This window comes from Polypterus senegalus, chromosome 8, assembly GCF_016835505.1.
Source record: "Polypterus senegalus isolate Bchr_013 chromosome 8, ASM1683550v1, whole genome shotgun sequence".
NCBI lineage: Eukaryota > Metazoa > Chordata > Cladistia > Polypteriformes > Polypteridae > Polypterus > Polypterus senegalus.
The window spans coordinates 120,133,318-120,205,406 of record NC_053161.1 but is presented as its reverse complement, the minus strand read 5'-3'; positions in this window follow the sequence as shown (position 1 = coordinate 120,205,406).

The window sequence follows — 72,089 nt, the reverse complement described above, 5'->3', positions numbered from 1 at the left end:
AAAATGACTGGCCCAGCTTACCTTCTTTGTTTGGCAATCTGGCCCAACTGAATTTGTAATTGAGTAGCCCTGATATAGAGTATAATCAGACCTTGGAGTTGGTAAGACTATATATATATATATATATATACACAACGCTAATAACATAACAGGCTTACATTTATATAGTACAAAGATATAATCAGTAAGAAAAAACTGTAAAGGATGCTCTTAACTAAGATGGTTTATAAATAGACCAATCTTTATAAACATTTCTGTCTTTTTTCAAATATGTTTTCACATTAGCCTTTTTTGTGAAGAACATTTAACATTTTTAAAGAGCATTGTGAAGAATGATATTGAAATTATTGGTCAGCAGTAGTCATCTTTCTCTTACTTTGTTTCTTATTTGCATTGATTTATTTTACTGACTTTAGTTGTGTTTGAAAAAAATCTGTTGTAGAATCAGACCGTTTGACAAAAAGAACATTTGAATGAATGTTAGCCCATGCTTCTCACTATTCATAGAAAAGGCCACTCATCTAAAATATCATAAATATCGTGTCATCTTAAAATTTCATGATGTCGTCCCGAGTTACAAAGCGAGTGGAGACCACCAAACAGATGTACTGTACTACTCTGAAAAGCAGCAATCAGCTACAATTCTAGTTTAGTAGTAACTATGCTCAATATAGAAACTCGAAGAGTCCCATTTTCAAGTGATTTAGTCTAAATTACTGGGAAGGGACGAATGCCTAATCACTTGAGTTCAGCAGAGTTTTATTTCAAAGCCAAGAATGAAGAGGGTCTTCATAGTAAATTGCCCATTTTGTCTGTAGTTTTTCATTAATATTTTAAGTTTTGCTCTTTCAACTGAGTTTTGTTATTATTCATCATTCATCATCACTCTCCATTATTGTACATTATGTGTGTTTTTATTAAGTTTCAAGAGATCAGTTCAATTTCTTAAAATAAATTACTTCAATACAATTATTTATATACTTGGGACACATTTCATAAAGTGCATAGTTCCTAGGTGAAAGCTGAGCAGCACTGCTACCACTGGCCTGGTCGCACTGACTGCATGTCCTTTGCATGATCCGTACGTGTTTCTGTGGGTTTTTCTGATATTTTCCATTTTTTCCTTCCACATATCAAAGATGTGCCTGTTAGGGTAAACTGGACTCAAACCTTTCCTTGCAATAGACTGCTATGGCTGTTCCTGCCTTAAGTCAGGTAGGCTCCAGGCCCTGCATCCTGAATAGAATTAAGTAGGTTCAGTAATTGATAATTGAAATAATGGATGTCATATAGAAAAAAATGAAACCTTTGAAGTTTGACTGAGGTAGAAACTAAGGAATTAAGCAAAATCACAACAAAGTAATAGTAAGTTTTACAAGTATAATCCAAATGTACATAGATGAGTGTGTGTGTAGTTTCCTCCCACATCCCAAAGACGTGCAAGTTAGTTTAATACTAGAATTACCAGAGCCTACGAAAAAACTTATAGATCCGTTCCACCTTAAAATGCTTCGTACCTTTCCGTCAGCGTCTTTTGTCTTCTAAATGTGTGGAAAAGCAGCAAACAGCAAGCAGTCTGCTATCACATCCCCCCACCCCGCACAGTTGTCTCAGCTCAAGTCTGTTTACCTGTGAGTTGTATAGAGTGAGAAGTCAAGCAAAATGACATCTTTTATAAATACTATATCGTTATCTGGAACACATGCATTTCATGTGTGTTCCATGTCTACAACATTCTATGTAAACACATAGTTAAAACAGAAACGTATTTCATGTTTTGGTAATAATTGACAAAATGTAGACATGAAGTATATAATGTGTAAAGCCTGAATTCCAAATATCAAAGAAACACTTTCACAAAAGGTACAAATACAACAGAATAAATGCGCGTTTATTCAAAAATATAACTGCAGAAAAACAACCCGCGTTTACCTGTGACATTGATACACACTTGCAGTGACAGCTTCGGTGGTGCAACAGTATCAGCTGCAGACTTGTAATCAAAGCTTCATGGGTTCAAACCCAGGCAAGTCAGTTTTTAGAACTGAGCTGCTCTTATTCTTACTATTTTAGGATAAAAACATACATTTGATTCCAGCCGGTGTGATTTATGATACTTGCAAAGGTTAGCTTTGTTTTTTTTTCTCTGTTATTCTCTCAGCTGCGTTCACGATCCTAACTCCCCCTACCCCGACATTTGACACTGCTGTTTTCACATACACGTGCTATAACAGAGGTACACTCAACTCATGCTGACGATTCTACATCGGATCAAGAATGCACTTTTGCCATCGCTGTACTTTGTATATGTACATGGGAAGCTCTGCACTCGTGACTTTATGCTGTAGATCTGGCTCTTACATACAAAGGGTGGTGCATGTGCCCAAAACATTAAAATTTATGTTACTTACATAAAAGCCAGATCTAATGTTATTTATCTATTTACCTTGAGTTATTTACTTACATGACGAGGGTTCTACATCGGATCAAGAAGGCACTTTTGCCATCGCTGTACTTTGTATATGTACATGGGAAGCTCTGCACTCGTGACTTTACGCTGTAGGAAGTAAGTAAATAAATAAAGGTAAATAACATTTGATTCTTACATACAACAGACGGTGCATGTGCCCAAAACATTAACATTTATATGTTACTTACATAAAAGCCAGATCTACATCGGATCTAGCTTTTATGTAAGTAACATATAAATGTTAATGTTTTGGGCACATGCACCGTCCTTTGCATGTAAAAGCCAGATCTACAGAGTAAAGTCACGAGTGCAGAGCTTCCCATGTACATATACAAAGTACAGCGATGGCAAAAGTGCATTCTTGATCCAATGTAGAATCGTCAGCATGAGTTGAGTTGAGTATGAGTTCTGTTATAGCACGTGTATGTGAAAAAAGCAGTGTCAAATGCGTGGGGGTGGAGTTGAGATCATGAATGCGGCTGAGAGAATAACAGAAAAAAAAAACAAAGCTAACCTTTACAAGTATCATATATCACACCAGCTGTTACAGACTGGAATCAAATGTATGTTTTTATTCTAAAATAGTAAGAATAAGAGCAGCTCAGTTCTCAAAACGGACTCGCCCAGGATTGAACCCGTGAAACTTTGATTACAAGTCAGCAGCTGATACCGCTGCGCGACCGAAGCTGTTGTAGCAATTGCGTGTCAATGTCACAGGTAAACGCGGGTTGTTTTTCTGCAGTTATATTTTTGAATAAAAGCACATTTGTTCTGTTATATTTGTACCTTTTTCAGGAATTCAGGCTTCACACATTATATACTTCATGTCTACATTTTGTCAATTATTACCAAAACATGAAAAACATTTCTATTTTAATGATGCGTTTACATAGAATGTTGTAGACACAGAACACAAATGAAATGCATGTGTTCCAAATAATGATATAGTATTAATAAAAGGTGTCCTTTTGCCTGACTTCTCACTATATACAACTCTAAGCAACTGGCACGCAGGTAAACAGACTTGAGCTGAGACAACTGTGCGGGGTGGGGGGATGTGATAGTAGGCTGCTTGCTGTTTGCTGCTTACCCACACATTTAGAAGACAAAACACGCTAACGGAGAGGTGCGAAGAGTTTTAAGGTGGGACGGATCTACAAGTTTTTTCGTACGCTCTGGTAATTCTAGTGTTAAGAGAAGACACTAAATTAACAGAGTGTGAATATGTGTGCCCTGTGATGCACTACTATTCCTACCAAATGCACAATGCCCGCTGAGGTTCTCATTTGGAATAAATATGTACCAGTTCATTGTATGATGTATTCATACAAACACTAACACTACCTCACATCATGCCAATTCTGAAATACCATGACCATCATTTAGTAAACTTCCAACAAAAAATAAACAACATAACACTCTCAAACCAGCTTAATCCAATTCAATATGAAGATGTCTAAGTCTAAGTCCCAGCAGCATAAGCTATAAGGTAGATGGTGCCACTAACACACACTCACACTCTGTGGGGCTAGTTTACAGTCACCAACTAATCTAACATGTACATTTTTGGATTGTGGGATGAAAACTTTGTTACCCAAAAGTAAAACTTGCACAAATATGGTGAAAACATGTAAATTTGACACAGATTGTGACCTGACTCAGTTCTGGTAAAGCCATGACAGAGCTGTTAAGCACTGTGCCGCTATGCTGCCTTATGATGTTATACTGTATTTGTAACTGCATAATATACGTGAAATGTAATGACTGTAGAATCAAAATAAGATAACTTGTTTAACTGAAATTGATTCATATAAACCAAGTTAATTGCATACTGTGAAGTAAACATCATGAAAACTCAGGTTTTGGATCTCAGATCTTACCTTCCCCATTTAGTCCTCAGCAGTCCTTTATCATCTTAGTGCTGAAAGTCTGACAAGTCTGCACAGAAACAAGAAAAAAGCAGTAGTTAAAAGCTAATTTACAGTAAAATTGCAAGAATGACCTCTGAAATCTGGACAGCCATTAAAGCTGCCTGAAAAATCAAAATGTACTTTAACAACATTACTTTCAATTTATGGTTTAGTTTGAACAAGACACTCCAGTGTCTTGTGCTGCTACATTCAGGGTGCCATTAATGGAATCTTCTAGAAGAGCACTGGGTATTTGAAGTCAAACTAATTTTCCTGGAGTGATTACCTCCGGTTCTGTTTCTTGACTGGTTCATTCAAAAATCATTTTTCAAACTCAACTTGCTTCCCTCACTTACCTTTTCTATTTTTTTTTATTGTCAGCAGAAATATCTTTGCCATTGTAATGCATTAGGGAGTACCAAATTAGAGGATGTGCACAAGAGAATTAAATTTCAGACGCCACACTGGAAGCAGGAAGAAATCATTTATATACATATTAAAAAAATGAATGCCTCACACAGTGGCTCCCAGCATCAGTCCTCTGACACATCCCACCATGCACTACAGTATTTCTGCTTACTGTATATAAACAATAAAGCATCAAATCTCAAAATAAAGAATAGAGGAGAAATAATAAATGAGAAGGTGTAGGTAAAACAGTAACAGCAGATTATCATTTTAAAATGTGTATTGATTTGTTTACTTTATTGCAATGCGCTGACCAATGTTCATTCCTGTCTTGGATATTTTCAGCATGATGATGACCTGGATGACAATATGAAATTTCAGTGAGTACACATACACTTGATTTGTCACTGTATCTTCTTATTAAACTAATATGCTGATGAATATAAGATTTAAATGATAAGTCATTGATTTGTATTGAACTGAAATACGCTTACTGCCTACTTCAGTGTCTTGGTGATCTTCTTGAACACCAACAAAAAGACTACTTGTGGGGAATTTGGGTTGAACACAGTAAGTGCTTTGCCATCAAATTCAACACCTGGTTGCCGTTTGTGCCCAACATGCCTTGTTGTGTTCTCCCTTCGCCTAAAGAGTTTTTCTGTGAGTTGTTAGTGTTCCCCCAACAATAACAAAGATGTAGAAGTTACGTTAATTGGCAATTTAGAATTGGCCTCATGTAATCAGGAGTGTCTGTGTATGTGTGTGAGTGTGTGTACTCTTCATTGAAATGCCACCCTATTCAAAGTTGATTTGTACCATTAGCTGCTGGGGTAAGCAACCCTGAATTAATTTATGTGACTTTCAGAATTTTATGTCACACTACTTCTTGAGAGATCTACAATTCAACTAATGTTGCTCACCAGTATTTCAGCTCTTTTCATCAGTTATTGCAATTCACAAAAAGACAAAGACAACTGAACACACTGATTTCAAGCCAAGTGCACTATGTCACCCTGATAGCACGAGATCACATTGGTTGTATGTTGAGTATGATGTATCATGAGTTAGACTCTATAAGTGGAACAAGAGGAGATGCAATGTTAAAACTTCTAAAAAGAATGTAAAAAAATATGTAAAATCTGGTTCCCTTGGCCGTATCTCTATATATATAAAATCCAATGTCTATCTGTCTGTCCGTCCGTTTTTCACATTTTCACAAGAGAACTACTTATTGTATTTAGATCTGTTTTTTTTCCTATAATTTGCTTGAACATTCTGGCTGATTTTGCGACTTCTCTCATAACGCTAAGTATTATAGTTCGGTTGCAGCACCGATTTACTCATGCAAATCCAAGAGACAGGCTGCAGGCCAAGGGGAGGGGGAGGTGGGACCTCAGGATTAGGGAGCCAGGCGGGGATATCTTCCCTCAAGTGCCAGCCTCTATTCGTGTTGCTCTATCTCTCGCCATGTGTTGGAGCGTTCCTTGCTTAGCTAGTGATACCTGTTTGTTCAGCAGACATTATCATCTACAGATTGTTAAAGAAAAATGTTTGATGTTTTTGAGAGAGAGAGATCACAGCTACATGTGTTTTAGAGGGTACCTGCTCATTAGCAGAGATATCACGGTCACAAGCTTTTTTCTCAATGCGGGGGACACTCTTCACTGCTGGACAGGGAAACAAGGTATGTTGCACTGGAATGAGAGGCTTCGGCGATCAAATGGGCAATTATTCAGCTAAGGCATTACCTCGTAGGTCATAAGTTTACCCTGGTTACTGATCATGCTGCTTTACAGTTGATGCACAAGAAGTCTAACCTGTTGAGTTACATGGTGTTTCTTGGACCTCCAGCTTCATAGGTTTAATATTGTTTATCACCGGGGTTCTCTTCAAGCCAATGCTGATGCTCTTTCTCGGGTTCACAGCCTCTTGGTTCAGACCACCTGACCCGCCGGGTGGCCGTGTTACACACATGCACATTGGAGACAGTTTACAGGCTTGAATAAATGTGTTTCTCTGCCAGACCAGGGGTTAGTACAGTATTCTAACACTTTCTCTTCTGTCCCTCTGAAGAACCTGATTCCTAAAACACATCACTTTCGTTTCCGGTCTCCATGAATTCACCTATGAAAAATGTCATTTCCACCTAAGGTTTCGTTGAGTCCCCCTCTTCCTACCTACCACCTACATATCAACTGTCTTAGCTGTAAGTTTTCAGTTCTGTTTTGGAATCATGTCTTTGAAGTCATCATGTTTTTTTTTTGCTTCAGTTTTACCAAGTATATGGGGTGGCTATCCCAAACTTTTTTCTGTATTCCTCTGTTTATTTTTAATAATGTGCAGTTTTCAAACATATCATTTAGTAATTTTCTCCCATGTGCCTACTGGAACAGTAGCCGTCCTGTGTATTTTTTCTTTTCTCCCATAAAGCTGTGACCGGTCAAGTGCCAGGTCAATGGTTGTAGTGTGCACAGTCTTGCCAGTCTCATGAATTTGTAACTCCTTTAGAGTTGTCATCGGTCTCTTGGTGGCCTCCCACAATAGTCTTCTTGCATGATCACTTAGTTTTTGAGGATAGCTTTGTGAAGTCTCGCTGAACTATTCACATAGTTCAAGGAAATGAAATAGGGCACTTTTCTTGTCACCAGCTAGTATTTTGCATTGTAAATGGCTTTATTTAAGAGTGTTTTGGTTGCAGTGAAAAAGGAATGAGAAATCCAAGTTTTACTGTGTGTTGTCTTCATGGGTTTCCTGTAGCTTTGCAACCGCTTCAGGATAACAATTTAGGTTTGTTTGTGTGCAAGGCATGTATTTTTGGTAATTTAATCATGGCGCACTGGGTAAACACATGTGCAGTCAACCAGAAGCTTGGAAGAATGTGCTCTGTCTAAAATATTGTTTGGCAATTTTGATGTTATTTGGCTGGCTTTGTATCCAATAATGGATGGTGTTTATGTGAGCATTTTATTCAATAAAGTTGTTTTATTGCAGGTATTGTTATGGTAGCCCAGTTCCCCATCAGTGAAGTAATTTAGTATTGCCCTTTTCAGGAATGCAGGGAGAGAAATGGCACTATGTTTAAAAGGGGTCTGGAGATATAGGAGGGTGTTGGTTTACCTGACTCAGGAGTAACTAGTAGTAGTTGTGGAGGAAAGAGACAGAGAGGCAGTAGAGGCAAAGAGACTGGGTGGGTCAGTGCCTGGCTGACTTTTAGGGGCTCAGAAGTAGTGAGCTCCTGTTTTATTGTTTTTTTTAATTTTAGAGGTGCTTTGCAATTGGTGGCTGGATTAGAGCATTTTTTTATATTTTAAGGCTGTTAATTATATTATCATTGTTTTCTTTTATCTATAATAGCATAAGGGCCTTAATATCTTTGTTGTTGAGCTTTACACCTTTGATCTTTGTTTCTTGTAAATATCACTAAAGGACTAAGGTTTGTCTTTTAGGACTTTATTTTTATGTGTGTTTCTCTCTCCAGTTGTGTTTTTTTTTTTAATAATTTTGTCCTCTGTAAATATATTTGGCACCAGAACTGTAATTATTTCAAAAGGATACTGTAGCAAACTGTCTACCTCTTTTTTAACAACATCTGCCATCTTAAGGATTGTTTTTGTGGTCTACTCTGGTCCCATTTAGTTCCAACTACTGGAAGCGTTCTTGCTTCTACAGAAGGTCTGTAATAAGTCTGTTCTAGGCAGATTTACAGCTGTACCATAATCATTTCTTAATGATTTATTTAACTAGACACATTTGATATTCAGCAATTTGGATATTTTCTATCTATCTATCACCTGACTTGTGCTTTTCAGTTACCTTTTCATGGAGTTGCATGGAGTGTTCTTTAATTCTTCATTATATAGAGTAGGACACAATACTGACTCACCCAAAGTTGGATCTTCTAAATAGAATGGATTTATATGACAATCAACTGAAACTCCAAACAGGAGATCTTCATTGAAATAATTAGGTTACTTCTAAAACCAATTGGTTGCACCAGTGACGATTTAGATGTGTCATATTAAAGGGAGTGAACACTTATGTGATGAACTATTTTGTGTTTTATATTTGTAACTAGCAAAATACCCACGCTTTGCAGGGGAGAAGTAGTGTGTTAAATAAGTTATGAAAAGGAAAAGAAAACATTTTAAAAATAATGTAACATGATTGTCAATGTAATTGTTTTGTCACTGTTATGAGTGTTGCTGTCATCAAGGATTTGATTATCATTATTTCTTTCAATCAGGTTTGTATTTGGAGGACGTGTTGTGTTCAAGTTACATTCCGTGTTTGTCAACCGTTGTAAAGATAACAGGTTTCATTCATCGAAGTGTTCACTACCCAAATCGCTACTCGTGAATCTAAGATGTTTAACAGGCATTCCCGGTATTAAGTTGTGGAATTGCCTGTGAGTATTTAGCGACAGCGTCTCTATGAACTTGTGGATTTGCCTGTAAGTATTTAGCGACAGCGTGTCTATTAACTTGTGGATTTGCCTGCGAATATTTAGCGACAGCGTGTCTATTAAATTGTGGATTTATTTGCGAGTATTTGGTGGCAGCGTCACAAAGTTGCTTCCATCTAGCTGCATCAGAAAATGTACCACGACATCTGCCACGCCTCCTTTTTACTGTTTTCTCACAGCTTGGATTGCTGCTGTCATAACTGGTTTGAGTTTCATGGTTTGTTTCAATTACGTTAGTATTTGCAGGACTTGTGTTAAGGTGACATTCAGCATCTGTCAAGCGTTGTAAGCATACAACCGGTTTCATCGATAACTCTGCATCATAATAAACGAACAATAAAACAGCAGAGAAGCCATGGATTAAATAAAAAGGCTGCAGTTATCAGCAGGGAGACGTGAATACCGTGGCGAAGCAAAGAATGGAATGAAGAGACCGGAGCGACAGACGGCCTTATATGGGCAGGCAGTCAATTACGTGGGAGGCGTGGGGATGGGGGACGCAATATAGGCAGGCAGCCAACTACGTGGGAGACGTGGTGATGAGGGACACAATGTTGCCTCACATGGCAACCGAGCTGCAGGCTATGGACGTATATATGTACGTAAGTAGGATTCAATTGTGACCGTTACGCGTAGAATTTCGAAATGAAACCTGCTTAACTTTTGTAAGTAAACTGTAAGGAATGAGCCTGCCAAATTTCAGCCTTCTACCTACACGGAAAGTTGGAGAATTAGTGATGAGTGAGTCAGTCACTCAGTCAGTCAGTGAGGGCTTTGCCTTTTATTAGTATAGATTAATTTACTTCACTTAGTGAGATCTGTTTTCACTTTGACATTACAGAGTCTTTTTCTGTTGATCATTGTGAAAAAAGCCCAATTAAATCCATTGTGATTCAATGTTGTGAAATATTACAATGTGAAAACATCCAATGGAGTGAATACTTTTCAAAGCCGCTATATCTGTATTATATAAAGTCTGACTGATTGACAGTAAGCCTGTAGTTATAATTCAGAAGTATTGTGTCTAAAGTTATATTTTCAAACATTAACACTGATATATGATAGGAAAAAGATAATGAAACTTCACTGTATTATTATTAAGTAATAGATTAATACTGTCTTAACTGTAGGTAGTATCTTCAAAAGCATTTTTCTGATCATTATAAATGTTTACGGCATACAATAAACAGTTTTTTGTTTAATTGAGTACTTAGTTGCCTAGCTAACACAAAGCACATCTTGGAATATTTTGATCAACATCCTAACATTTTGCCAGCAGATACAGTTTAACAAGAGTTCCTATGACACCAAAGCAGAATTTAGCTTTTAATAACTGCCTTTGTGTCCATTGGGCACTTTGAGACGCTAAGTTCCTATGTTATATAATTGGAAACATGAAGAACTCTCACAGCTCTGCTGTCAAGCACACTTGCCAAGTCCTGGCATCATTGTGCATTCAATAAAACATGTTGTGACAGTGCATTGCATTACAAAAGAATCACTGCACTGTATAATTTCTGCTAAGCCTCGAAGAAAGGAAGGTCTGCAGTAAATGTGCACCTCACTGTGCAAACAGAAGAAATGATGACTTAGAAATCTCCACCTTTTATGTTGTATATTTCATGTTTTTGATAGCTGTACATGCAAAATCAATACATCACATTAAGAACTGACCTCCTTCTATCAACTCTTTTACCGAATTTCTGATTAGGTGTAATAACTTGTATTGATGTCACAGTGAGTTATTCAGATTTCTTTTACTTCAGTGTTACTTCTTTGTTCATCTGTCACAAAAACAGAAAAGTAAACCCAGTAGGAGACATATTTCACATCAGCAGACTTTGTCTACAAAATGGCCTCTAAAATGAAGTTCAATGCAATTCAGTCCTAGGACTGGGTATGCTGCCTTGTTGATTGTCCCCTCTCTATCATCTTGAACACTGAGGGCATGTACAGTAATATGCTGCTTTCTTTTGTACAACTTTACTTTGATAGTGCTCCCATAGTATGATCAGTCTTTTATTATCTGTTTGATTCATAAGTAGCATGGTGGCCCAATTTTTAGCACTGCTACCTCACAGCTCCAAGGAGCCAGATTTGATTATTAGACTGGGAACTTGCTATGTGAAATGTGCACATTCTAACAATACAGCCTTATTTCTATATCTTGCATAGGTTTTTCTCTGGGTACTCCAGTTGCCATCCTAAATGTTCCCCACTATCTAGTACTACTGTATATTATTTTCCTGATTGCCAGTTCCCTCATTTTTAACAGTATCTCTGCCATTCTTGCACTGGAATGATGTCTGTATTGTTGCTGGCAGAGCATGCTCTCCTCTCTGTCCTAGGTCCTTGGTGAGCCTTGCTTCTGCTCTGTGCCACACATAAGAACAGAAATACTGACATATATAAGAAACTATCCGTGCCCCACAGCTCTGCCCGCGTATTAGTGAAAAAGGACAGTTACGAGGGCACTGCCCGCCTCCCCAATCCTGACGTCACACTTCCCCCTGCCCTCGACCCACAGCCTCTGTCTCAGATTACCTCGAATATATCGCTCCTGCAAGTGAACTATGATTCTTAGCACAATGAGAAAAGTTACAAAATCAACTGGAATGTTCAAGCAAATTATAGTAAAAAACCAGATCTAAATCTGTTAAGTAGTTCTCTTGTTCGCTAGGTAAGTGAAGGTAAGGTTTACGCCTCTAGGCTGACATGTGAGTGAGCAGGGCCCCGCCACCCTCCACTCAGCCTGCTGCATGTCTCTCGGATTCGCACAGATAAATCGGTACCACAAGCGAACTATGATACATAGCGCAATGAGAGAAGTTCGCAAAATCAACTGGAATGTTCAAGCAAATTATAGAAAAAAAAAACAATCTAAATCCGCGAAGTAGTTCTTTCGTGATAAGCAGACAGACATACAGACAGACAAACAGATGTTGTTTTTTATATATAGAGAGATTAGATAGGCAAAAGGACCACAATTCCTTCCATCATGCTTGTTTGGTTAGCTAATGGTTAAATTGTCCTAGTTTCTCATCAAAACCTTTGTGAAAGGTTGTGTTAAGTTTCTGCTTCAACTACATGACTAAGTAGATTGTTCTAGATTCTTCCCATTTATTTGTATAAAGAGGTGCTTCCTGGATTCAGCCTTAAATGCACTTCATCTTAACGTCCACTGATTTCTTTTAGTATGTGATTCAGCAGTCATCAATACTCTTTGAATATGTTTGCGACCATCATTAAGTCAACTTGCAGTTCTTATGATTCAGTAAAAGTTTCTCCCTTGTGTTCAAATTATTAGTTTATGTCTTTTTTGTTCATGTTTAACTCCTTTATTTATATTTATACTGTTACATTTATTATTTTTACTCTTATGTTTTGTATTGTATTTGTGAATTATTTAGTTTCTATGTATCCATTCTTGTTCTACTATGTTTCTTGTATTTTGTGGTGGTTCCTCAAGAGGTGAGGCCACATGTCCATCTTCATCAAGGGATAGCCCTAAACCTTATAAAGACTGAAAAAACACACATATGCTGGGTCTTGGTGAGATCTCTTTTGATTATTGCTTTGCTTTTCTTTCGACCTGTGCTCTATTTTTTGAAAATTTTTGTTTGGCACTGGATTGCCTGTTTTTTAAGGCAACTCCCTTAACATTTCTGCAAAATAAACATTTTCTTTTATAAAGATTTATTGTTTGTCCTTTGTTTTGTGGGGTTGTTTGCAACAATTTTGGAGACTTTAAAGTATATTGGCTCGTTCCCCATTTTGAAGGCCTACTTCCAGCTACTTTGGACGTAGAATTTCAGTATTGCGGGAGGGAGCAGACAGTTGACATCCATGTCCAGGTGGTAGCTAGAGACTGGGAAATAAAAATTAAATTTAAAACAACAGTCACTCATATATATATATATATATATATATATATATATATATATATATATATATTCATTTGCCTATACTGTGTCACACAGATCCTTCTCAAGACTACAGAGCCATGGAACTCTGATTTCGATATGTTGAATTCAATGTTACAGCAATTTAATAGATGGCCTCTTCAACAAAAAGATACAACTCTGGTCTGTTCAAAGATGCGACGGTTGATTTAGAATCAGATATTACAACATCTGAAAGAACCTGTCAACAAATTGTTCAGTACCAACTCCTATCAACATGCTCTACAAAGTAGCAACATTTCTCAGCCCAAAGCTTCTATTTCTATATTTTTTATTTAAGAGGATTGCAAAGGCATAGGAACAAGAAAAGATTTGTAATAATTTGTACTAATTGCACCTTAATGCAACTGCATTAATGTAAAGAAGTTCACTGGACAGCTGTTAGTAGCGCCCTCTCCTCTGAGCTAGCGAGTAGATAAGAAGATGCCTATATGTTCACAGTGGTTTGCTTAGTTACAGTGTGCTTGTATTTATAAGCTAAAAGTACTGTTTTCTGTGAAAAAAGACAAAACAAATACTTTTTTAAAGTGGTGAGTGTTTGTTAACAGTATTGTTGACTAGAAACGCATATGGTTTAAGCCAAACTGAAAGTATATGTGCGAATTGTACATAAGCAGTATACTTTCTGTGTCCGCTCCACATTTTTTTGGAATGAATAGCAATTACAAATATAGATCATACTTTATTTCAGTATAGAATAATAAGCGATTGCCTACTAAGAAAGCTTTAACAACACACATTGATTACACTGCTCTTTTTTGTTCCTTTCTGTGAAAGGAAAAGCAAACTGACACCTTTTATTGGCTAATTGAACAGATTATAATATGCAAGCTTTCAAGGGAACTCAGACCCCTTCTTCAGGCAATTTCCTGAATTTTTGTTTGTTTGGTCCTTTCTATGAAAAAGACGTGCAGACTTTTGGTTAGAAATTATTATTTAAGTCCCATCGTAAGATCTGTATTAAATATTGATGACACAGAATCATCAGAAAGAGAGTGAAAAGGATAAATGGGTGAAAGAGGGGAACGCTTCAGCCACCTTCTTGAACACAATCATGTTAAATAAGCTTATCAATCAAACTGACTTTTCTCCTTTATGGAAACAATGTGTTTCTGTGGACGAGAGCAGAACAAAACCATTAGGGTGTGGGTGGGAGTGGGACAAATGAGGTCATGTGTATACGGCATGAAGTACTGTGAGAGCAGGCAGGCACTGGTTTAAAAAAATCAGTCCTTTTTTGACCTCTATTTGGAGTCCTCATTTTTGGATTTTCTTTGAAGGAACTTCCCAGATCATGACAGCAGCCTTCCTTGCTCATGACTCTAAAGAGGTTTAGTTCCTATAGCCTATCAGAGTAGGACATGCCTTATGTTTTCTTCTAAGAAGCACTTGCCCTGTAAAGATTCTCATGCCTATTATTTAATCCCATATTGTTAAATTTACTAAAATTGTAAAAGGGAACAAGACCTGGTGAATGTGAAGGCTGCAAAGCAACAGCCACATTGTTTCTGGTGAATGCAGTGAAAAATTCAGTTTTGAGTGCTACCACTTCAATGGGAAACAGTTTCTGATGCTTTCCCATTGACACCTCAGAATTTCAATGTAACTTCGCTGATTAACACTCTATCCACAGGGAACCAACTATTTATGATCAGGTCTGTCAGTGTTGCAAAATGTGATCATTATTGTCTCTTGAAAATTTGCCATGCTGACTTGGGAGAAAAAAAATTGCCCAAGTTGCAAGCATAATTGTAGAATAAACACCAGAAATACCTGCTCGATCAACTTAGCATGATGCCACTTGGCAGACTGATTAACCACTTGTTGGAATGTGATACCTGTAGGAATATTTGAGAAGTATACCCTATTCCCATACTATTAATCCATTCTAGGAATTTTTGGGTCTTCCATCATACTCCTATGTCTTTCCCATGTTGTTACTTTGTAAACTATTAAAAAAATCATGTGATCAATAAAAAGTAGTGATATTTTGTAATTAAGCATCTTACATTCACTATGATCAATAAAAAGTAGTGATATTTTGTAATTAAGCATCTTACATTCACTAACAATTAATGTAAAGATTCAGTAAACTTATTTGTACAAAGACTTCTGTAATTTTGTAAGAATGTTAAAGAAATGTAAATGGATTTTGGGATATTGCACTACATTTTATAACATGTGATGTTTTAGCATTTTCATTTGATTGGATATTGAACACTTTTTCACCTCTATAAATTAAATTCCTTGTGAGTTCTTTGACCAAGTGGCCATAAACCATAATGAACAAAAATAATTTCATAGCTGTCCATCTTCCTAGACACACAGTTCACTTCATCTTATTTAAACTTGTATTAAATTATCTGTTATATTCTCTCAGTGTTCTGTGAAACTGAAAAGTTGTTATTTTTCAAAGTAAAACTGAACATCTTTATCTATACTAATAAAAGGCAAAGCCCTCACTCACTCACTGACTCATCACTAATTCTCCAACTTCCCGTGTGGGTGGAAGGCTGAAATTTGGCTGGTTAATTCCTTACAGCTTCCTTACAAAAGTTGGGCTGGTTTCATTTCGAAATTCTACGCGTAATGGTCATAACTGGAAGCTGTTTTTCTCCATTTACTATAATGGAGATGAGCTTGAACGCCGTGGGGGCGGAGTTTCGTGTGACATCATCACGCCTCCCACGTAATCACGCAGTACATAGAAAATCAGGAAGACCTCCAAAAAGCGCTGAAGAAAACATGCATTATACTGTATAATTGAGAAGGCAGCGAAACAATAAGAAGTGAGCGAGTGACATATACAACCATATTGATGAGTTCTGCTACTTCGGAAACAAAGCACGATGTAAACCTACACTTTAAATTAAGTTCATAGACAGGCTGCCGCTGGCGTTTGTAATTTAGTGCCTGCCCATATAAGGCCGTCCGTCAGCGGCAATCCAATAGCAAACTCCCACTAAATATTCACGGGTTAAGGACTGTGCTTATGCAGAGGAAGATGAGATGGTCAGCGTGGTGTTTGGCACAAACTCAGCGAAACTGCGAGAGAAAGTTTTAAGTGCCAGGACTAAGGTAACATTAAATACAGCCATGGACATAGCACGAGATGGCACCAGCACAGCTGGGAACCTTCGATGCATGTACACCGAGCAGCTCACGTGAACTGACGCAGTGCACAGATAAAAAGCAACAGTTCCAAAGAGCTGAACAAAACCGAATTACACAATTGAAAAGGCAGCAAAAATATGAAGCGTCTGATACATACAAGCATATTCATAAATGCAGCTACTGTGGAAACAAAGCACACGTGGAAAAAGTCAATGTCCCGCTAAAGGAAGACAGTGTAAAAAACCCGTGCATGCAGTGTGTCAGGTCTCGGATAAAGAAGAAGACGAGCTGTTTATTGATGCAGTAAGAAACGAATCGATGAATGAAACCTGTCATCTTTACAACGATTGACAAACACGGAATGTAACTTGAACACAACACATCCTACAAATATGAACCTGATTGAAAGAAATAATGATAATCAAATCATTGATGACAGCAACACTCAGTAACACTCACAAAACAAATACTGTATATTGACAGTCATGTTACGTTATTTTTAAAATGTTCCCTTTTCTTTTCTAGCTTTTTAACACACTACTTCTCGCTGCAATACGCGGGTATATATATATGTATATATATATCCCGATCTACATACTCGAATAATGGATACTTTATTCGCCATCAATGATTGTTTTGGTAAAGCCATACTCAGTGTATTCATTAGATGAACGGTAAAAAAGTAAGAGCGAGGGGAGGATGACTTATTGAGGCATGCAGGCTGTAGTCGCGTCAACTCTATCTGAATTGCGCGATCACATTTGAAAAATATATCTTTTCAAGTTCTATTTAGTCCATATTTGTCAAACTCAAGGGCCCGGCGTGTAATTATATCCAGCCCGTGAGATCATTTTATATACTGTATTATTGTTATTAATGGCCTGGGTATATGAAGCGCTGGTAACACAATAAACTACAGATCCCATAATGCAGCGCCTCAGCTGCCTTGCCGAACACTTACTGCGTTAATCAAGTCTAGCTTATGATGCTGCAAGTTATTGCGAAGCTAGCTCACACGATGCTGAAGAGAAAAGTTGATTCTGAAAATAGAGCCTTTAAAAACCGATGGGAGGCTGAGTATATGTTTACTGAACCCGTGTGTCTCATTTGTGGAGCTAATGTGGCTGTAATTACAGAATTTAATCTAAGACGGCACTATGAGACAAAACATCAGGGAGTTCTGTGTTGTGGAGATTCTCAGGATGGATTGCAGGTGCTCATCAGTGAGGCTGAAAGACCTGAATGCAATGCAGAAGATACAGAAAGCAGAAGAATTAAATAAGAATCTGACACTTCAGCGGACGTTTTACCCGTGCACAATCACAAAGTGATTTCAAGTGAAGTTGCTTTTATGGGAGACACAAATGCACCAGTGCAACTTTCCCTGTTGCCAAGTAATGTTAAACCAAGTCGTCACTACGGTGTTCCCAAATCGCACTTTGCTGATAAACTGAGCGCACTGAGTTTGCACGGCGCTTTGGTCACTTTGAAGAACAAAAAAAGTCCGTCTACATGCGGCTCGAACCTTGTGCATGTTTGGTAGCACATATCTGTGTGAGAAGCTCTTCTCAGTGATAAAGAATAACAAAACAGCACACAGGAGTCGCCTCACTGATGAGCACCTGCAATCCATCCTGAGAATCTCCACAACACAGAACCTCACACCAAACATAAACGAACCTGTTGCCAAAAATAGATGCCAGGCGTCCAGCTCTAAAATGACATATGAGCAAAGACAACTTAATGATTTGATTTGTTATTGCTGAAAGGAACACATTTTATTTATATTTCCAGGTTTTGTTATGCAGCATGTTCATATTTGAATTTGTATAATTTTGAAAGGATATATTTTTATGGAGAGCAAAATCTTTTGGGATATTTAAAATCTAAGTTTATTTTTTATATAAATTTACATAAGAGTAAAGAAATTTGAATGTTTGTTCTTTTAAGTTATTTAAGGTTTGAGTTGATTTATTCACGAATAATATTCCTGTCTGTTTTTACCATTCCTACCAAAGATATTTCTGTCGACTAAATAAAAATTCCTTCTATTTAAAATTTAAATAGAACTTGAACAAATACGATAGTTCATAATATCCACGCAGACTTGCACGTAAGAGCGGAGTTATCCGTTTTAACAAGCAGCGTATTGCACTGATACTGAAATAGCTGTGTGTGTATATATGTAGATATGTATGTATATGTATATATATGTTTATATATGTGTGTATGTATGTATATGTATGTGTATATATGTAGATATATATATGTATGTATATATGTGTATGTGTATATATGTGTATATGTATAGATATGTATATATATATGTTTATGTGTGTGTGTGTGTAAATATATATATATTTATATATATATATATATATATATATATATATATATATATATATATATATATATATATGACAGCAACACTCATCACTCACAACATTGACAAAACAATTACATTGACAATCATGTTACGTTATTTTCAAAATGTTTCCTTTTCTTTTTCATTGCTTCTTCAACACACTACTTCTCCGCTGCGAAGCGCGGGTATTTTGCTAGTCATTTTATATACTGTATTATTGTTATTAATGGCCCGGGGATATGAATCGCTGGTAACACGATAAACTACAGGTCCCATAATGCAGCACTTCAGCTGCCTTGCCGAACACTTACCGCGTTAATCAAGTCTAGCTTATGATGCTGCAAGTTATTGCGAAGCTAGCCCACACGATGCCAAAGAGAAAAGGTGATAAACTTAGCGCACTGCGCACTGAGTTCGCACGGCGCTTTGGTGACGTTGAAGAACAAAAAAAGAATTTTGAGTTGTTTCGCAACCCATTTGCCATCGATGTGGAAACTGCACCTGTGCAGATTCAGATGGAGGTGATTGAGCTGCAGTGTAATGGCACACTGAAGGCAAAGTACGATACTGCACGGCCCGCACAGTTTATTCACTCCATTCCCGCACAAATGCTCCAGCTTCATCTAAATGCGGCTCGAACCTTGTGTATGTTTGGTACCACATATCTGTGTGAGAAGCTCTTCTCAGTCATGAAGACTAACAAAACAGCACACAGGAGTCGCCTCACTGATGAGCACCTGCACTCCATCCTGAGAATCTCGACAACACAGAACCTCACACCAAACATAAACGAACTTGTTGCCAAAAAAAGATGGCAGGCGTCCAAATCTGATAAAATGACATAAGAGGAAAGACAACTGAATGATTTGATTTGTTATTGCTGAAAAGAACACATTTTATTTATATTTCCAGGTTTTGTTATGCACCATGTTCATATTTGAATTTGTATAATTTTGACAGGATATATTTTTATGGAGAGCAAAATCGTTTGGAATATTTAAAATTTAAGTTTATTTTTTATAAAAATTACATAAGAGTAAAGAAATTTGAATATTTGTTCTTTTAACGTTTACTTTATTTCTAACTTGTATAATTTAGACAGGATATATTTTTATGGAGAGCAAAATATTATAAGTTATTTAAAGTTTGAGTTGATTTATTCCGGAATAATATTCTGTCGACTAAATAAAAATTCCTTCTATTTAAAATTAGAACTTGATACAGATAAGAGCGAGGGGAGGGTGACTTATTGAGGCACGCAGGCGAAACCACAATAGCACGCGGGCTCGATGTAGTGCGCGTCAACTCGATCTGAATTGCGCGATCACATTCAAAAAAATATATCTTTTCAAGTTCTATTTAGTCGACACAAATTTCTTTGGTTGGAATGTAAGGCGAATTTACTCTTTACATTTGTATGGTGAAGAAAAATTTATGCAATGATGCCTACATTTAACTTACATTCCTACCAAAGATATTTCTGTCGACTAAATAAAAATTCCTTCTATTTAAAATTTAAATAGAACTTGAACAGATACGATAGTTCATAATATCCACGCAGACTTGCACGTAAGAGCGGGAGTCATCCGTTTTAACAAACAGCGTATTGCACTGATACGAAATAGCCTGCCCATTTAATTATTGGAATGGATAAATAAATTAAGATTTTGTACAAATAATGTTTTTAATTTTTCTTCCTTCATGGATTCTGGCACCCCAATCAACAGTTGCTCGCACCCCAAAGACTGTATATATGTGTGTATATATATATATATGTGTGTGTATATATATATATATATGTGTGTGTGTGTGTGTGTGTGTATATGTAGATATATATGTATGTATATATATGTTTATATATATGTGTGTGTGTATGTATATATATATGTATTTGTGTGTATATATGTGTCTGTATGTATATATATATGTGTGTGTGTATATATATATGTGTATATGTGTATATGTATATATGTATGGATATGTATATATATATGTTTGTGTGTGTGTGTGTATATATATATATATATATATATATATATATATATATATATATATGACAGCAACACTCATCACTCAGAACAGTGACAAAACAATTACATTGACAATCATGTTACGTTATTTTCAAAATGTTTCCTTTTCTTTTTCATTACTTCTTTAACACACTACTTCTCCGCTGCGAAATGCGGGTATTTTGCTAGTTTCTTAATAATTCTAAGATCTAATGTCTTAAAAATGACACTCATCTCATCAGATTTGTTAGCATGGTAAAATTCAAAGGAGTCTATCTATGCATGAAAACAGTGTGCCAATGCAGGGAAAATCAAGCAAGTGACACAAATTGGGTAGCCACACTCGCTTCATTGAGCATTATATGAACTAGGATTTCTGGCCTTTAGGAAATTTACTACATTTACATATTATTTCTGAAGACAGTAAGTGTATGTCACTCAGTTAGTCATTATCCAACCTGCTATATCCTAACACAGGGTCACGAGGGTCTGCTGGAGCCAATCCCTGCCAACACAGGGCGCAAGGCAGGAACCAATCTCCAGGGCACCCGCCCACTGCAGATATGTGTATGTGAATAATGCAATTATAGTCATGTCAATAGCCTCCATATGATTATGATAATTGCAACTCTGACGAACTAAAGTAATCATTACTGAGAAATGTAATTAGATTACAGTAACTTTTACTTTTTACTGTGTTACTCCGACTTCGTTTGAGGACTGAGGGTAAGTTAGAGCCTGGACCACCCACCTTTACACAGGCCCACCCAAAAATCAATTTCTCATTACTATGGCTACATACTGTATTTACTTTCGCTAGCATATTATGTGGTTTAAGTATGACATTCTTTGATTTATAGTCACCAGATTTTAGAAAATGACCTAATATTTTAGTTGTCTTTTTAATTGCTTCTGCAGATAATTTAGATTATGTGAGTGCCTTTACACACAGAAAATGAACAGTTTAATGAATAAATTAATTACATACAGAAGATCAAAAAACAGGATAAACATGTTCTAGTTTAAATTTCTATCTATTGTCATTTGTTCCAATTTGTTAATGCTTTACAGTTTGAGTATACATGATATATCCCTTTTGTTATCTTTAAAATCTGCAATCTAAAAGTTTTTTGCAAGGCTCTGTTGTCAGTACTTTAGCTACAGTCCAAAGAAAGTTGTAAATGTATTGTGAATAGAAAGAAAATTGAAAAAAGAGGAAAAGAAAAAAAAAACTAGTAAAGTCACAAGCACAGTAGAAATATAATCTTTGGTTTTTGTTAATTTTTGCCACTTATTAAAATAGCAGATTACTATAATAATAGTAAATAAATAAAAGATATATATATATATATACTTGAGTAATAAATTGTTTTTGCTGCTCTTACATTAAGCAATATGAAGACAAAAATTTACAGCACAGTCAGTAGTAAATAGCCACTTTATTTACTTCTCTGTATAAATGCGAATTACATTTTTATTGTGATAGAAATTTCATGAACATCAGTACTTTTTCTTATTTGTTCCTGTCTGATAATTTCTACAGTTCATTTTAGATAGTTTAGAACTACATACCAAAATAACTCCTCAACAGAATAACATAATATTCTTAAATCCAATTCATGCAGCATTAAAGATAGCAGTGCCTATATGGAGTTGGTAGGTGTTGGATAGTCTAACCATTATATTTAAGCATTTAAATATGATAAAAAGATAAGAATGTTAAAGAATGTTAAAATGTAAGTTCTTTCCTTTCAGTTTAGATTAAACTACTAAAAAGGCAGCCATTCTTCTATACTAATAAAAGGCAAAACCCTCACTGACTGACTGACTGACTCACTCACTCTCCAACTTCCCGTGTAGGTGGAAGGCTGAAATTTGGCAGGCTCATTCCTTACAGCTTACTTACAAAAGTTAGGCAGGTTTCATTTTGAGATTCTACGCGTCTACGTCATAACTGGAACCTACTTACGTACATTTATACTGCCATAGCCTGCAGCTTGGTCGCCGTGTGAGGTGGAGTTGCATCCCTCATTGTCACGCCTCCCACGTAATTGAGTGCCTGCCCATATAAGGCTGTCTGTCAGCAGCTAACCAGCAGACTGTGCTTATGCAAACAAATAGGAAAGCAGGGTGTAAAGCTTAACTTTAAATTAGGTTCATAGACACGCTGACGCTGTCGTTTGTCATGCCTAAGACGAATACGATATTCACAAGATACAAGTTTAATGAGAGGACGCAGGGTATAAATGAGACTTTTCATCACTATAAAATATAAATATTTTTGCATAATAGAAACTGAATACAGAGACAGTGTCTTGGGACTGGAAAACTGAGGTGGTGGTCTCCATTTTAAAAGGGTAGTGTTCCACTCACTCGAAACAGCCAAAGAGGTGTTAGACCTCCAAAATGGTTAAGAAAGTAGGCTGGAATCCTCATGTATCAGCATAGAGGGGATGCACACAAAGGTAGCCTGAAATCCACCAAGACCAGTTGGCTTTGGCCTACACTGGGGCCAAAATGCACTTCTAAATCACAGCTCAAAAATATATTCTTAAATATCCTAATTAAACTGCATCCTCAGCTATTAGGCAAATGGAATTTCTCAGGATTAATTTCGCATAGCAAATCAAAGAGGAACAATTTGCGTTCCATCCTGGACATGAAACAGCTATGTTTTTGAACAGGTATTTGAGAGATTATCACTGTCTGTACTTTGTTGATGTGGAAAATGCTTATGAGCATATATTCAGTAGTATGTTTATTGACTGCACTATGGAAGTATGGACAGTGCCGATTGATACCCTTATTTTGGAGCCAGATATGTTTGTACATGGTGTTCACTATGGGCAATGGAATCTATCAAGAATGTGGCTCCTTTCTTATTTGTGACTTTCATGAGTAGAATGTTAAGGTACAGCTGAAGCCTGAAGATAACCTAGTGTTGGAATTGATCTTTACAGGATTTACAGATGATGTCCCTTTGATCCGATCAGACTGTGATTTCTAGCAGCTAAGTTTGATTTGATTAGGATGATATTCATCACCTCCAAATCCAAGATCATGGTAATTTTCCTAAAAAAAAAAAGAACATTCTCTATAGATAAGGATTAAGTAGTTCTTCCAAAGGTTAGAGTTAAAGTACGCTGGAGTCATGGTCACAAAAGAGGACAAAAGTGTCCATGAGACTGACCATTGGTGCAGTGGCAGTAGGTTTGAAAACATTGTACCAGACCATGGTGGTGAAGTGCTCACTGAATTAACATACAAAGATTTACAAAGATTACCAGTTAGTCTACATCCCCATTCCCATTTACAGTAATAAGCTCTGCATAGTGGTCGAAAGAACAAGTGGCCAAAATGAAGTTCAGGAATTGCTTGGCTCACTCTCCGTGATGGAGTGATAAGCTCAGGAATACGGGAGGATCTTGGAGTAAACCACTGCATGTTCTTCTCGATCTAATATAGATTTGCTCTTGTTATTGTACTTTATTACTACATGACAAAGCTATGCATGTTTCTATTAATCTTGACTATAAACTGACCCATTGTGAAACAATGTACCCTGTAATGAAATGGTTTACAGAGTAAGGTCATTTTTAGCCTGCAAGGTCCTTCCTTATAGAAAATATATGCACATAAAAGGTGCACAGAAAAGCTGCTAAAATTTTCTACTAGCCAATTACAAGGTGAATGAGGCAGTTCCATGTATGATTATTTATAGTCTTGATGCAGTGAGAAGATAAAAAGAAAAATTTAAATGTAAATATCACCCAGCTTTTTTGCCACAATGCCTGAAAACTAATTATATCTTCAAAATAACAAGTTGTATTTTATTATATTACTTAAGTGAAGCTGGATAACTTAAAACTAATTTATGTTAAACATCTATTGTCTGTTCATTGATCAATTCCCAGCTTTGATTGTGCTCCAAAATCTTACACTGTCCATTACAGGACTTTAATACACATAGAATATGTTTTAAAATATTAATTATTTGCATGTTTTTGGATATCCTGATGATTTACACTTTTGCTTTTAATATAACACCGGTTTCATTATAAATGCAATGATAAAATTTTATTAATTTAATATGTAATTAGGAGGATTAATCAATGCCAACCAATAGTGTGAATAGATATTTATGAATGTTTTTTGTTGCTCGCAGCGCCAAAGACCAGGAAATAGATTTGATATCAGAAGTTTGTATTAGAATTGTCAACATTTTCCTCCAACCTTCCTGGAAAGATGTTGTTTCCTTCTGTATTTTTCTAATATACTGATATTTTGAAGAGTTGTTTTTAGGTGAATCGGGCCTTGTAGATAAATGTTAAATAATTTTTTTATTTTTCATTGCACTGTTCTCTTGTCCAAAGTAAATACAGCAAAATCCTGCATTATACCAGATCACTCAGAAGAAAGAAGTGGCTTCACATTGTGTATGCGTTTTCCTGCAATTATACTTTTATTGTATTTGTCATTTGAATCCATAGTGAGTGACTGAAATTAAAATCAACCTGTTTCACTGATCATTTACAATACAAATGTTTTTTTCTGTCTCTAACAGGGCAAGAACATGCATCTACTCTGCTGTAGGCAAAACACAATTTTGCTACCTCTTTTGAATTTGTAACATTATATCCAATAGGCAATGGCACAAAAACACATATTGAATCTAGCATCTGCAGATGTTGACAGACACGGTAACGTAATTCCACTTTCTACACTCAATAAAGGATCTACAGGACACACATGATAGGCATTATTCTATCCATGCAGTAGTGCAGTGGTAGCGCTGCTGCTTTGCAGCAAGGAGATTGTGGGGTCGCTTCCTGGATCCTCCCTATGTGCTGAGCACTTTTTGAGTAGTGGGAAAATTGCTATATAAATGTAAAGGATTATTATTATTTTGATCCCTGCAACATTTTCAAGGCTTTAATGATAGGTCAACACATAGATCCTGCACCAATGCAGATGTCTCTATAATACATTGTCTATTTGATACCAGTGTTAACAGACTCCAACTAAAAGTCTATAGGAAAGATGTTTCCACACAAACCAGAATGGTTGCAGACTAAACAACTAAAAAAGCATTATTCATGGAAGAACACAATGGTAATCTGGACGCCCAGGACTACAAGTTTTTAATTCCGGACAAACAAACTACAGACTCACAAACCCAGTGGACTACCAGATGTATTAGATCTTTGGTCTATGCAATATTTTCCTCATCAAAAACAATCTGATAAAAGTAAAAGATCCATTTATTCATGTACAATCTTAACTTGGGTGTCACTTTTAAACATTACTTCTTATAGTCTGTCAGACTGCTATAACCCCAGTCTAAAGCCTGGTTTATACTTGGAATGTCCACGCTAGTTGCTTGAGGCAGTACAGCAAAAACAATGTAAGAAATAGCAATACGTCCTTGGTTTTAACTATGTAACAATGCAGGCACAGAGCTGTGTACTCTAAATGGTAAATTTCTAGGAGAGGCCTGTTTCCTGGGTACCAGAATGATCATGCACATCCCCCACTCATTAGGATATTATACTGTACCACTCTTTGCTGCTTTTGGTTATTAGGTCTGCCAGCACACAATTACTAATGAGCAATATAGCGGAATTATGCAACAAGTGTATAAAGCAAGCAAGAGAAACAATGCATTAGCTATAATGCAACTAGAGCAGTGAAGAAAACATTGCCAAAAGTCCATCATATCATCTTGTCATTTAACACGATGTAGATAAAGTATTAGTTAACATATATTATGTTATGGATTAAAAAAAAAAAAGTGCAGAGGACAAGGTGAATCATTACATTACTGCTTCAATTCCAGTTACAAGTGAAAAGAATTGTAATTACAAGCAGTGTTACAACCAGGGCTTGAAGTAAAACCAAATTACTTGTGGTACTCTATTTAAGGTGATACAATCACATTCGATGAAATATTTTGCATGGGGGATGGATGGGTTTGGTCCCGTATGAGGATTACTAAAGAGCTGCCAATACTCACTGGTACACAAAGAAAAGGTACCAGTATGGTGAAACTTCCATCGTTATAATGCAATGCAAAGACACAGAGTTCCACAAGTGAAAATTAACAATGAGGTGCCAGTACTCACTAGTGCACTAATAAGAGGTTCTGGTACGCTATGTTAAAATTGGAAAAGGTGCCAATACTGCATACTTATCAGTATCAGCTCACTTCAAGCACTGCGTATGATAAAAATAAAATACTGTAATACATCTGTACATCTTTTAAATAGTGCAAGATCTTTTTTAGAAGATTAAGCATAACTTCAGGGAGGAGACAACATCACACACAAGTCACACAATGTACAGTGTTGCATCCAGAGGGCATCCAGAAACCACATAAAAACTGTCTTTGTTTTCAGGCAAAACTAATTTTAGGATTAAAATGGTGAGAACGCACATTAACATTAGTCATCCTGCAAAATCTAAAAAATACTGATGGAGTGCTGAGTAATTTAATGAAATGTACAACTTGGAAACAAAAATGTATACTGATGCAGCAAGTAACTTTTTTCAACTGACGGGGTCTGCTATTGCTGAGAAAATGACCTAAACTATTCAGCAGCTTTCTGAACACATGTGATGGCTTGAATGTTCCAACAAACCTCCTGTCACACATGTTTAGCCTTAGGAAATGGACATTATCAAAATCAGAGGGCTGTACTCCATTACAAGCAGATCTTGTCTTATGCAGTCATTTTCATAAAAAATAAGATGCTCTTCATAAACCAATTTGTACTTTTTAAAACTTTGTTGCATTTGAATGCGTCATTAAATTTTGTCATTGCAAATTTATGCATGTGGTGAGTCTTATTTTTAAATGTAACCTTTATTTCCTCAAATTATTTATCATGATCTTTTTATGTGGCAGCTTAGAAAAGTTAAAGGATGTGAACTCCAGAAATGTAAGGGCGCCGTTAATGTAGGTCAAGCAACACTCACTTTGTAAAGTTTGCATTATGGGTAACAAGTGGCGCTTTTTGGTAACTAAAAGTGTAAATACTTTGGACAATGAGAGTGACTGCTGACCCCACTCTCTGGACCTTAAAGTAATGATACTGAAGCGTGCTATATATATACATAGGGGGCCAAAAATGTATGCACAATTCAACAAAAAAAAACCCTGTATGAACAACATTGGCCAAAATGTCCAGTGAGATTGATGTTCATGCTGTCTTAAAAAAAAGTCAACTAAAATTAATTCAAATGAAGTTAATTAGCAGCAAAAACAGGTCACTAATTAGGGAAAACCTGCAGCCACTGGGGACCTCCAGGACCAGAGTTGAAAACTCCTGCTCTAGGGTCCATCATAGATAAAAGTCCAGGGGTAGTGTGGTGGTGTGCCATCTTATTGTCTGATTTGACAACCCGTAACCCAAAACAACACAAAATGTACAAATCACCCAAAGCTCAGTCTCTCTTGAGTTGAGATGGCCCCTTTTATTCAGTACCCGGATGTGTCGCAGGTGGCCCCTGATTAACATCTGGCAGCACTTCTGGGTGTGTCGGAAGTACTGCAAAGGAATTCAGTCGTCCTTCCGGCAGCACTCCTAAGTGTGGCAGAAGTGCTGCATATTCAAATCCAGGGGCTATCCAGGCACCCCGGCATTAACCAGGGTGTAGCATAGGGTTGAATCCCCCATCTTAGTGGCCACCGTACAACCCAGGGGCGCTGCCCCCTTGTGGCTCAGGGAAAACACTGCCCTTGTTCCAGTACTTCATTAGTTCCGGCATCCTGGTGGGGCAAGGTCCCTGGGCATCTGTCACACCATTTTAACGCTGGGACAACTGGCACCGCAGTCTATTTGAAAAACCTGAGTACTTCAACTTAGGTTTATCAAATATGAAAGGGCAAGTAAGCCTCCTGCCCTTCCAAGTTATCACATAGTACATGTTACCACCAGATATTCAATAAAAAGAAATGTTGTGGCAAATTAACATTTTATTTTATTTGTTTCATTATTGGTAAATTACTTTTAAGCAATTATATAGTTAAATTTGAATCATTTTGACAATACTATTCCTTTTTCTTTTCAGGTGTTTAAAATGAAGAAACCTCGTTACCATGGTGACTTTTAAGTCACTGAAACAAGAAGCTTATTGCCTATTTGCTGGAATGTTAAAGGATAGCACACCACTTAATTCTCCACTTAATTCCTACAGTGTGGTATGTTTAAACGAGACCAGTTAAGTCCAACACAAAGCTTTTTATTCAGTGAAATGCACTCCAACCTGGAACAGTCTCCAAGGGCTGATACCAACAAACAGTCACAAGCACAGTAAAAATCTCTCCCTTTCCTCCAGAGCCTTGCAGCATCCTTCCTTCTCCACAGGCAAGCTTCACAAGCTTTGTCCTCCAATTCTGGCTTCCCTCTATGATCCAGTTAGCTCCTTTTGAAGCACAAAGTAGGGCTCTGGAGCTCCCACAGTTCCCATAGCCCCCCATTGCTACATCCATGGAACCCAACAGGCCTATGCCTACAAATAGTAATTCCCATGCAGCCCTTGACTCCAAGGAGCCATTGCAACCCTGTCAAGTAACAGTTCGGGAGTGTGGTATAGCGGGTCCACAGCTCATGTTAAAGGGACAGTTTTAAATAAATAATCACCGCACTCGTGGCTTAGCAAGCGGGCGTGGTGGTCTGTGGCTGGTTCCTGGGGTGATATGAGGTGCGGGCGAGTCTCACTTATGTGCACAGGCGAGGAGTCATCCGCATCCGTAATTGTTCCCAGGAGCTGCCGATTGCCACAGGTGAATCACGTCCCCATTATAAAGAGAAGTGCGAGTCGGCTAGGAGGGAAAGAAAAAAGAAAGAAAGAAAAGAGCCGGAGGTTGCAGGAGAGCGGGAAGCAGCGAGAAGTAGAGAGAGCCGGTGTGAGCAAGTGAGCAAAGGCTCACAGGTAGTTAGCTGGACAGTTGAGCCCTAGCAGGGGTGTTTGGCCAACACCTAGGGCAGTTTGAAGTAGTCACTCCGCTGAGCTTTTTATGGGGGAACGGGAGTGACTAGCAGTGGAATGGCTGGCTGCGTAAGGCCAAGAAGGCAGCAGGAGTTGGGAGGCTAGGAAGGAGAACCCCAACATGAGCGTCCTGGCCATTGGGTCAAAGCCAAGTCTCAGTCTAGGTGAGCTAAACCGGATCCAGGAATCGGAAGGCCACCAGATCAGTTGAGTGGTTAAGAAGGTCAGCTGCAGGAGGGGCAACTCCCCTGTTGAGAAGCCTGATGGGAGAAGCAGGGGAGCTGCCAGGTAAAAGACACCGGGCTTTGGATTTTAAAGGGACTGTTTCCAGCATTTTTTTAACCTCGTTTTTTTCTATTGGATTTTAACCTCCACTTCGCTTCTGTTTTAATGGATTATTTATTCAAAGATTTGATGCACTGCACTTTGTTTGAACGCTTGTTTTTGCTTGTTGTTTTTAAATAAAAGCACTGCTCATTTTTGCACCATATCCTTGCTCTATTTGTTGTGCCTCACTGCCAAGCTCATCGGTAACATTACCAACTGTGAAGGGTGCAAGGCCTCCCAGAAGCAAGATGGGAGCATGGAGTGAACCCACATCGTCACAGGGGGGGATAATGCCCTTCAGAAGTCCTCTCCCTCTGTCCTTCCATTTCAGAGGTATCCTGACCAGGTAATGGCACTGGCTGCCATCCATCACTATATATATATATATATATATATATATATATATATATATATATATATATATATATACAGTGGGTACGGAAAGTATTCAGATTACCTTCAATTTTTCACTCTTTGTTATATTGCAGCCATTTGCTAAAATCATTTAAATTAATTTTTTTCCTCATTAATGTACACACAGCACCCCATATTGACAGACAAAAAAAAGAATTTTTGAAATTGTTGCAGATTTATTAAAAAAGAAAAACTGAAATATCACATGGTCCTAAGTATTCAGACCCTTTGCTCAGTATTTAGTAGAAGCACCCTTTTGAGCTAATACAGTCACGAGTCTTCTTGGGAAAGATGCAACAAGTTTTTCACACCTGGATTTGGGGATCCTCTCCAGTTCTGTCAGGTTGGATGGTAAACGTTGGTGGACAGCCATTTTTAGGTCTCTCCAGAGATGCTCAATTGGGTTTAAGTCAGGGCTCTGGCTGGGCCATTCAAGAACAGTCACAGAGTTGTTGTGAAGCCACTCCTTCATTATTTTAGCTGTGTGCTTAGGGTCATTGTCTTGTTGGAAGGTAAACCTTTGGCCCAGTCTGAGGTCCTTAGCACTCTGGAGAAGGGCCCTGTCCCTGTACTTGGCCGCATTCATCTTTCCCTCGATTGCAACCAGTCGTCCTGTCCCTGCAGCTGAAAAACACCCCCACAGCATGATGCTGCCACCACCATGCTTCACTGTGGGGACTGTATTGGACAAGTGATGAGCAGTGCCTGGTTGTCTCCACACACTGAGGAGAGGCAAGACACATGACAGCTCGCATGGAGTTTGCAAAAAGACACCTGAAGGACTCTGAGATGGTGAGAAATAAGATTCTCTGGTCTGAAGAGACCAAGATAGAACTTTTTGGCCTTAATTCTAAGCGGTATGTGGGGAGACAACATTAATGAGGAAAAAAAATAATTTAAATGATTTTAGCAAATGGCTGCAATATAACAGAGTGAAAAATTAAAGGGGGTCTGAATACTTTCCGTACCCAATGTATGTATGTATATACACATATACACTAACCTTTCCCCACGGCTCTGCCCGCATAGTAGTGAAACAGGACAAACTTTAAAAATCAATAGACAAACAGGTATCGTTAGCTAAGCAGAGACAAGGTCCACTCCAAAATGTGGCCAGAGTTAGGCTGGAGCATGAGTGAGGAGGGCCCTGCCTGGCTCCCCACTCCTGACATTACGATTCCCCGTCCCCTTGGCCCGCAGCCTCTGTCTCAGATTAACATGAATAAATTGCTCCTGCAAGCGAACTATGATACTTAATACGATGAGAGAAGTTGCAAAATCAACTAGAATGTTCAAGCAAATTATAGAAAAAACCTGATCTAAATCCTTTAAGTAGTTCTCTTGTGAAAAGCGAACAGACATACAGACAGACGGATTTTATACATGGAGAAATTTTATTTTTTAATCTACTACAAAATTTTCTCTCTCTATCTTGGTGACAAAGCCTAATCTAATCAAATTGAATCTGTTTACCTGTTACTTTGACAACAGTAATCTATTTCTACATTATTATATCTATCCTTATTTAGATACATAGATTTATTATACAGTAGATTTATATTCTATCTCATGACCCCTTTATTCTTCTTTAGGTATTTTGGCCTGTCAATTCATTCTGTCAGAAGTTGCAAAATGGCAGTATATTTGAAACAAGGACTGGGAGATAAAACGTAGTTGAGAAAACGGGAATATCAAATAATAACAGAGACATCAAAACCAAAACAAGACATTAAATATTCAAGAATATTCAGAACACTAAGTCAAAAACCAAAGCTTCAATCAGCAAAGAAACCACAAGAAAAAAGTTTTTCTTTTTTTTTCATAACCCTTATGCCTTCAGCCTGGTGATGATGTCAGATGCTGCACGCTTATGGTGGATTTTAACTAGCAAAATATAGAAATGATAAATAAATTAACACAAAATAGCAGCATCCTTCAAAAAAATATGTGTGATGAGATTATTTATTTTAAAAATTAAAGCAAAAAATAATGTTATAAAAGATTCTAAGGCATAAAAAATCTCCTTACAAGGAGATTTAAAAATATTAAAAATAGTTGTCGGAACTATTTACATCGTGATACAGTACTTGCTCCCTGCTTGTGCTATTAGTTTTGGCATAGTTAATCCACATTATCACAGTTCTCTTCTTTTACAAAATATCAGCTTTTGCAGTTCTCCTTCTGAAGGACCCTTAACTCTGGTCAACGTGATGTGGTGATATCACATTCAAAACCACACTGCTATCTTCCATGCATAAAAAAGAATTAATTTGGCACTCTGTGATATCCTAATTAATACAGAGGCATATAATAGGAAAAAAAATTTAAATGGTGCTAAGAAACATTGTAACACACTTTAATACTGGCCTGGCAAAAAAGTGTTGAGAAGAGCTTAACACTAGAATTACCAAAACCTACGAAAAAACTCGTCAACCCGGCCCACCTTAAATCCATTCGTACCTCTCTGTCAGTGTCTTTTGTTTTGTGAATGTGTCAATCAGCACACGCAGCACGCTATCCCATCCCTCCCACCACCGCAAAAATGGCAAAAAGCTCTCCAAGCTCATGCCTTGTTTATCTGGGAGTGAGGTACTGGGAGCTGTATAGGGTAAAAAATATATTGTTATTTAGAACACATGTATTTCATGTGTGTTCCGTGTCTACAAAGATCTATGTAAGTATAGCATGACAGGAATGTTGAACACATACCTAAAAGACAAACTTTTTTCATGTTTTAGCACTAACGACAAAATTTTGACATGGAGTATATAATAAGTCGGACTGAAGTCCAAATATCAAATAAGCATTTTCACTAAAGGCAAAAGTATAACAAAACAAATGTGCTTTTATTCAAGACTATAACCGAAGAAAAAGAAATCGGGTTAGTGTACATTGTTGTCATAACTGCTTTGGTAGTACAGCGGTAAGAACTGCTGACTCATAATCAAGAGGTTGCGGGTTTGAGCCTTGTCACGCCCAAAAATAAACATTTTGAGTAGTGAGCTGCTCTTATTGTTACTATTATACAATAAAAACATACATTTGATTTCAGTCTGTAACAGCCAGTGTCAATTTATGGTACTTGTAAAGGTTAGCGTTTTTTTGTGTTTTTTTTTTTTCAGTTTTATTCTCTCAGTCACGTTCACGCACACCCGTGATCTGACACTGCTGTTTTCAAATAAAAACGTGATATAACAGAGGTGAACTATATTGGAGAAAGAGAACAGAAGCCCTTCCCACAAGAAACGTCCACTCACATATAAGATCAACATTTCAGCTGTGTCAGCTGAAAGGCTTGTTCTCTTCTAGACTGTCCTAAGGTTCTAAAAAAAGAAAGAAAGACAAACAATAATATTTAAAATACCATTTCAAAAAATATAGATAAAAATGTTTTTTTCGTTGCAACACCAGGTAAGCTTTTCTAAAAGAATCTGGATCAGTTCTGATAATCTTACAGTTGTTCAAGTTCTGACTCTGTTGGAGGTTGGACATCATGTTGTCACATGTAGACTCATGTGACCTATCAGGATTTGACTAGTGCCCTGCCACTAGCAAATCCTAAAAAATAAAACACAGAGCTTGATAGAGACTCTTCACTCTAGTGTAGTGCATTCTGCCTCTTTCCCAGGGCTCCTGAGCTTCTTAAATTCTAGTTTTTAATGTTTTTGGACTCTTGCTTACCTATTCTGCTTTTTGATAAACTCCTTGTATTTTCAGAAACTTTGCTTTGCTTTTTTGTATTTTCACCTCCTGCCTGTTTTTTTGATTATTGTGTTTGGAATTTGGCTTTCAAATAAAGAGCATTATTTTTTATCAGCTCGTTAAGATGAAGTCCTCATCTTGTCCTGGTTTGAACACAAAACTAGGTGCAAACTGCCAGCCATATTATACGGGGAACCACTCTGAACTTTAGACCTGTGGTTTAGCTTTTTCTACAGGAATACCACTACTGTGGGATGAGCCACATGTGTGTCAACCACTGTATGGGCACTGGTCCAGTACATGCATGATGTAACCACAAAAATCCTGTTGTGTGATTATATGACATTATGTCTTGTTGTGACCACGTTGAATGATGAAAGATTGCCAGCCAGGCAAAATACAAATAAACAAACAATAAAATAATAAAAAATTAATAAAAAATATGTTCAGCTTGCTGAAATGCCTAGCATATACCTCCTGTATCTTGTGAAGCTTCATAATCCTGTAAGAGCCCTGCAGCCTGCTTCCTCAGGCTACTAGATAATGCTCAATATGAAATGTTGCAAGGCTTTAAAACCTGTTTATTGGCCTTGGATTGACACTGACAGAACAATTTCCCTACAATTCAAACTGCTAAATCACCCCTGGTGTTCAGGAAAAGATTGAAAAAAAAATCAAGTATTCAATCTGCACTTAAACAGTAAAGACAAAGCCTTTTACTGGGCACTCAACCCCTGCTGGCCTGTTGAAATGCCTTGTGTGACTGCATGTATAATGATGCACACTTTATATTTTGGTTTAATTGCACCTCACTGTAGTTTTCCCAGTGTCTGAGTTAATATTTTATTTCCTGTTTATGAGTGTAATTAAGACACTTGTTAAGTCCCTTTTAAAGGGAAAAACATCTGCAAAATAAATAAACATAATTGTAATTTTATTTCTTTTTGAAACAATATGTCGTAAAGGATATATGATGAATACACTTTTATTGAAATAATAATTTACTTCCTTTCTTTTTCTTATAAAGATAGCTCCTTACTATAAGTCAGTGAATGATGACTCAGGATGCACCTTAATTTAGAAAAAGAGGTCGCTAGCAGTAAAAGGAAATTGGACAATGTTGATATATTTTAGAGTAGATGGTTTTAGACATGGCTAAATGATCAACTGACCCCACAGTAAAGAAAAAGACCGTGTATTTGCCATAATAAAGGTAAACTTGCATGGTGCATGCAAGATAATGGAATATGGAGGCACAGAAGGTGGATGATTAGACAGATGGACTGGTTAGTAGGCCATTCATACATCATATCACAAGAAGGACAAAAAAATGCTTTTAGAGATAGTCTACATAAAAATTATCAAGCTGATTTACCAGAGTTAACAATACAAATTATAGCATGGAAACTATTGAGATTAATTAAAAAATCTAAAAAAAAGCTCCAAGAATGAAAACATTATGGTGGTAATCAATAAATCTGACTGAAATATCAATTCAAAAAATATTTTACTAAAGATGTGGTAACAGCGATTTTCACTCAAAATATAAACTATATACAAAAAATTACAAATGTGTGCGACAAACAGCTTGTAAGTGTGGATAAAAATCAAACACTGGAGACCAATGGGTATTTATCCATCTTTCTGCCATTCCCATTTAATTCATCTGTAGGGTATCATCTCATTATTATTTCAAATGAAATAACATTGAAGAATTCATGCCATCTATGTGAGTAATTTTACAATTTTACTGTACATCCACAATTCACTTTTAAAATGTAGGTTTATTAACAGGAATGATGCTGTGTCAAACAACATTCTATAAAATGTGCAATATATGCTTTAATAAACCACAGGAAATAATACAGACAAGAAAATGCAGGAATAAGGCTCATGAGGCTCATATATCAAACTAATGGCGCTGAACTCTGCCTGTGAATGACAGTTGACCCCTCATGTATAAATGTAGGAAAGCAATTAAAAAAGAAATAGTGTCCAGGTTGTTGTCGCAAAAATAAACTGCAAATTGGACGAATCTGGGATTAAATGGCTGTAACACAGTGGTAATCCTGATTAAGCATTTTTTCAGTATTTTTAAACATATGGCTGAAAGAAACACCCTTCCTTTTAATATTGTGGAATGAATTGAAAGGCAACAAAAACTGTTTGAAAACATTATAAAGCAAAAAATGCTGCAATATTTTGTACTTGGAAAAATATTTTATAATTTTCCTATAATGATTATCTTGGGGGAAGCGGGTATTCAGGGACTGTAGCAAGTGTTGAGTGTAGGAACTCAGCTGAAGTCAAAGAACCATTAAAACCATTTGTCACAACCAAAAATCTACACCAAAATAATAGCCAAAAGAAATGCAGAAAAAACCTTAATAGTAATTTGGATAATTACCTTCTAGCTCGCACTAACATTTATTGTTTGTTCTATAATTCTTGATAACAAACTGCTGGTTCCACCAACTTCAAAAAATAGGTGATCAATGTTACATAACCAGCAAAACACATACCAATGGTAAACAAAAGGGCAATGACCACACCAAATAGAATGGCATCACAAGAGTAAAGATAACAAAATTAACAGAATGAAATAAATACTTAGAAAGTCTATATACATTACATAATGGAAGTCCAAAACATGGATTCACAACATTTTCAGTCTATATTGTGTTGGTTTAAGAATACTTCTTTCTATTTGCTGAGGCTGGCGGCACCCAGCGTCAAAGCAATGGTACTGTTCTTGTGTGATTGCTCATTATTTTCATGACGCGGCTTTATAAATACACAGAAACTAACCGCATATTGTTTATTAGTGTAATGCATCTGATTGTAATTAACTCGTAACAATATAATGGTCCAGGGAACAGCCATAGTATTCCAAATACCATAACTGTTCTCACTTCTCCTTCTTCTTCTTCTTCTTCTTCGTCTTCTTTCAGCTCCTCCCGTTAGGAGTTGCCACAGCGGATCATCTTTTCCATATTACTCTCACTGCACGACTCGGAGTATTTATATCACTGTATCTGAGTGTGAATCACAGCAGCAGCTGATCGGAAAGAGAATTATCGGTATACGGCATTAAGCACACGCTGTCTCTGCCACGGCAAAACGTTTCAAAGCCTTTCCTGTACAGACCTCGCGGTTCAGAAACAGTTTCATCCAAAGAACTTTAAATGCACTCAATCAATTGCACCTTGTAGAACTGTTAGGACTTATAAGTACAATCACCCCACTGTAAACTTGCACTACAGTTATAATATTACACAACCTGAGTCACTTTATAAAGCGCGTATTTACATATGATGACGATATCATTTTTAAGGTGAAATGCAGCAAAATATGTTTGTTAAATTATACACATAAAACTTTAACTTCATTTAAATAATCTATATTCTTCACTGGGAGTGTCATGAAGGGTAGAATAATTAAACATGTACTACGAAGATATTTCAATGTTCTTTAAACGTTTTGAAGAATCGGCTAAGCTTACAGATGGCTTAACGTCTATTACAGAGCTGATTGTATGGCGATCGGTTACTTGGGGAAAGAAAAGCAAGGACTCTTGGGGCGCACGCCAATATATATTGAATATAAAACAGAAAGAGAAAATCACAACACAGCTAAAAACGCAGCGACAAATTTCGACAAAAGATAAATGCTTGTCATTAGCACGAGGCTCATGAAACCCATGTTTAATAATGTGCTTTAACTCCTATCATCATGAAAATGACATCACGTATACATCTCAGTATTTTAGTTATTCAGAGAGCTGTAATACCACGAATGTAATGGACTCTGTGTCCAGTTGGAGGAAGAGAGCCAGTTTAAGAAGCAAGTAGTGATTCACACACATAGATCACATACGAGTAGAAGATCAAATACAAAACAAAGCATTTAACGTGCTACTTTAATTACGATGTGATTTGAGAAACTGGTTAATTAAACGATTTTAAGATGAAGTTTATGATGTTCTACTAAATGACAAAATAAACTACGTGATTAAAGTGGAAATGTCGAGATTGAAGTTGACATTTCGTGCTTTTTCCCCACCGTGTGCCTTTTTTCTCTGTACCCTAATAAGCTTTCATATGACACTCAGACAGTGGGCTACAACTCGGCTTTTCACGGCGACTTTGATATGTGACTTCTTTTTTATTTCCGGCACTGTGCGATTTTGTGAATGTGAGCTTTCAAGTTTCTCCAACACGCTATGTCACTCGATCAACTTCCTTTTGTTGATTATACCGCGGTTTATTTGAACAAATAGTATGTTTTTCCTTTGCCTCCACTTGGTATTCGCTGAAATTCTTATATTTTCCCCGTGCTGTTCCCATTGTCTTTTCACAGAAGGCTGCGCTTAAGGGCGATTTATATTGATTTGCATATTCAAATAGGCGTAATTCTGGGAGGATTTGGGGCGTTACATAATGCGCATGCACGAGCGTTAGTTTTCACGCTGATCGGGATTTATGTAGCGGAAGAATGTGGAAGTTGGAGTACTAACAGATTCCTGCATCTGGATTTTTCTGTGCGTAAGCACATTTCGGATTTTGTGCTTACGCCATGTTATAGTGCGAGTTCTACGCACGGCGTTATACATGAGGCCCCTGAACTGTAAAAGAATGGGAGGAACAAAAAACAAAGCTTAAAAGAGGAAGAACACAGAGGTCACAGAAGGGTTGGTGAAGGACAGATTCAAGGCAACAGTTGCCTGAAGAGCGTCAAAAATACCTATTGATAAAGCTTAAAATGAAAGTCAGAGAAGAAACACTAAGCACAAATTAGCTTCTGCTTTACAATTTTAATCCCAAACAAAGGATACTAAGATGACCCAGTAGTGTATCTACCATCAGGGTATTCTGGGTGTATTTCTAGGGGCAGTGACAGCAAAGGACTTTTTCACCAGGAAACACCAACTCTCTGCTCAATGAAACGATTGAGTATCTATGAGTCGAAAAGATAAGACATCAACTCTCTTGCTGAAATCAAAAGTAACACATACCAAGCTGAATAAAATAACCCTTCTGTATGCACGCTGCAATGTTAAAAGTATGATCATCTCTCTGTTAAGGAGCTAAGTCACCCAAACGCCTGTAGGGGTCTTAATCTGGACACTCCACTCATTACTACCAAAACCATCAATACACAATATGGATGTGTACATGAATCCATGCTATTAAATGGTGGCAACCACAGAAAAAGAAGGTATACTGATGTCATTGTTGTAACGTTAAAGTGTATAAACAAAATGTGCTTAACATTTTGAGCACCACAGAGCTGAAAAAAGGGAAGAGAATAGGAAAAATATTAAGAAATCTAAACAAATTGAGAAAAATGCAATTTTTTGTAAAAAGATCAGTATATCCGGCAGTCTCACCACTATCTGAGGCTGTCTTATATTGTGGAGTAAATTGGCTGCCAAAAAACTCATACCCATGCCTACTTGAGAATGTGCTGACCATGTGAATGTGTCTATCAGTGTTAATATTTCATTAGTAATTTAACATGCACATTTTCTGTCTCTTTATTATTTCAAATGAGTTCTGCAGTGCTGTCTGCACCAATTGTAAATTCAATGAACTGTTCATCAGTCTATTGTCAACACATTTTCATAAATTACCAATTCCACATACTGTTATAGGTAGCTCCAATAGTTAATTTCTCTGTTTTTTACCTATTATATTGTAATCTGATATTTGATTGTTTTGGATCATTTTCTTGTTTGCATTTATAACTTCATTTATTAACTCAAATAGTCTCAGCCAGAATCACAAGGAGATGGAAAGCACCATGGCAGTACTGGGCTCAAGGCTTTCAAATGGCCCTAAATGTAGAGCCAGTCCAGGGTCTACTCATGTAACACATTCAAATCAACGATCTCTGAAAACCATTATATAAAAAACGTTTAATAAAATATTGCAATAACAAACTACTATGGCAAGTCAAACCAAGCAAATTGCCATGGATTCTGAAAGTTCATAGATCTGCATTACTCTTTTTTTTTAATTGTTCTTGTGTTTGTGTCTTCTGATTCAAGATGTTGTATATCTACCAGAAAATGGTTAATTGTGAATAATGTGAGCAGAAAAGTTAAGGTTTTCAAAAAGAACTGACAGCCAATTATTTTGGGAAAGATCATCATTTCATGTAATATCAAACTATCTGACATAAAGTTCAAAGCAAAAGAAAAAGATTGTTGTGGGTAGCAAAAGTAAAATTTACAATCGTACAAGACAAACTGACCCCAATAAGAATTTTTAAGTAAATAAAATGCAAAGTGTACAGCAAGTTTAATAAACAGAATAATTAATAAAATGTGGTGGCATCTTTAATAAGAACAGTGACATGACATGATGGCATCACCATCATTACTATAAACACAAAATGGCAGAGCCTGCAAGGCACAATCCGTCACAAAATGGCACCAGATGATGCCATTATAATAATAATAATCATACACAAAATCAAAAGAACAAGAAATTTTTCAAAAACAGACTTTTCAAAGCCCAAATTATCACACAAGACTTTTGCAGCATCTCACCCATGCTGCCAATTCACTTCTTTTTCAAAGGCTTCAAGACAGATACTGTGATTTAGAGGATAAGGACTCGAGTGAAGTTAATAGTATTACTACATTTTTCTAATACATTTATCCTGGGTTTTTGTTACTTTACATTACATTATTGATGAAAAAAGTACAGCTACATGGCATTTGATTTTGTTAAGCTCAGTGAACAAAACATCTACTCAATTACATAACATGAGAACTATACTAATGATCTTTTCCCAATACTCAGACAAGAATTACGGTAACAAACAATGACATATTCTTAAATTAAGTTCAAAAGACTCTAAGACTAAAATGCTCCTACTCTGACAGACTAAGAGAATTAAACAGAGGACACTGCATGGGGACCTAATCCAGGTATTTAAAACATTCAAAGGCATTGATAAAGTAGATCTGGCAACATCCAGCTTAAGGGTGAATCACACACTCAAGGACATCAGTGGAAAGTGGTAGTATATTTAAAACTGAAGCCAGGAAGCACTTCTTTACACAGAGAGTTATGGAACTCTGAAACAAACAACTGAAACATGTAGTTAAAGTAGAAGCATTAGCAACCCTTTAAGAAGAATGCGGAGGAGATATTGGGACAACTTAGCTATTAGATAAAAACACAAGCTTAATGGACTGAACAGTCTCCTCTCGTTTGTCAAATTTCTGAAGTTTTCATGTTCTTATGTTACAGTCATGCATGTCACAGCTTCTTTTTAAGTATTATTATGAAACATATTAATCCCCATCCTGATTGACCTAAGCTGTGCATCAGATACAATACAATACAATTTATTTTTGTATAGCCCAAAATCACACAAGAAGTGCCGCAATGGGCTTTAACAGGCCCTGCCTCTTGACATCCCCCCAGATTGAACCTCTAAGAAGACAAGGAAAAACTCCCAAAAAATCCTTTTTAGGGAAAAAATGGAAGAAACCTTGGGAAAGGCAGTTGAAAGAGAGACCCCTTTCCAGGTAGGTTAGGCATGCAATGGGTGTCAAAAAGAAGGGGGTCAATACAATACAATACAATACACAGAATAGAACAAATCCTTAATACAGTATAAAAACAAAAATTTTAGCAGTATGGAGCAGAATTTAACAGTAGATGATATCATATAATATGCTTTGGATTTGTTTAGAGTCCTGGAGACCTCATCCATCAAGCTGCCTCACCCATTTGGCCATTCCACAGCTGAAATAGCGCTAATCTGATGAAAGGACCCCTTTTTCCCACGATTCCTGCGATCCTCCATCAGGGATGACTGTACCTTAGGCAGGCAAAACAACTTAGCAGGTGGGCTGTGGCACCAAGTGCCACATTTGAGTACCGAGAAGAGAAACAGAATAGGTGAGGGTTAGTATCCGATTGTAACTATCATGTTACTTAAGGGGCGGCATGGTGGCGCAGTGGTAGCGCTGCTGCCGCCTCTCAGAAAGGAGACCTGGGTTCGCTTCCCAGGTCCTCCCTGTGTGGAGTTTGCATGTTCTCCCCATGTTCTCTCTGCATGGGTTTCCTCCCACAATCCAAAGACATGCAGGTTAGGTGCATTGGCAATTCTAAATTGTCCCTGGTGTGTGGGCCTGCGGTGGGCTGGATGGATGTTACTTATGTTTTAATGCTAATGACTAACAACAGAGATGTAGTCTGTACAGTTAATCAGCAGCTTTAGTCAGATGTAATGTGAGTGAGCAGAAGGTGCACAAGGTGAGATGGTTCCGATACAATTTTAAGTTCTGTGGGAATGTATTGTTACGAAATGACAAAAACATGTACAAGACAGAAGGAAAGTAAAATGAGGATGTGCAGAGGACAGTGGGAGAGAATGTGCAGGTATAAGATTGTGTCACCTTCTAACTTGCTTCTTTTATCTTATTGTTCTTGTTTATTGTTGTATTTTGTATGTTAGGTATACATTTTGATGACCAGTGTGTGTGCTGTTCAGCAGTCTCCAAAAATTCCTTATGGTTTGATCTAACTGAGAATCTCATTACTTTATGCAGTCTGGCTTTGAATGTCATGGAATAAATCAGCAGAGAAAAGACAGAAGCATCCAACTTAACCAATTTCCTGTCATAAGATGTCTCTCGTCATTGCTTCTTTGGGTTTCCAGATCAATGGAAATGCCTGGTCAGATCAGTTATGATTTGCAATAAGTACTCAGTTGTTACTGCTTATCATTGTTGCCTATGTAAGATGGCTAACTTGATATAATGTAGTGACGTGCCTGGTCTTCCAATAAACTGAACCCAATGCAGCATGGATCTCTCTTTGCCTGTAGGCAGTTCACAAGGGTCTCTCCCTGCTTTTAGTTTTCATACTTGTCTTTCTTCTGTTATCTTCCATTTTCAAAATTTGTTCTTATGTAGTGCATTTTTGTTAATTTTTTTTATTTCTTTTCATTTTTTTTGCCTGTTAAATTTCTTTTCACAATTATGTTCATAATTACCACGCGGGTCAGCTAAGTAGGTTATAGTCCTCAGAGGCTACAGTCATTAGAAATAATATTATTTGAAATTTATGTTGCTGTAACTCTAGTTTAATGTTTGTTCACTGAGGACAGTGCAAATAAGAATACTGTTGTTTTATTGACATATGTCAAAAAAATAAAAATGTTTTATTTTGCACTGTTAAAACATGGATCTCTATAAAGCGTACTATCCAGCCACTCTGCCTTGGGTTGGTAATTATGGAAAACTCATGGCAGGGTTTACTCAAATACACACTCACGTTGACTGCAACTAAGCCACTTTACTTAGCATTACCTTGAACAGTGTAGGGTAACTTAAGTCTCCAAAAGCAACTTCAGGCCATGTCACATGGCTAATTTAGCAAATTTTTAGTCATGATCTTCATTTGGATAATCTTAGTTAGTCGGAGTCACTCAGCTGCGTGCTCCCATAAAGGCCAGTCACATTGTGTGACGTGTCCAGTGACTCACTCCACCTAGTCCATGATTCATTTCAATAAAATCATATGAGTTTGATTTTGTTTTTAGTCATAGGGAAAGGCTATGTGTGCATTGTTGCTGCCAACCAATGAATGCTTATCTGGAAGTATAATGCACATACTTCAGTAATGAGGAATAAGGAATGCAGGTATTTTGGGGTTCAAAGACAGAAGAGAAGCTCTGTCTGATATATTGTGTTTTACATACCACATCATAATGGAATAAAAGTAATAAAAGAGCTGAGATTGTGTCTGAACCCAGTTTATTTGATAATCTGTCATACAGCGCCAGCTCTGTCAGGTAGCAAAAAACTGTCACAACAGTGCTGAAAGCTCGGCCTGCAGTCACTAAATTTGACATGTCCGGCAGTTTTCAATTATGTAAATTGATATAGTCCATCAACAAGATCAGCAACGTCTGTCAGCAAGTCTGACATAACCAGGAACTAGAAGTCATGAAATATGACATTGGTTTTAAGAAAAAACTAAAAAGAACTATAGACAGCAGCAGAGGGCTACCTAGACAATGTCATATAAAAGTCAACCTCTCTTTGCTAATTCATTCTTTTTCTCTACAGTTCTGCTTTTTTCCCCACCTCCTGCTCATCTTTGCCCTTTCTTTTCTTTTTACATCTACATGTTGAGGAGTCATACCAGGTGAAAACAATGTTTTTTGTCACAGCATGTATTCCTTAACCTTTAGACTGACACAAACACTTGAAGATTTTCACAATGGAAAGAAATCCGACACATTTGATTTCACTACAATACAATAAAACACGGACTTCTATTTACTTATTCATATGGATCCTAAGTAAAATGCTTGTTGAAAAAACATACTTCCTCAATTGATTGGAACATATTATATGTTTAAAGGCTAGGTAATCAGATCAGGTAGTTATCTTAGTCATTTTAAAATTAGTCCCACCTTCTACCAGCAGTCAATTTAGTGAAATCTCACTGTGCGTTTTCCTGTGTTCCACCAGGGAATCTTTTAATAGCCAAATGACGTCCAAATGCTGCTGAATGGACCGTGTAGAATAACAAAACAAAGCAAAATCAATGAATATTCCTAATCTTCCAATTGAGATCCATCTTTGAAATCTTCTCAGTAGGCAAAACCCCCAACAACCCCCTCCTTTTCTAGTAAAAGCACTCTGCCAAAGTCAACTCTCAGCATTTCCTTCATAAGGGTAAGATGGATTTAAGAATAAGGAAGAAGAGTGCATTTGCTCAAAACCTTCTGCCTAAACTGATTTAATTACAAGGTACTGCACAGTGTTTAGAGGCCCATAAATAGACAAAGAAATTGATTTGTTTACTCATCAATAAGACCATCTTGTAACAAATGTAAACTGGCACCTTAGTGTCTGCCTGCTTTGTATTTTGTCAAATCTTCAGTTTTTTAACATTTATAATCATAAAGCTATGCTTGGGTCAATTACTTGAAGTTACATCACATAGCCAAAAATAAATACAAATATATTTGCCCCTAGGTCTTGATGCAGCTTCTGTCTTTTATCTTGACTACATGTGGCTTCTTTATAATCACAAGATCTGAATGCATTTCAGTCTCAGTGTCATACTCTCATTTTTCACAGTTTCATCTCCAGATGTGACTGGCAGCTACTCCATTTCTTGTACATTTCCAGTTTATAGCTGTCCACTGACATTTTGCTTTTACTCTAAACGTAACGGATTCTTCAGCAGTCCAGTGCTAAAAGTATTCTACATTAAAGTAGGGTCAATTTTTCCTCAGGAGTGTTCTCTGATTATGAAATACACAGCATTTGCCAAGAGTTGTTGGTCCACTTGAAACTAACACAAGCGTCTGGTTTCCATTCATTTCAAAGAATGTCACAATAATTATCATAAAAAGATTTGCTTTGCTAACTAATATGCAGATAAGTAAGACAAAACTATAGGAGGCATCCATTCTATGCAATCTAATGTGTGTATACTGTATACTTTATATATCATAGTGGTTAAGAGTTTGGACCACGTTGTGACAGAAGTGGCAAGGTTGCCACCAGACCACGTACTGTGCGGCATGTAGTTCAGGAACAATCAGGATCATACTTGAGAGAAGACAGACATGGAGACACAGACAGAAAAAGTTGGTATTTCCAAAAACAACAGTGGGTTTTATTTACAGGTGCACAAAAGACAAAAATAAAATTCCAATCAAAAATAGTGAATAATTTTTACAGTGCTTCTTGACATTCCCAAAATGAAAATAATTAAAGACAAAATATTGTATATACACAAAACCAGTAGTCTTCCTAAATGAAGAAAATACCATCAGGAAGAAACTACACAAAACAAAGTCTAATGAAACCCAAAAATATTTACAAGTAGAAAAAAAACAGGTCATATATAAATACCTCCACCAACAATATTACAATAGATATCTATATCTATTCTTATATACAAAAAGAAAATATATGCAAATAGGACACAAGCCCCTATGCTTGGTATACTTCTGAAAGTTAAGCTATAACAATCATACTTTCCACACGACTGAGGCCAAAGATGACCCCTATAGGCAGGAGGTACCTGGGAGCGGAACTTACAGCCTATCCTGCGTTATGCCGCTTTCTTTTTCCATTTGGCTCAGACACAGGAAGCAGAGGGTTATGGTGTGAGGAACCTTATCAGAAATGGCTGATGTTAAGACTGGTGTTCCACAAGGGTCAGTGCTAGGGCCGCTGTTCTTTTTAATATAAATAAATGATTAGGATAGAAATATAAGTAACAAGATAGATAAGTTTTCAGATGATGCCAAGATAATTTGGAATCCATTATATAATTATAAATGGACTTGGATAGCATACAGGCTTGGTCAGATTTGTGGCAGATGAAATTTAATGTCAGTAAATTTAAAGTATTACACATAGGAAGTAAAAATGTTAGGTTTGAATACACAATGGGCAGTCAGCAAATTGAAAGTACACCTTATGAGAAGGATTTAAAGGTCATAGTGGACTCTACACTATAAACTTCCTGAATGAGTACAAAAGCCATTAAGAAGGCAAACAGAATGTTAGGTCATGTAGCACGATGAGTGGAGTATAAGTCCAAGAAGGTTATGCTCAAGATTTATAATGCACATGTGAGGCCTCATCTGGAGTACTGTGTGCAGTTTTGGTCTCCAGCCTACAAAAAGGGCATAGCAGCACTAGAAAAGGGCCAGAGAATAGCAACTAGGCTCATTCATGTGGTACAGAGGATGAATTATGAAGAAAGATTAAAAGAGTTGAGCCTTTTCAGTTTAAGCAAAAGATGATTAAGAGGTGTTTAAAATTATGAAGGAAATTAGTACAGTGGACACTGTTATTTTAAAATGAGTTTATCAAGAACAAGGGGACACATTTGGAAACTTGTTAAGGGTAAATTTCGCACAAACATTACAAAGTTTCTCTTTATACAGAGAACCATAGACACTTGGAATAAGCTACTGTTTTGTCTTGGTAGAGTAATATATTGCTCTACTTTCCTCTTTTGTATTATTAATATGTAGCCTTTGTCACAATCCCACAGACTTACCACCGTTTATAAGGTATTATAGTATATAACTTCTCCCCACCTTCCCTTCAATCTCTATAACCTCAGGCATTTAGGTGTAGTAAAAGACAAGCAGGAGTTAAGTTACAGTTTAAGCAATGTATTATTGATAATATTCATATATAATAACAATGTGCAAAGTACATTTGAATATTGGCAACCATACAACCTGATTAAATGTTGATGTGTAGTTTCAGGCGGCACACAGACTTGTTAGTTACTTAACAATAGAAATACCAGAGCCTACGAAAAAAATTCATAAATCCGTCCCACCTTAAATCACTTCTTAAAATCGTTCACAGCTCTCCACCAACGTCTTTTGTCATCTAAATGTGCTGATAAAAATCAGGCTGCAAAGCAGCCGGCTATTCCATCCCCCCAACTGACTTAGAACATGCACAAACTTCTCCCAGCTCATGCCTTGATTGATTTTCTGAGAGTGAAGTGGGGTTTTAGAGTGGAAATAATAGATTGTTGTTTGGAACACACGCATTTCATGTCTGTTCTGTTTCTACAGTAATCTGTGTAAACACATTGTTAAAACAGAAACGTTTTTTATATTCTACTAGTAGATGGCAAAATGTAGGCATAAACTATATAATGTATGAAGCCTGAAGTATCACACAAATTCTTTCACAAAAGCTACAAATCTAACACAGCAATTGCGCTTTTATTCAAAAATATAACTGCAGAAACAAAAAGCCGCCTTAACATGTGACATTGACACCTGGTTATTATGACTTCCTCCGTAGTGCAGTCGAATCAGCTGCTGACTGGGAATCAAAAGGTTGTGAGTTCGATCCTGCACCACTCTGTTTTGAGAAGTAAACTGCTCTTAGTCTTACTATTTTAGAATAAAAACATACATTTGATTTCAGTCTGTAACAGCTGGTGTAATTTATGATACTTGTAAAGGTTAGCTTTGTTTTTTTTGGTCAGTTTTATTGTCTCAGCCACGTTCACGAGCCCAAACACACCACACCCCCGCATCTGATACTGCTGTTTTCACATAGACGTGCTGTAACAGAGGTAAACTCAGCTCCCTTCTACATCGGAGCAAGAATGCACATACCATTGCTTGCATACTAAAGTGGCAGCAGGCACTTTTCGTGGCATCACACACATTTTTGCGCATGCCCTCTGCACACTACTTGTGACTTTAGGCTTTAGGAAGTAAGTAAATAAATAAAGGTAAATCGTGTCATAAAATGATTTGGATAGGATTGGCAAGTTTTGTTTGGCTGAATGGCCTGTTCCCATCTAGATTGTTCTAATGTTCTAAACAAAATGCTCTGCACTTCTTGCTTTACTTAGCGCAGGAGCTACGTAGATGCACAGTTTTTGATGGGCAGACATGCAGCATCCATCAGGCCTGAAATAGAAATGCACCCAATGCATCACTAACGTCACACCACACGAACCTGCTAAAGTCAAAGATAAAATCCTTGTGGAAGTGCAACCCAGCACTTCAGTGGTTTAAGTGGAAAGTCTTTTCTTTTTATTTCTATGTGTAAGTCGTCTTTACACTATTCTTAGAACTTTTCTTTTAAAGTGGTAATGCCTGGCAGGTGGATTACCACATATGTGCAATAAAGCTGTAAGCACAATAATTAGTCTTATTTAAAAAGCTAAATTAATTTTGATTTCAACAGTGATATCAACTTTTCATTATATCAAAGAATGCACAGGAGCAGGGTTTCCATGTCCCTAAAAATGCATAGCCCAAGGACACCATAAAAATAGCAAATTTCCCCAAAAAACAGCCCAATGTCTGAGGTAGACAAAATAACACACAGGAAAGAAGGGGGCGATATTGTGAGCGAAATGGTTAGGTACATACCATCAAAAATTGAGGAGGGATACCCTCAGAGGAATTTCAGAGTGATAGGGTGGGTAAATACCATCTTACACAATGGGCACAGGGTGACCTCTTTGATTTTACAATGATAAAGAAAACACACAAGTCCGAATAGCAGGGGAAGGGTGTCAGATAGATAAAAATGTTAACACTGCAATGGATGTCACATTATTTTTTAAAAAGTAGCCCAAAACAACACAACCTACGAAAGCCATTTCCCTTAGATTACAATAAAAATAACCCAATTGACTGAGAAAGCCGCAAATGTGGCAACACTGTACAGGCAGGTTTGTGGTCAATTGACCTACATCACAGCCTTATATCTCCCCAAATTCACCTCAAGGTTTATTGTCTCCAGAAATGTTAACTAGAGTTTTTGTTTTTTGCTACTCCACTGTCAACTGGTCATATCTAAACTATAGTGTTAACGAACAGACTTTAAATTGATATGATTTGTAGTTGTTACTGAAATTTCTCAGTTCCACTGGGCGTTTAAGTTAGAGCGCGTTTTCTTATATATAAATGTTGGATAGTTTGTTGTTAGTGCTTTATAGTTATGTATTTGCTCATCTACACTGTACCTTTACTTGGTAAAGACCACTATATAAAAATAAAATCTAAAGCTTGTAAAAAACCTGTATGTTTCTGATGTGTCCTACTGTTATGTTCTTTTTGAAATATGGAACATGGAAATGGACACAATATTCCAGATGTGACCTAACAACTGAAATATAAAGCTTAATCATAATCTATCTTTGTGGACTCAGATACATACCAAGCAATCAGCTAAACATGTTAAATGTTTTCTTATGGACAGTGCTACTTATGAAGTCTTTTTTTTTTGGTTCTTTATTTCACCTTATACAATTTCTTGTATTAGGAATTTGTTAGTTTTCGCTTACCCCTTGGGGTTAGAGTGCAGGGTCAGCCATTGTACAGTGCCCCTGGAGCAATTGAAAGTTAAGTGCCTTGCTCAAGGGCCCAGCAGAGTAGGATCTCTTTTGGCAGTGATGGGGATTTAAACCGGCAACCTTCAGTATACCAGCACAGATCCTTAGCCTCAAAGCCACTCAGAACCACTTCCTAAACCTTAATACCACCTGAATCTCATATTTCTCTTCTGCATATTACATTTGTTTAGCACATTGTGTTAATTGCATCTAAATTTTGTTTCCTTTTTGTACCCTTTTATCTGCCTTCAGGTATTAGCCTCTAAATATGATAAAATTGAATAATACATTTAATATTAACAGAGTTTATCAATTTATCTCATTAAATACCTTCAGGCATTTTATGCTTGACTGCTGATTTTCATTATTCCTGCATAATACCTGAGAAATCTTTATTTTGCACAAACATTGCTTTCTCATGTTTCTCCACACTTCAGATTACACCTGATTAGTGATCAGGAGAAGATTAATGTTCAGTCAACCCTGAAACACATGAAGAAGCATGGAATGTTTTTATATTCTGAGAGTATTACTGATTGTTTTTTTTTTCTTTATTCATATTCCACATTTGATGGAACTGTTACATGTTACGGGTGATGGTTGATTGAATTTCACAAAATGAAGGTAAAGCGATTAGGCAATAATAAGATAGACGCTAATGACGTTGATAGCATATGCATTTACATTAACCTGAACATCTTTCATTTGGCCACAGCCATGACATTTTATTTAAACCTTTTAAGACTTTTAATGTGTGTGTTTTAGTATATGTTTATTATTCTGTTATTTGATTAATAGCATCAGATGCAACTGGGCAGCACCATGAGTTGATCTATTACAAGTGAAGTATAAGATAATGCATATTATGTATATTTTTATAGTCTTCCTTCTCATTGAGTAAAAGACATTCTATGAAGGTAAGAAGTTGGATTTGGCAAAAATGAGAATGTTGAGATGGATGCGTGGAATTACATAAAAGAACAGAATAAGAAACAAGACAGTCAGAGGCACAACAAAAGTAGAAGACATATCTGTGAAGATGAAGGAAAGTAGGCTAAAATAATATGAATATGTGATGAGGACAGACAATGTATATGTGAGCAAAAGAGTGATGGGAATGGATGCACAATTGAAGAGAAATTGAGGGAGGGAGTAAAGGAAGACTTGATGGAAAGGGGTTTGACTGGAGGTGCAGAACCACGCTGCATGGTCAAACACATTTTTCACTAGAAAAATTTAAAGTTGACAGCATTTTAAAAATAATTGTAGAGACATCTACTGTTCAAAGAAGATTATGCCTACATCGAACAGTTAGGTACAGTATGTTCCATTTTATATCAGTTTTATAATAAAGATGCTGTTGGCCAACCTAATAAAGGACTCTATTACGTTCACTGTGTTTTTCAAAAATTTATCAGTACTTAGAGCATGTAAGGTAAAAATCTAATTGCCACATCCAATTAACTTTAGTCTACAGTTTTGATCATAAAGCAGGATGTGTAGAATGTTCAGTCCAGGCTCTGAAACTGAATTTATACTAGATGTAGAATATCATATTTAGTTATTTTAGTGCTAAATAGCAATGTTCATATACAGCACATCTACAATATCATCCACAAAACCACTTTCTCCATTTCAGGGTTGCAGGGTGTCCAGCACACTCACAGCACACAACATAAGGGTCCATTGCAGGGCACACATGTGTAAACTTATTCTCACTCACATTGGGACAGGTCCACCTACCGTATATATTTTTGGGGATGAAAATATGAAGAATTTGCAAACTCCATACAGGCAAAAACTAGCCACAGTATTCAAACCCAGGATAACAGATTCATAAGGCAGCAGGCCTAAGCCACAGACCATAAAGTTACTTCACAACATACAAATTCTATTCAGCATAATCTTAGTATACAATATCTTAAAGCTAGTTAGCAACAGAAAATAAATCAGTTCTTAAAATTTATTGCATAGTTAACTTTTTTTTTTTTTCAAAATTAGTTTTGGTGAATTACAAGATTGGAATTAATAAGAAAAAGAAAAAAGAATGATTTTATCATACGCATGCATGCAGTAAAATGTAACTTGCAATGCAAGTAGTGCTGTAAGCTGAACTACTTATTTTATTGTGATAGTGTCCACAAAAGCACCTAAAACTTATAATGTTCTTTTTTACTGGTGGACAAGTTATTTAAAAAACTGTAAAAAGTTCAGTTTTCACCCCGATATACTGCTATATATATCAGTCACTGCATTTATACTGTATAAAAGTAAAGTGAGTATTCCTCCTTCAAAGTTTTTTCAGTATCCTTCTGTGGTACTTGAGGTACTGCCAGTGTAACCAAGCAAATGCTTCTGAGAATTCAGGGCATTAATGGTGGCAGACACAGAACAAGATCATCGCAAAATTTCACCATGGTTAATGACACTACTGTGTATCTTATCGTGTTGTACAATAGCCAGAAATGGATGGATAACCAACTGCTCTGGTTAGCTAATTTGTGACATTTCTCACTGTATTCCAAAGAGTTGTGGACCACTAGGTTGTAACTCTAGGACTTATGACAACTGAAGTTTTTGTCTTCTTCACAAAGGTTCAATCCCCAGATGTGTCAAAATATTTTTGGGCTTTAAGTGCAATTTCTATTACATGGTACCTTTTATTGGCTAACTACAATATGAACACAGTACAATACCTTAGTACTATTACATGGTTTTAAATTTTCTGCATCCTACAAGAAATGTGTGATGGGCTTATTGTCAAAGCTAAATTGACCTGCTGTGAGTGTGAGTTTGTGAGGGAGAGAAGCCTATTGTGTACTTGAACCCAATTGAGGATTAGCTCCTAGAATATGTCCATTATTACAATGTTCATAGTACACTCTGTGTGTCAGCATCTTCATAATGCATAAGCAATGAAAGTCGTCAGTTAATTCCTGCTTCTGCATACATTGTCAGGTCAGCCATATTTGTAAAAACATTGTGAGTGTGCTGCCTTCTAATACTGTGCTCCTCAGTTTTGGGTTGCTCTATCCACAATGTGCCATGTCATGTTTTCTCCCTTTCCCATGTCAGATTAATGTTGGTGGCTTATTTCTTATTCCAAGCTGTGTGAAAAAACATTGTGATGCAATTTCAAGTGAGTATTGATTTATTTAATTTATTTATTCGAAACCCAGAAATGCATTATTTCCAAATTCCTATAGTTTTTAAGATTGGTTGACTATATTCTTCATCACATATAGTAAAACAATGTGGAACACTTTTTCTGTGATTATTTTCTAGCTGTCTGCAGAAGACCTTGTGCAATTCACACATGGACAACAATGTTCAGCAATGTCAGTAAAAGTGTCAGGAAATGACTTGTCAAGAATAAAAAAACATGTAAGTTTATTCAGCTGTAAGCTGGAAGAGAGTGACAGAGATTCACACCTGTGTACCAACAGTCATTGGTAAAGGGGCAGATTTAATATAAAATAAATAATTTAACAAATTTGTCAATAGTATCTTTTCTTTTTGTGAATGGAATTTTATAGTCATAAAAGCATAGGTATGTGTAGTGCACCTGTTACCAAAAAAGTCAAGTAACAACCAGATCCAAACACCCACATTGAAATGAAAAAGTAAAAAATTTAAAGACATAATGCCTGCTAGCATTGGAAATGGTGCTTGTAGTGTTAAATGCTTTTGTCTGGTTACTATCAGTCCAGATCTCATATGAAATTACGAGTGGGGGATGAATGGCAACCAGAGAAAGGAAGCACATAGAGGAGTTTTGGCAAGTCACCCCTCCCAAGTACATGGTACTGATAGGCTAGTGCCTACTAGGCCTAGACCTAGAGCAGCTCCTTGGATTAAAGCTTTGTTGCTATTTAGTGATCAGGACCTACTGTACATGCCTTGCTATCAATGAAAGGACCATGAATCACTACTCTTATTCAGAAGATAAATATCAGGCCATTCATTCTTAAGCTAAAGCGAAGTGGCAACTGAGTTATGCAACAAAACAGTGATCCAAAATACACAACAAGCAAGTCTGTGCCAGATGAGCAAGCCAAAAGCACACTGAGAAGTTATAGCCAAAAATGAAGCAAATTGTTCATGCTGAAAAACAATAATATTCCCAAATTGAAAATGTTCAACAAAGAATTTTGAACACTTCATAGAAATATGACAGACTGCAGTGGTGCTGAGTTCTGCTGATGTCACCTGAAGTGCTCTGCTTTGCAGCACTTACAGGCAGCATAGAAGTTCTTCTTTTAGCTCATGCTGTAATTAACTGCTTTCTAGAACCTTTTGTACTCAAGATGTCCCAGGTTTGTGACTGAATACTTACTGGGAGTTGCCACAGTGCAAAATGTTTCACCTGGGATGGATTGTGGTGTGATTTCATGATAAAACAGAGAATAATCAATAAGTATTGAAAACATCTGGCTACACTTGCTGATGCTGAAGTAGGCAAAAACAGGTTATTGAAGAATCAAAGTAGGTAATTACATTTTTTCACACCAGGTATTGTAATGTGTGATATATGGCCGGCAGTTCATCCCAACCAATACCCCCACATTGCTAGAATGAGTCCTCCCTGCAATATGGAGGTGTCCCGAATTCCAGCAGGGCATCATGGACAATGGAGTTCGGCTTCACAGCCCTGCTGGATACAATGGGAGCCATCAGGGGACGCTGCAGGGAGGAACAGGTTGGTTGTATTTTCCATATAGCCCGGAAGTACTCCCTAGTCACGGGGACGGAAGAAACAAAGTACTTCCAGGCCGAAGAAAAGAAGGAGTTTTCATCTGACCCGGAAGTGCTATGAAATCACATGGACTGAGGGACACCCCAGCAGGGAGAGCTGAGTTGGGAGGAAGGGTGACAGAGCTGCTGGGAGTGGAGGATTGATTGGAGTATTGTTATTTGTGATTATTGTATTATTATTGAGTATTATGGTGGTGGAGGTGCTTTATGCACACTATTGAAATAATAAATTAATTATTGGGGCTTTTTACCTGGTGTGGTGTCAGAACGTGTTGTCTGAGGGTTCAGGGGTCAACAGCGATCCCTATCTGTCACAAATGCAAACCTTTGTTTAATTAATAGTTAAAAATCAACATTTTGTATGATTTGTTCATACAGTGTCTCTATTTTATCTGATATTATATTTTTCTTTATAGAATTCACTTTTAAGAGTAGTCAATTAAGAAGAAATCAGGAAGGAACAAACAGTATTTCACTTCACAGTGAATGTTGCATGGTTTAGTATTATTTGTAACTGTTATAAGCTGTTTTCTTTTCTCTTTATTCTATTTATTGCTTTCTATATCCTGTATTTATCTTTTCTTGTGTTCTTGTGAAGAAAAGTATTTGTATCCAATGGTACATATACCCTGCTGTTCTTTCCGTGACTCTGTGAAGCTCCTTGAGCATGGGAAAAGTGCTATACAAATAAAGATTATTATTATTATTATCACTCTGAGTCCATTTGATTTGGAAAAATATATAGGAAAAAAATGAATTAGACTAAATTGAATTTAACTTTACAAATATACAAAAAAATATTAATTTATTATTTTAAATTCTCCACAATCAATGAAATAAACACAAACATATAGGCCTTATTTTTAATGGTTCAGTTTAAACAGTAAAGTTTCTCACAAAGTCTTCAATTGTTTCCTTTCCATTAGCATCACTGATGACAGAGTGACGATGCCCGTGAGAGCTGGCAACTGTAATGGTAATGGTAAAATCAATAATAGTAGCAGAGTTTCACCTGATACACTGAGGATAAAATGCTGTCTGCCTCCTTGTAAACTTGTTAATATCATGGGATGGAGACTTTTATTTTCAAGGCAGCTCTCTGCAGATTTAAGCTGAATCTTTAACTGCTTTGATTATATAATGTACTTCCACAAAATAGTTGAATGTAAAATGACAAGGATATATTACATCACCTAGTGTTAATTTTATAAAGGCATCTTGGCCCACAAATGCTCCAAGCATTTAAAAAGCAGTTACAGTGGTCTAGCTCATGGCCGAGAGTGTTTACTACTAAGCCGGCCCACGCTGCATCTGAGGCTTTGGATCAAGTTTATAGATTTCCAACTACAAGATAATGAAAGGCTGTAGGTTCAATTTCCACCAGTGGTTCTTTGTAAAGATAAGCAGATCATAGTATCATCCTGTTCTTCAATAATGTAAATATATATCCATAGATATAAAGTACTTTATGATGGCTATCACAGTGAAGTTGTAATATAATAATGCCTAATTATACAGTATGTGGCTAATTAACATCGAAAACCGAGAACATTCTTTGAATTTTAGCTATGTTTAAACAATAACAGAGGAAAACAATTGTTTATTTGCATTTTTAAAAGTGGTAATAGCTGTGCTACCTGCCTAAGAATAGCCTGAAATCTATTTAATCAAAGTGGAACTCAGTGTTAACATTTGCAGTGCAGTTTATCAGAATGTATTATGTAATGCATGTATTAATAAGTGGCATTGAATTTGACATTCCAACCAATGACCCATCATGAAAATTTGCAGTAGTGCATTACTGCAAATGTTTGTGCTGTGCCATCTTTTGGAATGTCAATTGCAATGCATTTTATTACTGCAAATGTTTGTGAAGCGTCATCCATTGGAATGACAGAGACACTGCAACCGAACAGACACTTAGATACACAGACACTTATCCTTTTATTAAGGTGGACTTTCCTGCATCTTGCATAATATTTTAAACTTTAAGCAGTACGTTTATGAAATTGTAAACTTACATTGGGCTGCATTGTACCTGCTACTTCATTGATCAAGATTCTCATTTAATCAGTATTCGTGTGGAGTTTGCACGTTCTCTTCATGTCTGTACTAGTACTACCCAAGTTATTCCAGGTTTTCTTTTACATTCCCAGATATGCAGGTTAGGTTAAAAAGTGACGCTATATTGGCTCCAGGGTACATGCATGAGCCCAGCAATGAACTAATATGGCTGCTTCCCACCTTATACCCAGTGCCACTCAGCTCAGCTCCTCGCGATCCAGAAAGTGAATTAAGCAGTTTTAAAAGTGTAAATCAATTACTGATCAATAAGTAATTAAAACCCAAAAATGCTTTAAAACTATATGCATTTTATCTCACTTTATAACTGAGTCAGAGAACTGTGTGCTAATTTAAACTTCATTCAATATTAGATCCATGCAATGTTTCGTACTTATAAAGAAGCTGGGAGTCACTTAGTAATATGAACTGTAAAGTCTAAAAATGTGCCAATTTTATAGATTTTCAAATCTGGCTATGCTTTTTTCATAATGCTATAGTCTTGTCGGCAAATTATTGTCAACAGATAAATGTCCTGTCATACAAGAATGCACATTTCATCAATACTAATTCAAAATACAATTATGAACCTTCAAGGTAAAACCAATCAATAAAATCTGATGCAGTGCATCCACAAAGACTATAATTAAGTTACAGTACTGAAGAAAAAGAAATTTTAAATAAACCTATATACCTTAAAGCTTCATGATATAACTGGAGTCATTTTCTGCAGTGGCCATCAGCAAGATGGGTGACCTGTGTTATATTTACGTGCCTCAGAGCTAAGAGACATAGAAAGCAGTTGCCTTACTTGGTCAATGACTTGTGAAGTAAAGTCATCTAGGTCAAATATTATTACTTTAATCTATAGTACTGTCTCATCCTTACTGAAAATATGTACATAATTGGACCTTTTTAGAATTATGGATAAGACTATAGAGGCTTGTAGATATAGAATATTGTAGCTATAAAGCATTAGCTTCTTGGAACATTAAACTGAGTAATAGTATAGAATTCTGATTCTCTGTAATTCATTGGCTTAATTAAGAAGTTAAAATGTCTAATGTAATAATGTGAAAACTGATGAACAGCTTTGACAATACGCCATACAGGAAAACAAAATATGAAAAGCCAATTATCATTACAGTACTATTCACAAATATACAATACATAATTATAAAGAAATCTGTATTTTTATAACCTCACAAGATTTCTGCCATTTCTTTCAATCATGACAGATGTATTACGGAATGTTCCATATAACATTTCAGTGATATTTCATCATTAATATAGTGCACAATTACAAAATATACCTTTAAAAAATTATACTTAAAGACATAACATTTTTGTTTTCCTTGTAGTACCATCTGTATGGATTCTAATGAGAAGGAATATTCATTTGCATTTTTAGAATTATATTTGTTAATGACACTAGCATGATGCATGATGCTGGAGTAATTAAAGGTGCAACAATGTAGACTACAGAGGTTGATTGGACTGGTTTTGCTTTCAGGATTGTATTTTAAATGAAAATCTTTTGTTTTGGAAGTGACGCAGCAATTTAGAAAATAGAAAAGCACAAAGAAATGTGCATTGCTTTACGACTTGCAGCAGAACTCCCTATTGTCACTGTTCATTCCTTATTCTTACAGGATGTGACAACCACTGGGATGAAACCCAGTATGGAGAAGGAGAATTCTGGATTATACACAACCTTCTCTACTTTGCCTTTGCGAAAGAGATCTCAGTGTGTCTTCTTAGAGATACACAGGAAGGTTGTGACAAGAATCAGGAAGTCAGCCAGATCAAAAGGGAAGACATGAGCCCAGGGCAATTCAAAAGAAGCTGAGAGCACCTTAAGGCAATGTCACAGTAGATGACTTCTACAGCAAATTGCTAGTTGTAGCCTTCATTTATATAATCTTAGTGAGTCAGAAGCAGTCATTGGTGCGGTCCCATGAAGACCAAACACCTAGTATGGTGCACTGGTTAAGGCTTTGGACTTCAAACCCTGTTCAAATCCTGCTACTGACACTGTGTGACCATGACCAAGTCACTTGACCTGCTCCAATTGGAAAAAGAAAAGAAATGTTACCAATTGTACTTCAAAATGTCGCTTTCGGATAAAGGCATCGGCCAAATATGTAAGTGTAGAGTGACATACCCAGCAATTCACCTCAACTTGTCCCCAAAAAAATCAAACAGGATGATTATTGTCTTTAATTGAATGAATACTCGTCTGGAAGAACAATGCATATATAATATAGCGATGACCAATAAAGAACGCAAGTGTTTTGGATTAACAAAGAGGAGAAAATTTCATCAATCTGGTTTCTTATTTTTCATGTACCACAGGAGAATGGTAAAAACAAAAAAGAGCTGAGGTTGTCGTGAAACTTTCCATACCTGTTACTCCTTTTTACAGCACCAGATTCATCTGGCAGCAAGCTATCAGTTGTCAGAAAAAGGTTTGGGCACAACAGTGCTTGAAAGTCTGAAAACAGTCACATACTTTGACATGCTCAGCAATTTTGAGTCATTTTAATTGACATGGTCCGGTGACAAGATCAGCAACTGCAGTCAGTAACTGACATACCCAATGACTAGAAGTCACGTAATGTGACTTCATCTTTAGCTTGTGGAACAGAAGAGGCCCAGTTGTTTCAGAATAAAGTAAATGACAAAGAATTCTACTCATTAACTAGATAAGAATAAACATTAATCTGAAGGCTGTGGGTCAGAAATCTGTTGTGAAACATTTGCATTTGATATGAAATCACTAATGATGATAATTGCACCAAAGAAATGTTTTACTCATTTTTCTCTAACTTAAAATATAATGTTTGAAACACCAACCATGACTTGAATTAAAATGAATTATTTGAATCATCACTTATCAGACTTGTTTGTTCAAACAAATGAGTAGGCTGGGAGATGCTGGCAAACGTGCACAACAGATACCACTTTCAAGCCCATATTTGAAATAGTAATAATAATGTTTTTCATACTCTATTTTGTCAATGCCCAGGATATTTTCTTTTCTGACATGTGCACATATCTTACCAGCACTTAGCACAAGGCAGGAACTAACTCTAGACTAGGTGCCAGTCTACCGCAGGGTCCACTCATGCACACACCTACCCTCACATTCAAATAGGGTAGATTTGGAATCACCACTTAACCTAACATTCACATCTTTAAAACAACAAATCCTTGAATTCATACAGCATTGGGTATTGCAGGTTTAGTTTTAGCTATTCAACTGGACTTAGAAACAGTTTGTGTCAATCCCATGTTCTCCATATGATATCAAGGAGTGCAGTTGCTTTGTAGTTAAATTAAAAATTCCCAATCATATAATAATATCATAAAAAGATTTTTTTAAATTTGGAGCAGGACCTTAGAAGAGATGTATTAGACTTTCTTTATATTTTACCTAAATAGGCATAGTGGTGGCTCTGAGGCTAAAGATCTACATTGTCATCTGGAAGTTTACTGCCAGAAGGGGTCCTACTGTATTGCATCCTTAAGCGAGGTCCACAACGTGAAGATTGCTTCAGGGGTGCCGTACAATGGTTGCCTCTGTGCTCTGACCTCCAAAGGTCCTTTACTTTACACTCACGTCTTCAAGGACATGAATTAATTTTGACTATAGGGAAGACAAGGAAAGATATAATTGGATGATTGATTTATGTTAGTTGAATTATTTAGATTTTTAATTTTATTGTGGAAAAACTGGAGGGATTTTTCTTGGACTTCGGTAGAGGAGGTAATTGGGCCAGATGCAGGTAAGGCTCTCAGTCTAATGCCTGCCTTCAATTCACTGTGTTCACCAAAGTAAAGACACTAGTCTGTCCAGGCTCCAATGCATATATACTAATGTGATCATTCATACTATGTATCTCAACTTGTACATTTTTTCTATTACTGTGATCACTACAAAAAGTACTATTTAAAATAATTTTGTGTGTTTATTTCAAAGACACAGGTGTTTAGATTTCAATAAAATGTGGTTCAAATCAGGATTTTAGCATGATAGAAACTGACATCTTTTGGGAGTCTCCTAATCTCCTTATGCCAGTTACTAGAATGAGACATAAACTAATGAAACAATTAGAAGAAATCTGTCGCATTATTAATTTCACAGTTTGAAACTGGATTGTTAGTAATATAAATTACAAATATGAAAATGTTTGATTTGCAGACATAGCCTAAGTAAAATGAATACAGGTGGAATCATACAATACATGGAGTGTACAGGAGATGAGTAAAGTAAAATAGAAATGGGGATGGGCATGCATAGTTACACTGACTGGGATGCAGCAACAGAATGATCCTGTGGAGACTTGGGCACTGATGCCAAGTAGTGCAGAAAGACAGAACTGCTAAAGGAAGCAGGCAGCAAATGGGTCATCTTTGGGTCACTTCTGCCAGTGTGGCATGAAAAGCAAATACTAGGAGAAGCTAATGAACTCTAAAACAAAACACTGGCAACTCGGAGAATCAGTAATGAAGCCAAAAAAAGCTTTATGTCTACATTTTATTTCTGAAAGTTTTATGCTGCAACTTTATAGGAGTTATACAGTTTAAATAATTTGAAAACAGAAATGCATTGTCATGTTTATTCTGGCCTCTTCATTATTTGTTTTTTAGCCTTTAATTTATTCACCATTTACATTTTAATTACTGAGATTAGTTTATATGAAGTGGTAATGCCAACTTTCGCTGCGGCATCTTTGGTTCTAATTTTCAAATTAAAGGTGAAAACAGTACTTATTTCAAATACTTTTAAAAACTGACAAAAATGTGTATTTTTAGCAATTATGTATTGCATTGCTGATCTGCTGAATTTTTGTGAATTGCTTATCTCTACTGTTATAGACAGATTCAGACCAATAACGCAGATAATGACCTGCCAGAACTCCTGCAAAGATAACATCAGTAATCTGAAATCCAGAACATTATATTCTCTGCTAGACAGAGTAAACATCTGTCTATCTGTCTATCTATATATCCATCTATCTCAGCAAATAGATAGATTTTGCAAAGTTGGATTACAGAATTAATCTGTTTTGCATTGAAGCACCAGATATGACTGTTTGTCATGATTTGTAAAAAAGAACAGGTTTCAGTTTGCATTTTCCTGTCATAATTGCTTATTAATCAGACCCTTGAGGTTTTTCACATCAAACATACTGCATTTGTTTTTAAATTTCTCAGAGGACTTGTTTGTTGTCCACACAACCATAAAAAGCTGCCAAGGTTTTGTCAATGTTTATTTTTGTCATTCACCCTGAACCATTACTAAAAACTAAATTCCTCTCACCATTTTCTAACCTGCTTTTTCTATTACTTGCTTGTGGCACTGTGGGGAAGCTGAAAACTTACTGGCAGTGCTGGACACAAGGCAGACGCAGAGCTTGGAAGTAACACCAACCCGTTACATTGACCCACATCACACTAATTTAGTGACACTAATTAGCCGAAGAGCTTTATAATGGACTGACAACCTGATAAGTGATGTTTCCTGCCATAGGCCCAGCGTTACCAGCTGAGGCTCTTCTCCCAGTAACCCTAAACTGGTTTAAGAAGATTTAAGAATGGATGTATTGTAAGTGTCATCAGTGATCGTCTGGCATCCTGTCTAGAGGAAAGGGTGGCCCCTTGACAGTAGAGGAGGCTGGTGTAGAAGGACAATGATGGATTGGGGTCCTGACCAGGTCAAGAAATGATACTTTGCCAGGGAGGGAGGCCAAAATGCTGAAGGGACCAGGTGAGATAACCTTCCTAAACCCTATACCCCAATATACTAGAGGGCAACATTCTTGTGTTGCTGCACCCTTTTTTCAGCTCACAGGCAAGCTGGGAGGAGTAGTCCAATGGTGCAACCCTGTTGTGTGCCATGGCTGCCACCAGGGAAGCTGCCAGGAGGAACCCTTCCTGCATTATATAAGTTCCCACCTGACCCAAAAGTGCTTCCTTCAGACTTTGGGAAGATTTTGGAAACACTTCTGGGAATTTTAGTTTAAAGGGAGCCGCTCTGCCTTGACTAAAAAGTGTCAGAGTTGGAAGGCAGAGGACAACACTTGTGATAGGAAGTCGGGAGAGAAGGGAAGAGAAAAGAAAGGTTTCACCATCTATATACTTACTCTATTAAATATAAGGTACTTAGAGGAATAAAATCTATTATATTTGAAACTGCGACTGTGTGCATGTCAGTTGTATGGTTTTTACAGCTCTGTAACGTCCCCTCTCTTCCACGGTATGCATTTTTAAGCTAATATGACATACTTTGGTAGGTGAGAGAACTGAACTACCAAGTGAAATCCATAAGTGGAATGTAATCTCCATATTGGCAGTAAACAAGTCAGGATTTAGACGTCAGCCTCATTTATAGTCAAAACAGTATTATTCAGTTTATAGGTTTAACACATCAGTTTTCTGATATTTACAGAGTACAGTGAAATTCTTGCTTACATGTCTAATTAATATGTTAGTTTTGCCTTTTACTATAAATACATTAATTGCTATGTAGTTTGCCATTCTACTAATTATGAGATTTATTAAGCAGGTAAAGTGGATTGGTTTTTTAAAAATTTTATACTTTTTGTAACTACAAAAGAAAATGTATAAAAATAAACTCTGATTAAGTTGTTTTTCAGGAATGACTACAGTTAAAAGTCAACTTCTCTGTGGAAAACAAAAGAATATCGACTTGTTCTAAGAGGACTGCACATTGCCTGATGAAGGCCAAATCCTACCTCAATACAACCTATAATCTTCTACTTCTCTGCCTTTCAGCAACTGGGTGTTGATATTGTGAGTGAAGTTTTGTTGCAATTTAATTTTAAAGAGTTCTACTCCATTTAGGATTTAATTTTACTGAAGCAAGCTGTGAGCTGAGAAAGCTCGGATGAAGTTTTGCTTTTAACAATGAAATAGAGTTAAGTATCATCTGCATAAAAAATGATAACCCAGTCCAAAGCTACAAATAATATGGCCAAGAGGAAGCATATAGATATAGAAGACCAGAGGGCTGAGGACAGAACCCTGAGGAACTCCTTGTGTGACTGGCGCTGAGCTGGACCTGCTGGTGCCATGACTAACAAACTCTTGCCTATCAGTCAGATAGCACTGAAAACCACTGGAGGGCAATGCCAGAGATACCCAGCATGTTATCCATTCTGGATGGTAGAATGTCATGTCTGACAGTATCAAATGATGCACTGAGGTCTAATAGAATTAATATGTTGGTTTGTCCAGATTCTGCTGCCATAAGCAAATCATTGGTTACCCGGAGCAGTGCAGTTTCACAGCTGTGCTGCGCCCTGAAACTAGACTGAAAGGGTTCCATCAAATTTTTAAAAGTTAAGTAATTGGTGAGTGGGTAGGCTTCAAGACGCTCAAGAACATTTGACAGAAAAGTGAGAAAGAGGATGAAAATTGTTAAGATTGTCAGCATCAAGAATAGACATTTTAAACATTGAGGTTATAGTAGCGATTTTAAAAGTGGCTGACACAAAGCCAGTGTCAATTTATATATTTATTATTGTTATAACAGTCAGGATTAAGGCAAGATTTAAGAAGTATGGTGGGGATGGGGTCCAGTGCACAAGTAGTCCACCTCAACATAAAAAGCAGGTCATTCACAAATACAGATGTGACCAGTGAAAATTTAGAAAAGAGCTGGATGGAGTGGGAAGACAGGGAAAAATATAAATGGATGATGGATTTATGTTAGTTGAATTATTTAGATCTTTCACTTTATTACAGACTAGCAAAATACCCGCACTTCGCAGCAGAGAAGTAGTGTGTTAAAGAAGTAATGAAAAAGAAAAGGAAACATTTTAAAAATAATGTAACATGATTGTCAATGTAATTGTTTTGTCACTGTTATGAGTGTTGCTGTCATATATATATATATATATACACACACACACACACACACATATATATATAAACATATATATACATTGTAATGGATGGCCGGCTTACTATTCCGGCCCTCACCCCCAGGCCGCCAGGAGGAGCTCTCCCGACAGCATGGATGGGGCCCGAATTCCAGCAGGGCCTCATGGACTATGTAGTTTTTATGCACAGCCCTGCTGGATACCCTGGAGAGCACTGGGAGTCGCTGTTGGAAGGCCAATGGACTCATTTATGCCCTATAACCCGGAAGTGCATCATAATCCCATGACAGGAAGAAGTGCCGTGCTTCCGGGGTGAAGATAAGTACCATTTACCCTGACCCGGAAGGAATAAAGACTTGTGGACTGTTGGGCAGAAGCACCTCCGGGTCAGGGGGTATAAAAGGACTACGGGAACTCCCAGACAATGAGCTGAGCAGGGTGGTAGGAGGGCAACGCGTCTGGGAGTCAAAGGATTGGTTATTGTATTGTTGGTTTATTGATTATTTAGTATTGTTTATTTGAGAAGAGTGGAGTGGTGGTGCTTTCTGCACTTGATTATTATAATAAATAATAATTCTTGCACTTTTACCTCAGCGCCCCCTACTGCGACAACATATACATCTACATATATATATATATTTACACATACATATATACTGTATATATATATATACACACACAAATACATCCACATATATATATATATTATATATATATATATACACATATATACATATCTACATATATACACACATACATATACAGTACATACACATACATACTGTTTATATATACACTGTGAACGGGACCCAGGCAAAGACAGGCAGACATGTTGTAATTCCACCACCACACGTTTATTTACAATCTATATACAAAGTTAATTAGTGCACACACACTCCCACAAGTCCCCAAAGTCCAGGCCTCTCACACACTTTGCCTTTCTTCAGGCCGCCTCCATTCTCGCTTCTCCTGCATCATCATACTTCCACCCGACTCCAGCCTCGAATGAAAGGAGGCGGCCCCTTTTATCCACACCCGGGTGTGCTCCAGGTGCTTCCCGGCAATCTCCCGCTGACACGTCCCAGTGTGGCGGAAGTGCCGGCTGTACTCCCGGAAGCACTCCGGGTGTCCCTGCTTCTCTTCCCCCCAGCACTTCCTGGTGTGGCGGAAGTCCTGAGGTCCAGGGTTCACAAGACATCGGGGCGCCTCCTGGCGGTGGCCACGAGCCCCTACAGGGTTGGACTTCCAAGCCCTATACCCGTGGCCCTCAAAGCAACCAGGGTGGCGGCCCCCACGTGGTCCGAGGTAGGTGCACGCTCTCTTCCAGTCCTCCAAGGCGTCCCGTCTGGGTCGTCACCCCTGGCATCCCTGACAATCCCCCAATGCCAGCGAAGACCACTCGGGAGGAGCGGCACGTCCCACGAGGGCCACTTACCCCCGAAGCGGGTGCTACTCCTGAGCCACTGGGGTCCAACTTAGCACCCTGGGGCCTGCTCCTTCGGAACCCTCTCCAAGGACGTCGTGCCCCTTTGGTTGGAGCCACTTGCACCCTCCCAGCCTTCACCAGCTGTAGCAGCACCCCCTCGCACCTCCTGCAGTCCCGCAATGTATACAATGCCCGAATGCATTTCATAGATTGCCTAGGCATTCTATACAATACCTAAACGGCAAACCGGCAGAGTGTAGAATAAACTTATTCTCACTAGAACATTTCGTCAGTGGCGCCTGGATCTTTGTTTGTCCGTGTGGAAGCACGTGTGCTTGCTGTGCTGCAGCAGAGACTGTTCCATATATTTTATGCAATGCCTAGGAAAAGTATGTAACAACGCAGATATTTAATACCTTGCCTAAAAAGGGCAGGCATTGTATACATTGCCTAGGTATTCTATGCAATACCTGCTTTTCACACATTGCCGGCATGTGTGTGTATATATATATATATATATATATATATTGTGGTGTATGTCCGGCCAGTTTTTCCAGGCCAATACCCCCAAGCCGCCAGGTGGAGCCCTCCCTGCAGTATGGAGGTTCCCCGAAGACCAGCAGGGCATCATGGACATTGCAGTTTTTATACACAGCCCTGCTGGATGCCATGGGGGCCACTAGGTGACACTGCAGGGAGGAACAACGGTTATTTACCCTACGCCCCAGAAGCACGTCCGAGTCACATGGACAAGGGGAATGACGTGCTTCCAGGGTGAAAAAAAAGATTTTTTATCTGACCCGGAAGTGATAAAGGATCACATGGACTGGGGATTGAAACACTTCAGGGTCAGGGACTATAAAAGGACTCTGGGAGCTCCCAGACAGCAAGCTGAGCTGGGTGGAAGGGTGGCAACGTGTCTGGGAGTTGGAGGATTGATTTATCATTTGTATTATTGTTGATTTATGAGTATAGTGAAGGAGAGGGTGCTTTGTGCACTGTGGCGATTTAATAAAGTCATCGTTTGGACTTTTACCTGTTGTATGGAGTAGTGGACAGGGGTTCAAGGGGGCGATACAGTCCCTATCTGTCACAATCTATACTAATAAAAGGCAAAGCCCTCACTCACTCACTGACTCACTCACTGACTCATCACTAATTCTCCAACTTCCCGTGTAGGTAGAAGGCCGAAATTTGGCAGGCTTATTCCTTACAGCTTACTTACAAAAGTTGGGCAGGTTTCATTTCGAAATTCTACGCATAAGGGTCATAACTGGAAGCTATTTTTCCCCATATAATGTAATGGAGTCTTGAGTTGGAGATGGCCGTGGGGGGCGGAGTTTCGTGTGACATCATCACGCCTCCTACGTAAGTACGTAGAGCACAAGGAAGAACTCCAAACAGCGATCAGCACAAAACGCCATTTCACAATTGAGAAGATATATATATTGTCTACAATCCACAATGTCTTTTCAAAAGAAAGGTCAAAACATAAACAAAAACTGTTCATATGCGCAACGCCGTATCATGGCGTCGGCGGCCATTTTATTAGGGAGGAGCCGGAAGTGGAGGGATGCTGGGAAGGACCGTGAGGGAGGATGGGATTGATGACGTCAGGACAAGATGGTGGAAGAAGGGCGGAAGTACCGTACTGCGGTCAAAACCCAGCTTATGGTGGCGGAGGGTCCTTTTTCCTATGGGGAAGCAGAGGGAGAAAGTTAGTACCCCGCCATTCCCTGCCGGCGAATGTGTTCCCAGGTGCGTTCAAATCCGTCCGCGGTCTCCTACTCACGCGTGCGTGACAATATATATATATATATATATATATATACATACAGCAAAACACCCGCGCTTCGCAGCGGAGAAGTAGTGTGTTAAAGAAGTTATGAAAAAGAAAAGGAAACATTTTAAAAATAATGTAACATTATTGTCAATGTAATTGTTTTGTGACTGTTATGAGCTTTGCTGTCATCAAGTATTTGATTGTCATTATTTCTTTCAATCAAGTTCGTATTTGGAAGATGTGTTGTGTTCAAGTTACATTCCGTGTTTGTCAACTGTTGTAAAGATAACATGTTTCATTCATCGATTCCTTTCTTACTGCATCAATAAACAGCTCGTCTTCCTGTTTATTTGAGACATCACACACTGCATGCACGGGTTTTTTTTTCCACTGTCTTCCTTTAGCTGTGTAATGAGTGTATTCCTTTAAGAAAACATCATTACGTCATAACGTGTGTTGTGAGTAAGTCGGAAGCACGACTAGCTGTTCTGTTCACATGTGCTCCGTTTCCGAGTGAAAATAAAGTGATTCCTGAGCTCTGTTAAGACAAGTGTGTGTGTTCATTCAAAATCATTACATGGTGTCAGAAGTGCTTGACGAGCGCATTGCCTCGAAAATATGGCGAAGTTCAATCCTCCGGAATGTTTTTCATTTGATCGTCCGAATGAGTGGGCTGACTGGAAGCTACGTTTTCAGCGCTTTAGGAGTGCTACCAAACTGGATAAAGAAGACGGTGAAGTCCAGGTCAGTTCATTAATCTACGCCATGGGTAACGAAGCCGAACACATATTTAAATCGTTCGCCTTTGATGAGGAAGGTGACAAGAAGAGATTCGACGTTGTGTTAAGAAAATACGACGAGTACTTCTTCCCTAAACGGAATGTGATTCACGAGCGAGCCTGTTTCTATCAAAGAGTACAGCGCCTGGGGGAAAAGGCAGAAACTTTTATTAGAATTCTGTATGATTTATCGGAACATTGTGACTTCGGAGAATACAGAGATGAACACATTCGGGATCGGATAGTTGTGGGCATACTCGATAAAGAACTGTCACGCAGGCTGCAGTTAATGTCCGACCTCACGTTAGCTCAAACTATTCAAAGCGTGCGCCAATGTGAAGAGGTAGCGCTCCAAGTTCACCAGCAGGGGGAGGCGTGCGCTGCAGTACAAGAGATAGCACAAGGGAAAGCAGCAGACAGAGGAAAACAGAGATGGAAACCTAAAAGAAAATTTGACAAAGAGCAAGGAGAACCAAAATGTGGAAGATGTGGGAAGATTAAACACAAGTATCAGGAAAAATGCCCAGCAATAAAATCAACATGCAATAAATGTAAAAAAGTGGGTCACTGGGAAAGAATGTGCCACAGTAAATCAGTGAGAGAAGTGACAGAAACTGTTGCACAGACACCATATTTCCTGGGAGCTGTTACAAATTCACAAAATAATGAAGAGCAGTGGACTGTGCAAATTTCCATTGGAAAGACACCAGTTAAATTTAAAATTGATACTGGTGCAGATGCAAACATCATGAGTGAAGAAACATTCTGCACGCTTAATCCCAGGAGAACGTTGGAGAGGTCTAGTGTTACACTGTGTAGTCCTGGAGGACAACTTGAGTGCTTGGGGAAATTTCAAGTCAGTACCACATATAAAGGAAGTATGTACACATTCCCAGTGTATGTTATCCATGGACAAAATGTGAACAATTTGTTAAGCTGATCCACTGCATCCTCAATGGGAGTGGTGAAATGCATTGAGGAAATTCACAATGCATTTGGTGAGCATGGAACTCTTAAAACAGAACCTGTTAAAATCCAGCTTAAGGACAATGCTCAGCCATATGCGGTACACATAGCGCGCAGAGTTCCACTGCCTCTCATACAAAAAGTAAAAGAGGAGCTTCAGCGCATGGAAGAGAATGGGGTCATTGAGCCAGTGACAGACCCTACGGACTGGTGCGCACCCATTGTGCCGGTGCTTAAACAGAACGGGAGGGTTCGCATCTGTGTAGATCTGAAAAAGTTGAATGAAGCTGTAAAAAGGGAAAGATATGTTCTTCCAACTGCAGAGGAGATAATTGCAAAACTGAGTGGTGCAACAGTCTTCTCATCTTTGGATGTTGCCTCAGGTTTTTGGCAGATACCGTTACACCCAGAAAGCAGCAAACTAACTACTTCATAACACCGTTTGGAAGGTACTCCTTTAAACGTCTTCCTTTCGGCATCACCAGTGCCCCAGAAATATTTCAGCGGAAGATGATGGAAACTTTACAAGGGCTTGATGGAGTATCGGTGTATATGGATGATATATTGGTGTATGGAGACGCCATGGAACAGCATGACAAACGGCTTACCAATGTATTAAAGAGAATTGAGTCTGCTGGGTTAAAGTTGAACCGTGAAAAGTGTCTACTGAGACATCAGCTTCACTTCCTTGGTCACTTGATCGACAAATCAGGTGTGAGACCCGATCCTGAGAAGGTCAGAGCAGTCCGTGAGCTGTCACCTCCATACAATGTTCAGGAGCTAAAACGGGTACTGGGGATGTTTAATTACCTAGGCAAGTACATTCCTAATTTGTCAACAGAAGGCAAACCACTGTATGACTTGTTGAGGTCAACAGCTACATGGACCTGGGCCAGTCCCCAGGAGACAGCATTTCAGCGCATTAAAGACATCCTTTCTACTTCTCCAGTTTTGAAGTTCTATGATGTGACTCTACCTACTGCTGTGTCAGCTGATGCCAGCAGTTATGGCATAGGTTGTGTATTATTGCAACTGCATGAGAAAGACTGGAAACCGGTAGCATACTGCTCACACAGTTTGTCTGAGGCAGAATCCAGATATGCCCAGATTGAGAAAGAATGTCTGGCGAGCGTCTGGGCTTGTGAAAAATTCGAAAAGTATCTAATAGGCCTTGAAAACTTCAAGTTGGTAACAGATCACAAACCGTTAGTGCCTCTTATGAATAAGAAGGACTTGGACAGTGTTCCATTAAGATGTCAGAGACTACTTATGAGGCTAATGAGATTTAAACTGACAGCAGAATATTCTCCAGGAAACACTTTGGTGGTGGCTGATACACTATCCCGAAGCCCACTAGCATACAAGGAAAATGATCTCAACACACACACCGACGTGGAGTGTTACATTGCTGCTGAAGCCCACCAAAACTTGAAGCCATTAGGGCTGCTACAAAGGCTGACAATAACCTGCAAATTGTACTGAAGTATATCAGGTCAGGATGGCCAAAATATATAGACAACGTTCCAGTGGCAGTTCAACAGTTTTTCCATTTCAAGAACGAGCTGTCTGAACACAATGGAATACTGACAAGAGGAAGCCGTATGTTAATTCCAGATGTCTTGAGAGCAGATATTCTAAACAGGATACATGATGGACATCAAGGTCTGACAAAGTGTAGGGAGCGGGCCAGAATATCGGTGTGGTGGCCAGGTATCTCGTCAGAAATAAAACAAAAGGTTCAGTCATGTCAAATATGCCTTGAGATGAAACAGACACAGCAAAAGGAGCCTCTCATCTCGACGCCCCTTCCAGACAGACCTTGGAAAAGGCTAGCTATTGACTTGTGTGAGTATAATAAGCACACTTACCTTGTTGTGTCAGACTATTTCTCTCGATTTCTTGAGATCCTTCACATGCCAGCAACCACTACCTCAGAAATAGTGTTAAAACTGAAGGCACTATTTGCAAGGTTTGGCTGCCCTGATGAAATAAGTTTCGGACAATGGTCCTCAGTTCGTGAGTGCCGAGTTCCAGGAATTTGCAAAGGAATTTGACTTTTTGCACATCACATCCAGTCCACACCACGCTCAAGGACATGGACATGCAGAGAGAGGGGTGCAGATTGCGAAGAAAATTCTGCAACAGAAAGATCCTCTTCTGGCTCTGATGAGTTACAGGGCAACACCTTGCATCACAACGGGTGTAAGTCCGGCTGAACTCCTTATGGGCAGAAAGATTAAAGCAACACTTCCATTGCTTGAGACACATCTTCAGCCTCAGTGGCCAAATCTTGAAGATGTGAGGAGAAAAGATTCCATGGAAAAGCAAAAGCAAGCTTTCTACTTTAATCGTCACAATGGAGCTAGACCTTTGCCATCGCTAAGG